The sequence below is a fragment of the Triticum aestivum genome, chromosome 2D (assembly GCF_018294505.1).
Source record: "Triticum aestivum cultivar Chinese Spring chromosome 2D, IWGSC CS RefSeq v2.1, whole genome shotgun sequence".
NCBI lineage: Eukaryota > Viridiplantae > Streptophyta > Magnoliopsida > Poales > Poaceae > Triticum > Triticum aestivum.
In genome coordinates, this window is record NC_057799.1 from 16690391 (window position 1) to 16762479 (window position 72089).

At 44.1% G+C, this 72089-nt stretch overlaps 1 protein-coding gene, 1 non-coding gene and 2 pseudogenes across 2 annotated transcripts; 3 read left to right on the forward strand and 1 right to left on the reverse strand.

The window, feature by feature from the left end:
• The first annotated feature begins 19449 nt into the window (after window positions 1-19449).
• On the forward strand, window positions 19450-22187 carry LOC123055519 (disease resistance protein RPM1-like; annotated as a pseudogene).
• A 1826-nt stretch (window positions 22188-24013) lies between these two features.
• Window positions 24014-34218, forward strand: LOC123051162 (disease resistance protein RPM1-like; annotated as a pseudogene).
• Window positions 34219-37951: 3733 nt separating this feature from the next.
• On the forward strand, window positions 37952-44810 carry LOC123051163 (disease resistance protein RPM1). Its single transcript, XM_044473969.1, has 6 exons — window positions 37952-39220; window positions 39322-39618; window positions 39704-39764; window positions 40138-40603; window positions 41583-44329; window positions 44454-44810. The coding sequence occupies exon 5, from the start codon at window positions 41613-41615 to the stop codon at window positions 43758-43760; it is 2148 nt and encodes a 715-aa protein (XP_044329904.1). The 5' UTR covers window positions 37952-39220; window positions 39322-39618; window positions 39704-39764; window positions 40138-40603; window positions 41583-41612; the 3' UTR covers window positions 43761-44329; window positions 44454-44810.
• A 3937-nt stretch (window positions 44811-48747) lies between these two features.
• On the reverse strand, window positions 48748-48821 carry TRNAN-GUU (transfer RNA asparagine (anticodon GUU)). The gene has a single exon. It is a non-coding gene; the product is annotated as a tRNA-Asn (tRNA).
• Window positions 48822-72089: the final 23268 nt, after the last annotated feature.

A 72089-nucleotide genomic window follows, 5' to 3' on the forward strand; every position in this document is an offset into this window, starting at 1 on the left:
TTCATGGTCTAGCAAATATTGTTCTAAAGGATCATTAGGAGGTACGGCAATAGAAGCAAGACCAATAATTTCATCTTTACTAGGCAATTCTTCATCATGGGGTTGTCTACGAAATTTAGCAAAATTAAACTCATGAGACATATCTCCCAAACCAATAGTAACAACATCCTTTTTGCAGTCTATCCTAGCATTAACAGTATTCAAGAAGGGTCTACCAAATATAATGGGACAAAACTTATCTTGTGTGGAACTAAGAACAAGAAAATCAGCAGGATATTTAACTTCCTCACACAAGACTTCAACATCTCTAACAATCCTAACTGGTGAAATAGTATCTCTATTGGCAAGCTTAATTGTAACATCAATATCTTCTATCTCAGCTGGTGCAATATCATGCATAATTTCTTTGTATAAGGATGAGGTATTGCACTTGCACTAGCCCCCATATCACACAAGCCATGATAACAATGATCCCCTATTTTAACAGAAATAACAGGCATGCCTACAACAGGTCTATGTTTATCTTTAGCATCGGGTTTAGCAATTCTAGCAGCTTCATCACAGAAGTAAATAACATGCCCATCAATTTTATCGGCCAAGAGATCTTTAACTATAGCAATACAAGGTTCAACTTTAATTTGCTCAGAGGGTGTAGGTGTTCTAATATTACTTTTGTTAACCACAGTTGAAGCTTTAGCATGATCCTTTATTCTAACAGGGAAAGGTGGTTTCTCAATATAAGCAGTAGGAACAATAGGATCAACATTATAAGTGATAGACTTTTCTTCAACTTTAATGGGTTAAATTACCTTTACTTCAATGGGAGGATTATATTTAAAACACTTCTCCTTAGGGAGATCAACATGAGTAGCAAAGGATTCATAGAAAGAAGCTACTATCTCAGAGTCAAGTCCATATTTAGTGCTAAATTCACGGAAAACATCGGTATCCATAAGAGATTTAACACAATCAAACTTAGGTGTTATACCTGACTCATTACCTTCGTCAAGGTCCCAATCTTCAGAGTTGCGTTTAATTCTTTCCAATAAATCCCATCTGAATTCAATAGTCTTCATCATAAAAATAGTACAAGAAGTATCGAGCATGGAGCGATTATTGAGAGAAAGACGAGCATAAAAATTCTGAATAATCATTTCTTTTGAGAGATCATGATTGGGGCATGAATATAACATTGACTTAAGCCTCCCCCAAGCTTGAGCGATGCTTTCTCCTTCGCGAGGCCAAAAATTATATATATAATTACGATCACGATGAACAAGATGCATAGGATAAAACTTTTGATGAAATTCCATTTTCAATCGGTTGTAGTTCTATGATCCCATATCATCACATAGCCTAAACCATGTCAATGCCTTTCCCTTCAAAGATAAAGGGAAGACCTTCTTCTTGATAACATCCTCGGGCATACATGCAAGCTTAAATAATCCACAAACTTCATCCACATAGATTAGGTGTAAATCGGGATGCAATGTTCCATCTCCTGTAAAAGGATTAGCTGGCAGTTTCTCTATCATACCCAAAGGAATTTCAAAGTAAACTTTTTCAGTAGGTCCAGTAGGTTGAGGAGCAACTCTTTGCTCTATTGGTCGGGGTGAAGATACCCCGAACAAGCCCCTCAAAGGATTACTTTCCGTAGTAACAAGTGACAGTAAATTTCAGCACACTATATAAATTTTTCCTTACCAAATTCCACTTACCAAAGGCGCTTCACCTCCCCGGCAACGGCGCCAGAAAAGAGTCTTGATGACCCACAAGTATAGGGGATCTATCGTAGTCCTTTCAATAAGAAAGAGTGTCGAACCCAACGAGGAGCAGAAGGAAATGACAAGCGGTTTTCAGTAAGGTATTCTCTGCAAGCACTGAAATTATCGGTAACAGATAGTTTTGTGATAAGGTAATTTGTAACGGGTAACAAGTAACAAGAGTAAATAAAGTGCAGCAACGTGTCCCAATCCTTTTGGTAGCAAAGGACAAGCCTAGACAAACTGTTATATGAAGGAAAACGCTCCCGAGGACACATGGGAATTATCGTCAAGCTAGTTTTCATCACGCTCATATGATTCGCGTTCGTTACTTTGATAATTGGATATGTGGGTGGATCGGTGCTTGGGTGCTGCCCTTCCTTGGACAAGCATCCCACTTATGATTAACCCCTATTGCAAGCATCCGCAACTACAAAAGAAGTATTAAGGTAAACCTAACCATAGCATGAAACATATGGATCCAAATCAGCCCCTTACGAAGCAACGCATAAACTAGGGTTTAAGCTTCTGTCACTCAAGCAACCCATCATCTACTTATTACTTCCCAATGCCTTCCTCTAAGCCCAAACAAGGGTGAAGTGTCATGTAGTCGACGTTCACATAACACCACTAGAGGAAAGACAACATACATCTCATCAAAATATCGAACGAATACCAAATTCACATGACTACATATAGCAAGACTTCTTCCCATGTCCTCAGGAACAAACGTAACTACTCACAAATCATATTCATGTTCATAATCAGAGGGGTATTAATATGCATAAAGGATCTGAACATATGATCTTCCACCGAATAAACCAACTAGCATGAACTACAAAGAGTAATCAACAATACTAGCAACCTACAGGTACCAATCTGAGGCTATGAGACAAAGATTGGATACAAGAGATGAACTAGGGTTTGAGAGGAGATGGTGCTGGTGAAGATGTTGATGGAGATTGACCCCCTCCCGCTGAGAGGATCGATGGTGATGACGATGGCGGTGATTTCCCCCTCCCGGAGGGATGTTTCCCCGGCAGAACAGCTCCGCCGGACTGTAAGGGAACGCGACAGAAAACGAAAATTTTCGGTATAGCGAGCACGCCCAGGACCACTATGGAGACTGCATACAAGGTTTGATCTGATCCGTACCGACTCGAAGTGCAGCGGAAGAAGAGTCGGTGTAGATCGTCGGTGTAGATCCCCGTAGCTAGGATTTACAAACTCCCAACCGCGAGGATGTACTCCCTCTCCGGACAGCCCTTCGGGAGGCGGTCGGACAGTCCCCTGGACAATGTCGCGGATAGCCTTTCGGGAGGACCCTCGAAACTCGGACGGAGACTCAGACAGCCCATGGGGAGGACACTCGAACAGCCCCTCGGGCAAAAGATCGAAACTACAATCTCTCTACGGGGTTGCACACATACGGTGTCAGCTATCGGCAGGGCTTCGCCGTCCAGAACTAGTTCCTGCCGGAACCCAGACAGCCTTACGGCTCTACGAAACTCTTTTCGTGGGAGGGAGAGAAGAAGCCAGATAATGCATGGCATGTGTATGAGAGCAAGGGATGAAGAGATGGCAGCCCTCACCTCCTCTATTTATAGGAAAACCAAGGGGTAGTGTGCCTCCACAAATTACCAAAAAAACCCATGCATTAGGTCACACATGAGGGTGTTAAGGACAAAATGGGATGCCATGTGGAGCTCCAAGGAGCTCCACCACCCATGGCCGGCCACCCCTAGGGGGCCCCCCAAATGGGGTTCCTTCCCTTGTAAGCCACTTCCTTCTAGAACTTTGACCAAGTCAAAAAGGTGGCTCTCCAAAATAATCCCAAAAAGCACTTTCACTATTCACGACGACATTTTTCAGCGTCCGTTCGAACTGAAAATATTTATGTGGGCTTAGAACATTTCCAGTACCCACTAAAATAATTTTCAACGCGTTCCGAAACAATTTCGGTTTTAGTGATTTTCATCTGCGAAACGCATCTGAAGTGGCTCCGGCAGCTCCGGAACATTTCCGGTTTTTATCTCAGAAAATTCCAAAAAGCTTCCAGAATAATTCTGTCACCCTCCAAGAATTATCAGGCATTTGCCGAAACCAATATGACTTAATGGTATATCCCGAAACAACTTTTCGGTACCATCGAAACTTATCCGATGACCTCTCTCTGCGGTACGATTCCGCTGTCCGAAACCTTTCCGGTGTCCGAAACTTTTTCGGTGATTTTCTCGCATACTCCCTGTCTAGTATTCAGCAGATAGATGACCCTTAAGCGTGTGACCCTATAGGTTCGGTGAAGTATAGACATGACGCGGAACCCCTTCCGATCAATGATCAACATCAGAGCCGTGGACACCCATATTGACCCCTATACCCACACGAATAAATATTCGAGTGAACCTCCAGTTGCAGTGAGCTATTCATTTTGCTTCGCGATATGTCACAAACACCCGAGGTGAGATTTATTGCATTCCTGTGGATCAACAATTTGTCCAGCATGCAAGTTACCTCGTTACCGGTTTTGTTCTCTTTTCTCGTTTCCGTGTTCCGGCATCCCAGTGATCAAATCACAATGTGTCTGGCAAGACGATGATGGATACCGTTACACCGAGAGGGCCCGAGTATATCTCTCCATCGTCGGAGGAGCAAATCCCAATCTTGAGCTATCTTGTTACTTCCTATACTTTTCCGTGAACCCGAAAGCTGCCGTAATAGCCACCCAGTTACGGATGACGTTTAACAAACCCCAAAGTTCACGAAGCAAGCACGAAGGAACTTGATACTCTCATGGTCTAAGGAATTATGCAAACATTAACTATCTCAATGATATTAACCCTAAACTTGTGACGAAGGTATCTCATAGCATAACATCAATTCGGGTTGATTCAACACAAGCGTTCTACCAACATTGTGCCCTCAAAATTGCCGGCATAGTCATGCCCATGATCAGGAAAACAGGATCATCATGCAATACTTGAGCTAGTCTTAGAGGGAAGACTAGGAATATATTTTACCGTTTATTATACCACACGTGCATATGAGTTCCCTCCGAGCCTCGTGGATATTGTAGACTCGAGAATCATTGCAGTTATAGCATGGATCATAAACATTCATTACAAACTTGGAGATACAAAATAAGTGTTATTACTGCCTCTAGGGCATATCTCCTACAGGAGCCCTAGATTGGTTCCGCCAAGGTTCCGCTTCATGGCGGTGGTGTTTCGTCCCGAAAGCTTGCTTATGATTTTTTCCAGGGTAAAAGACTTCATATAGCCAAAGATGGGCACCGGAGGCCAGCCAGGTGGCCCACGAGGCAGGGGGCGCGCCCAAGGGGGTAGGGCGCGCCCCCCACCCTCGTGGACAGGGTGTGGCCCCCCTCTGGTGCTTTCTTCGCCCAATATTTTTAATATATTCCAAAACTGAGTTTCTGAAGTTTCAGGACTTTTGGAGTTGTGCAAAATAGGTTTCTAATATTTGCTCCTTTTCCAGCCCAGAATTCCAGCTGTCGGCATTCTCCCTCTTCATGTAAACCTTATAAAATAAGAGAGAAAAGGCATAAGTATTGTAACATAATATGTAATAACAGCCCATAATGCAATAAATATTGATATAAAAGCATGATGCAAAATGGACGTATCAGCAGCCCATCGTCGACCCAGACCTTCTTTGGTGGCGGTCGCGTGGGCCAGTGATAGTGCGGAGGCTTTCGTCCATCACGGAGGTGGTACGTTACCGTGTCAGCGAGGAGGACGAGCACGTCCGTCGCTACATGGTTGTGTTGGAGGGCAGGTTCTCCAATACCTGGCAGGTTCTTCAGGGATCTCACTGGAGCTATGATCCTGTGATGGTTACTTCTCTTTGGGTGTCCACTGCCCGCGCCGATACTCGTCGTTCGCTAGGGTTCTAGTTGTATTTGTGATGTTATATGTATGATACTATTCGAGATGTATTAGTGATAATATTCTACGATGTATGGACGCAAGAGATGATTTAGTTTTGCTTATTGAATGCATGCTAATTTGAATAATAAAATTGGAGATAATCGAATGCTCAAATTGGAGATAATTAAACGACATTTTGGGTTGACTTTAAGTCTGTCGGGACTCCACCATACATGAGAGAAGAAGAATGTTGACTATTGTCATGGGGGTCGTTCCTCCTCTTCTTTCTCGTGATAGACCTTTTGGTAATGCACGAGAAGGAAGGGAAGAATGACCATCACCGACGGTCGCAAATGTCAGACAGGAATCGGTGAGGGAGTGTTTACACCATATATGAGAGAGGACGAAGAATCCCGACTGTTGTCGTGGGGGTCGCTTCTCCTTTGTTCCTGTGTGCTAGACATTTTCGTGCAATGCACCCCGTGACGAAAGGAGGAGCGACCATCACCAATGATCGAATGTATACACCACGTGAGCTGATAGTTTGCAAGAAAAGACTCGATAGACCGATAGTCAACCCGTGATGAATAATAATGATCTAATTTAGTTTTTGTAGTAAATATATTTAATTGTACAAGTTTAATCTTTGAATTGTGAACATAGGAAATGTCGTCGATGTCGTTGTCGAACGACGAAAGTCTTCCAGGGGAGTGCGACTGGTGCGGCGACGACCGGGGTCTGTGCGACAGGCCTCACCTGGTAGAAAGTGGGCGCTTCAGCATTAAGCTCCAGGAGGCCTTTGATGTTGAAACGGTACGCAACGATGACAAGTGTTTTTTTTCATAACTAAGCACGACTTCTGCTACTTTAACGTGTAATTTTCGTCTTTTACAATTCGACTAGTATATCTCATGTCATGCAAGACGCTATGTCTTAGAGAGGATGGATTTTGAAGATCATGAAAGTATGGAAACAAAGATAATTCACCTAAGGACCCATCATGATATGGATCTTGATGTAAATCTATACAATTTTGAGAGCGTTACCCATTTTGGTTGCCGAATTGGGAAGCACTTTGCAAGATGTATGATTTTCATGAGGGTATGCTTGTCACCATGGATCTTGGCGATCCTGACATCGCCCAAGACAATATGGACATTTGGGTCCTTGTTGATACGCTTCCAATTCTACCGCTATGTGAGTTTCTCAATCATAGTTATTAAGTAATTTATATTTTTTATTTCAAAATAGTTGACAGCTTATTTCCATTGATAACTTATTTTCATTCTACAAAGAATGTGCGAAAGATGGTAGACAGAACCTACTACACCGATGGCTCAGAATTAACTTATCAGGAGAAAAAGCATCAGATCTCATTTATTACTGATCTTAAGAATTACAATATCTATTATCAAACTCCTCCACATTATGGTCAATACGTGCCACTAGTGCATGTGTTGAACTACTGTAACATCCATGGAGATGTCATGGTAAGATTTTTTTCATATTACGACATCCGTGCATCTTTTGCATAAATTCTTCTAAAACTCAACTACATTGCTAACTGCGAAGTTATTACTATTTTTTTCAACAAAAAATCCCGAATGATTGTGTGCCTCATCTGATGTTTCCGAAAGGTCACCTTGATGTTATGAACTTACGGCTAGGTCATCCTACGCATCACTGCTGTTCATAACGGATTTTTAAAACCGATGAAGACATGACAATCAAAGATTGGAAAAATGTATGCTCAATCGTAGGGAGCTACATGGAAGCAACATTGTGTGAAGCGCAACAATTGGAGACAGGATAATCAGGGCCTATCTTGTTTTATGCTATTTTACCTAAGAGAAGGTAGTAAGTCCTATGAGAGAGGAGTAGGTCCTAGGTACAATGTGTTATTATGTGCTACAATGTGTTAGAGTTGATGATGATGATCATGACGAGTTGTTATATGACAATGAGGAGTTGTTATATGACAATGAGGCAATGAGGAGTTGTTATATGACAATGATGATCATGAGGAGTTGTTATATAACTATGATGTATTATGATGATAAGTTGTTAATGATATGATGATGATGATTTATTATATCATTGGATGAAAGAACCGTGTGGATTAGTTTCAAGTGATCCATTCACTTGAAACTAATCCACAGTTCTTTCACCCAGTGATGTAATAACTCATTATGATCTAAAAACAATCTCTAAATTGCTACTGTATGAAAACTTGTATAATGGTGTATGAATACGACATAAAATGAAAAAGAAATAGAATACGTAATAATAGTAGTAGCGCGGGCACACAGACGCTATGCTAGTATTTACCAGTAGCGCTTTCTCCAGAACACGCTACTACTAAGTACGTATAGCAGTAGTGTGTGTACGCCCGCGCTACTGCTAACCTTTAGCTTAGCGCCGTATCAACAGCGCGGCACCCCGTGCTACTGATAGGCCAAAAACCCGCGCTGCTGTTAGGCTTTTCCCTAGTAGTGATGGAAGGTGTCCTCCAGCTCAAAGCCGCATAGGACACATAGTTCCAAAGTTCTCACATGTTTATTTTCCATTGTAGCCAAAGAATTGGTCGCAATCGGCCAACTAACGACTCGTACCTTAGGTGGACAAGGGCACGTCCACAATGTCGTCCAGATGGCACGACCGCCGTCCGGTGCCCCGCTCGCAATGCACTAATGATCCACAAGTATCTGCTCGCGATCCACTAATGATAAGTAAGCGTGTCGAACCCAACGAGGAGCAAAAGGAATTGATAAGTGGTTTCAGTAAGGTAATCTCCACCGGTGCTGTAAAATAGTAGTAACAGATAATTTGATAGTGATATAATTCATAGCAAATAACAAGTAACCAAAGTAACAAAGTGCAACAAGGTGGCCCGGCCTTTTATTGCAAAGGACCAGCAAAAAGTTTCTCTTATAATAAGCAAAGCATTCTCAAAGACACATGGGAATTCTCATCTAGTCACATTCATCATGTTTAGTTAATTCACATTCACTACTTTAATAAATTGATATGTGGATGGACCAGTGCTAGGGTGGTGTTCTTGCTTAAACAAACAACCAACTTATGTTTAACACCTCTCGCAAGAATTCGCAACTACGAAAGAAGAATTAAGATAAATATAATCACAACATGAAATATGTGGATCCAAATTAGCCACTTACGGAATAGCACATAAACTAGGGTGTAATCTTATGTCACTCTCGCAACCCTTCATCTACTTACTACTCCACAATGCCTCCCATAGGCCCAAATACGGTTAAGTTTCATGTAGTCGACTTTTAAACGACACCATTAGAGGAAGAACAACATAAACTTCATCAAAATATTGAACGAATACCAACTTCACATGATTACTTATAACAAGACTTCTCCCATGTCCTCAAGAACAAACGGAACTACTCACAAATCCTTTTGTCTTATTTGGATTCGGCGGTATTGTGAGATGAAGTGGACCAGACCAACCTTACTTGTCCTCACACAAGAGACCGGTTCTACTGACTAACATGCAACATGTATTGCATAAAAATGGCTTTGCGGGTGTCTGTCTCTCCCACCTTAGTTGAACCTAATTTGACAACAGCGGTCCTTGTAGAAGGTTAAAAGGCCACTTGTATACCACTGCTGTGATGTTGCATAGATAAAAACGATTCTTATAGTTTGACCTAGTAGCCACGTAAAAATTGCAACAACAAATCAGATGACGTCTAACTTGTTTTTGCAGGGGATGTTGTGATGTGGTATATGTTGATGTATGAGATGATCATGTTTTTTAATAGGTTCACGACTTGCCTGTCGACTTTCACGACTTGCATGTCGATGAGAACCCCGACGATTTGGTTTGGGAGAACTAGAACAACGTTTTTTGTCTGAAATTACGTAACCAATTGTGGAAGACTACCTGACCTAATTAACCCAATTTGCAGGGTCATACGTAATACTAGATGGTTAGTAATTTAGCATTAATACGCCCTCTGATCATTTTTACTCTACAGATAAGATTTATTCGAATTCAAACTTCGTAAAATTTGATCATCTTTATGTGAAACAAATATCAACATCTGAAATACTAAAGTTATACACTATGGAAATTAAATTCATGACACATTTAATGATATTGATTTTGTATTATGAATATTGATATTTGTTCTATAAAGTTGATTAAACTTTAGGAAGTTTGACAAAGACAAATTTTATAGCGAAGTAAAAAGGAAAAGGAAGTACTACTAGCATCCCGGTAAGTCACGACCCTTGTTTTTTCCTCGATAAAGAACATTTCATTGAATTGATTTATCAAGGTGTTACAACCGCATCTAAAAAATGTCCGGCCTCTGCATAACATGAAGCACACAGCCAGCAACTCCAAACGAATGAAAAATAAAACATTGCTTTGCAACAAAAATAAATCAATCCAGCCTAGGGTGGGGTAGATCCTATACGGAGATTACACCGCCATCTATGGAGGAAGAAAACCTCCCTGGCCGTACGCTCCAGCCTGGTAGACGCCATCATAAAAAGGTCGCTGTCCTCCGACTTCTGCAAGATAGACCAAATACAAAGCTATCGCATACATGCATGAATAACCTACAAAGGAGAAGAAACACATTTATTATTAAAAACCACATCACTCCTAGTAAGACACAATACCCAACATAAGGCAGCCGCCCCCACAAGAATATGTGTAGAAAATTGTTATCCATACCCTGCAATCGATTGCTGAACATGTTACATGCACTCCGTGGGAGGGGGGGTATTGATTTTAAGCTACTTGAACTATGGCTCATAATGCACGAGCGAACTTACACTAAAAAAATAAGTATTTAATAGACTCATCATGTTGGCAAAAGAAACATGTCTTGCTACCTTGTCAGTTACGTCGTGCCAGGTTATCTCTAGTTAAAATGACCCATCTGCTTAAAAACCAGAGGAATATCTTCACTATCAGAGGTATTTTTAGGTTTCATAAAAAAAATTATCAACGGAAACATCAATATGAGTCATCACATCGTACAAGGACTTGACTGAGAAACTACCGTTTTGACACAGTTTCCATCAAAACTTGTCCCGGTCGCTTGTTAGTTAAATGTCCTCCAGACGAGAAAGTAATTCATTCCATGCTGGCAGGCCAAAGAGGTCCCTACGAAAAGAAATATCGGGGTTTTCTTGCACCAAAACGTGTTTGATCATGACAAATTTATGTCTGACAATCCTTTCTAAGTTAGGGTATTGCACCATAAGTGAGGTGGCGCCTAGCCAAGTATCTTCACAGAATCGAACATGAGAACCATCCCTAACTGAGAAAGTACCAAATTAAAAACAGAATTCCTTGGCCTTCATGACACCATACCAAAAATGTGAATCACCGAGTTTCAATGAACTTGAGAAATGGCTTTGGACCCCACGTATTTTTTACGAATGATTTTCTGCCACACTCCATTCTCAGTGAGTTATTTGTAAACCCATTTACTCAAAAGAGCGATGTTTTTAATCTCAAGATCTTGAATTCCAAACCCCCTTTGAATTTTAAGGAGGCATAAAACACTCCACCTAGCCAGCCCATATTTCTTTGATTCATTATCGCATTGCCAAAAAACATGGATCTAAGTAATCCAGATATTGAAGAACCCCTTTTGGTAAGTGGAAGAATGACAACATGTATAGAACCATATTGTTGAGGACAGAATTGATCAAAATCAATCCCCCCATATGACAAGAGTTTGGCTTTCTAGATGGCTAGCCATTTCTCAAGTCTCTCTTCCACATGCTTCCACTCAACGATAGTTAAGGGCTGATAGTGAATCGGAATACTGAGATACCGAATCGAGAATTGCCCAAGCTGGCAGCCAAAAATGTCAGCATATTCAGCTGTGGACTCTGCATCGTCGCCGAAGCAGGAAAGCTCGCTCTTATGAAAATTAATTTTGAGACCAGAGAGATCCTCAAATGTGCATAAAAGAAGCTTCATGTTTCTTGCTTTATCTAGGTCATTATTCATAAAAAGAATAGTGTCATCCGCGTATTGTAAAATGGATAGACCTTCTTCTACTAAGGGCTCCTTTGATTCAAAGAAATTTCATAAGATTTTTGGAGGGTTAGAATCCTTATGATTTTTTCCTACATCGGTCGTTTGATTCATTCATAGGATTGAATCCTATAGGAATTCTCCTATGGAATTATGTGTACTACATTTCACCAGAAATCTAGCATCCAATCAAACATTTTTTTTCACTTCCTTTGTTTTTCCTGTGGCATCAAACACTCTATGCTAATCCAGAATTCAAGTTGGCATACCACTTCGATCATTTATTTTTTTCCTATTCCCGCGTTTTGAGAATCCTATGAATCAAAGAGGGCCTAAATGGGGAATAACACCACTAATCTGACCGGCCACCTTCGCCCTCTGAACAAGGATAGCTAGCATATCGGCCGCTATGTTGAACAAAATAGGGGATATGGAGTCCCCTTGGCGAAGACCCTTCTTAGTCTGAAAATAGTTGCCAACATCATCATTGACTTTGATAGCCACACTGCCTTCAGAAACAAAACTCACTACCCATCGATACCATTTTGGTGAAAACCCCTTCATGCATAAAGTTTGCAACAGAAAGGGCCATTTTACTTTATCATAGGCCTTTTCAAAGTCAATTTATCATTGATCCTACCGTGCTCACACCCGTGATTCGTGGTGAGGGGCTTCATCACTGCACGTACATGTTTCTGTTTATCATTTTATATGTTTCTGTTTTCTTTAGTCGCTGTATTATAAATTTATAATGCCAACTTGCAAAGAGTGCTGGTGTTAGATATATCTAACTTCACCAAGTAGGGTGCTAATCAGTGACCCTTAGGGTACCGAGTTCTAACCCTCTTTATAACTGAATCAAATTAACTAAATTTCCATAATCAGACGTTGCAGGTGAGGTGCTATTCAGTAGTACAAGTCTGAATTTATTGTACCTCCATGCGTATGTGAGTGAATCCCTCTGTAATTTACCAACAATACATATTGTCTTTATTTAGTTCTGTTTGCTGGTAAGGACCTTATTTCACCACACTTATTCATCTATATACTATAGAATGTGCATGTTCATCTCTTTTTTGTTTTCTGTATAGCACAGTTATTCCTTTGGCAGTTTTTAGTTCAAATATGTTTCAACATTGGAAGTACTTAATACTTACAGTTTTTTTTTCCTTTTAGGTGCATGGATCTTCCCAAGCCTAAGAGCATGCTGGTACTCTGTTTGGCAGCTTCTTCCCATGCTGAGAAGACCATGGTGCTACTCCAACTAAGGAGAATCAATTATGAATGTATTTGCTGCCTGTTCAGATTCACTTGTCATTTGGACGGGCTAAATGGAGCAGCTCTTGTAGTTTTTAAGTAGTTGGGAACCATGAGTTGAATCTCATTTTGTGAACATTTCAAGATATTACAATGGATTATGATCTTGTGAACCTTGAATAGTTGGATTGGATGTGATCTTATTTACTCGGTTGTGAATATTTCTGTGCAGAAATATGAATGGAATCAATTTGTGTTCGTGCTGAATTTTGAATGTAGTGTACTACCTACTGAATTTGTTGTTCTTTCATTCCTGAAGGTGTATTCCTGACGGGGATACCATCAGGAAACACAAACTCAGGGCAAAATGTCGTCTGTCAGGAAACCCCGTCAGGAATGTGTTTATCGACGGTTACCTTCAGGAATGAAGGTCGTTCCTGACAAGCTATTGCTGACGGGGCATTCCTGACGGTATAGGTATGTTCCTGACGGGAAGCCGTCAGGAAAAAGTCAGTTTGGGGTAGTGGTAATCAGCAAAGCCGTCAACTGGACGAAATCTGCATGACGGAGCTTATGCTTGATGAGCTAGTGAAAAACGGTTTATTGCTAGCCAAGGATCAGATTGAATGGCGGGCTCGATAAGAAGAGACCCGGCCAACGCCGGCCCAAAATGAAACAGTTATCTTCTCAGACCATCTAGACAGGGAAGTTTTTTGCGAATTCTACCTCCAAATCGAGCCCACTGTTAGCCTCTTTCAAGAGTTCTTCTATTACAATAGGCAGACCGAGTGCAGCGGAGGGCCGAGTCTGGAACTAGGAGGAGTCAGGATCCAGAGGCCCGGGTCAACGAACTTATGGCGTTGGACATATACGTCGACGCCACTACTTAGTAAAATAATTAATGGCATTGGAAATTACAGACGCCACTACTACTTCTATCTGCTAGGGTCCACGAACTAGTGCCATTGATCGTATAGGGCGCACCTGTAACAACATGATGTCAGTAGAGCTGGTAGTTACATCAACGACACTGCTAGTTTGCCAGAATAGCACCGGCGTCCAGCAATCGGCGGGCTGCGCCACTAACTTACAACTTCTATAAATGTTTCCCTGCTAGTGTTGTTCAGAAACAAGGCCCATTGTATATGTCTGGCATGGCGTTGTACATGTGAATAGGGTGATGCTTTTGGATTCCAAATCATCAGGAGGGCCAGAGCGCCCCCCCCCCCCCCCCCCATTAGACTCGGCTAGACGACGAGTCACTGGTAGGTCTGATCCTTCACTGTACTTGCAAAACAACAACGAACAGTGACAGTCGTAGAAAATAAATAGCACACGTCATTAGTAGAAAAACGACTTTTAGTACCGGTTCATAAGGACCTTTAGTACCGGTTCTCGAACCGGCACTAAAAGGTGAGGACTAAAGGTCCCCCCCTTTAGTCCCAGTTCAACACGAACCGGGACCAAAGGCCCACCACGTGGCACGAGGCGCGCCGTGGTCTGGGGGACCTTTAGTCCCGGTTGGTGTTAATTTTTTTTGAATTTTTTTAAATAAAGCAAAAACAGCCCGCCTACTGGGCCGGCACGGCCTGCATACGACTAGAAACCCAACCTCTAGTTGGGCCAGGATGCAGGCCCGTACGGCCCAGTAGGCCCCACAGGGTAGAAGACTTGCAATAGGCCCACAAAGGCCTGCTTAGAGAGGAGCTCGACACGGTAGCCCCGACGGGGCTTATAAACCAGTGCGAGCTCCTCTCAACTAGCGAGGTGGGACTAAACATTGTGCACTGCGGGTGGCAGCGCACCACCTTTAGTACCGGTTGGTGGCTCCAACCGGTACTAAATGGGGGTTCTTTAGTACCGGTTGGAGCCACCAACCCGTACTAAAGGCCACCACCTTTAGTACCGGTTTGTGGCACAAACCGGTACTAAAGATTCACCACGAACCGGTACTAATGAGCGTCGTCCGCCTAGCCGTTGGAACCGGCATTAATGATCACATTAGTGCCGCTCAAATACAAACCGGGACTAATGAGCTGAACATTTGACTCTTTTTCTACTAGTGCGTAGAAGAAGAAGAAGAAGAAGAAGAAGAAGAAGAAGGGCCTTTGGATCAAACGAGATATCAAGAAACCAAAGGATTAGACTTGCCCCGAAATTAACCCAAGGGTAATCACGGTGGCGTAGCAGAAACAAATCCCCGATCATCAAGGATTGCAAAAACTCATCGTTGGTGCCCCTCCACTCGAGACGTTCCGTGTTCTTTGTTCAACTAAACTTTCCAAAACTGAGTCCCTGATCCAACTCACGATACCTTTATAATAAGGTGACCCCCACCAGCCGTACGTACGGCCGTGCAAAACTCTAACCCAAACTAATATAGAAAAACAATCCTCTCCTTTTACATCTCGGAGAGATACATTTATTTAAGCTAGCCAACTAACTTGTACGTGGATGACTTTTCTGAACTAGTACTCTTTAATTCTGAAACTAATTAATCTCTCCGGCCACGCTGATCACGAGCCTAAACTAAAATAAACTTGGTTGCTTGCACGCTTGGGACTACTTCACCGTACATGAAAAGCTCAATATTATTTCACCTCGGCGGAGTCCTGAAGTTTGGCTTCTCAAAGAAAAATGAGCCAAGTTGTAACATGTTCGGGGTCGCACATGGTTCCTGTCCAATACTTGGAGCCGGCCCGAGCAAACCAGCAGCAGGAAGGATAATTCAGGCATTGATGGGCACATCAACCCCCCCCCCCCCCCCCCTTCCCTTTTCCATTTACATAGTGCAGGTAAAATTCAACAACAAATATGAAGTTAGATTATCATAATGGATTTCTTAAGGATGCTTTTCAGTTTCGTTCTAATATTTTGTCCGTTTCATTTAGGCTACGAAATAAAGTAATCTGGGTCTAATTCAGCAAAAAAAAAAAAGCATGCTCATTCAAATAGTAGCATGTAAATACGATAATATGAGAGAGAGAGAGAGAGAATTGGACGCCCGACATGTCTCATCGGTGACTCCCAACCCTAGCCGCCGCCTTAGCTTCCCTACACATCACCGCCTCGGTTCCCCTCCCCTTCCTCGTCTGGCGTCCTTGTCGACAGCAAGAGGAGTGGGGACACTAGTAGAAAAAAGGCCTAATGTGAAGCTCATTTGTCCCCGTTTATAATTGAACCGGCACTAATGTGACCATTAGTGCCGGTTCCAATGGCTAGGCGGGCGGCGCTCATTAGTACCGGTTCGTGGCGAAACTTTAGTGCCGGTTCGTGCCACAAACCGGTACTAAAGTGGTGGTGGCCTTTAGTACGGGTTGGTGGCTCCAACCGGTACTAAAGACCTCCCCCCTTTAGTACCGGTTGGAGCCACCAACCGGTACTAAAGGGGTGCGCTGCCACCCGCAGTGCACAATGTTTAGTCCCACCTCGCTAGTTGAGAGGAGCTCGCACCGGTTTATAAGCCCCGCCACGGCTACCGTGTCGAGCTCCTCTCTAAACATGCCTTTGTGGGCCTATTGCAAGTCTTCTGCCCCGTGGGGCCTACTGGGCCATACGGGCCTGCATCCTGGCCCAACTAGAGGTTGGGTTTCTAGTCGTATGTAGGCCGTGCCGGGCCAGAAGGCGGGCTGTTTTTGCTTTATTTAAATAAAAAATAAAAAATCCTTTAGTACCGGTTGGTGTTACCAACCGGTACTACAAGTCTCCCAAACCCCGGCGCGGGCTCGTGCCACGTGCTGGCCCTTTAGTGGCGGTTCGTGTTGAATCGGTAGTAAAAAGGGGGGGAAGGGGTTTAGTCCCCACACTTTAGTGACGGTTGCAGAACCGGCACTAAAAGGCCTTACAAACCGGTGCTAAATCCAGGTTCTGCACTAGTGGGACCTGTCTATCTTGTTTTCTTTTCTTTAGGTTTTCGTTTCCATGATGACATCGACAAGGTGGTTGTTGCAATGACATGTGGAATAAGGTCTCTTTGCTCTCTCCCTACCTCAACGACATCTCATACGACACCGACGAATGGGCTGTGAGAGTTTGTGTCCCAATATCCGTGGCCAATTGGTGTATCAATCAAGGATGGCTATTGGCTGGTTATTTGGTGACGCGAATTCGACATCTTTTGAATGTTGTTTCTAGTCCGATCCATCCAAACCCTCTAAAAGGATGGTGATGGAGTGCAAGCCTGTATTGCATGGGATGATGCTCCAACCGATGTTGGTTTACAGATTTATAGATCTGGTCTCAAGGGGCTAGTGACTATTGTGGTCTTTAAAGTCTGGTATGGCAAGGGCATTTGCAAGTCTCCCATTCTTTTATTGTTGATTGATCAATTCATAATGTTTGACAAGTGGTGTACAATTAAAAAGGCTAGTATGATTTTTAATGCAATTTTGTTTTTATTGGTAGTTCCGCGTCCAATTATCTGTTGATATTAATCAGATATAGGATGTTGTTTGGGTCTTTATTTGTAAAAAAAAGTATACATCCCCCTCCATTCCTAAATATAAGTTTTTCTTGACATTTCAAATGGACTACAACATTCGAATATATGTAGACATATTTTAAAGTGTAGATTCACTCATTTTGTTTCGTATGTAGTCGCTTGTTGGAATCTCTAGAAAACTTATATTTGGAAACGGAGGGAGTATTATATTAGTAGAGAGTTACTTTTAAGTTTTTTGAATTTTAAATTAAGGCTCACAAAATTCGTCCGATTCGTTGGGGTCAAAAACAAAAAAACAAAAACGAAATCCAAAACCTTCTCACGCGAGCACATAAAATTTGTTCTGATATTTAAATTTATAAATAAATTTTTTAAATAACTTCGTCCCTCGACTTGTCCGCTATGGCTAAAATCTTTCACTTATAGTCTCATCTTATCAGCCCGGCAACGGCTTTGGGGTTTCCGCCCAAGTCGATGCTTATTATGCCCGCGGGCCGCAGCGAACGTTGGCACCGAGAACCGCCCGCTTGGCAGCGGCGAGCGACTCGGGCGAGGGCCGCGACGGCCAAGCCGCTCCTGCTCTGTCCTGCCGTCAGGTGTGCGCTGTTGTTCGTCTTCTCGCTGGTATCGATCGGAGCGTGCAGGCGGCCACTGGGGACAAGTATACACTTTGCATGACCGAAGGTTTGCTTGCTCGCATGTATTTCCAGCTTTGTTTTCTGATGCTCCCATGCGCGTTGTTGTATCACTTGCACAGCTTGTATGGGTTCTTTCAACAGTTGTAAAACTGAACTTTGGATGTTCTTGGCAGTTAAAGCCTGAATCGCAGATTGGTGCTCGGCAGTATGCGGAAAATATGATTTTAGCGCAATTTGGCATCGTGGCAAGTAGGTGATCCGGATCTTTCCTTTCCTTTTTCTTTTTCTTTTTCGATTCGGCGGCACCCTCACAATGGTGGGAATAAGGTGCCAGATGCTTTGTATCATCCGGATCTTTTTGTTTCTTTGCGTTTTCAGTTCGACGAAAAAGGGTTTTCCTCCGCTTTAGGCTATAAAGCAACGGCTTGTGTTTTCAGTTTTGAACCTTTAATTTTGTATGACTGGTGTTGGTGGTTTCTTTAATGGAAATCGAAGAGGTGGCTCGTTGTTTAAAAAAAGGGGATTGGCAAGACGTCAGGTGACTGCAAATGCAATTTTGGTCAGTCCAATCATTATTAGCCGTCGGATGCAAGATGGATGGTCGGATGGGCTTCTTCATCCTTTGAAAATGGATCATTGTTCATCTTCTATCTCTGAACCACCAAGCCACCACAGGCCTAACCACCTGCTGCTGGCGGCCCTCCTTCGCCAGCCTCAGCGCTCACCGCCATGCAATCGCCGCCCCCGGCCATGCACCACTTTCTCCGGCGACCTGCACCCTCGCCCCCAACAACCATAAGATAGATAATGCGGTAGCCTGCCACCCAAAGATAAATAGTGGGGTCGCCTGTTACCCTTAGATAGACCCAGAGGCCTTCTTCAGCGAGCTGGTGACTGCTTCTTCCTTCTCTTTGACAGCCTTTTCCTTCCTCCCAAAATCGACAGACACAAATTTGATTTGCAGGCAACTTACAAGTAGCTATTGTGCACAAAAAAAAAGGTGCCAAAATTTTCTTGGAGTGCACAGTTGTCTATTGACAAAGGGATGCGGCCCGGCCTTGTGAGTGCCTGGATTACTTATTTTGTTATGCCTGTCAACCATCACACTAGCACACTCACACCTCTATTTCGTTATGTCTGGCAAACCACAACGGCTCTGTGCGGTCAAGCTAGCTTTACATATCAAATATTAATGCAAACCAACATATCGAACATCCATGTAAAGCAATGGAATGATAGTAAAAAATCAGTTATGTCGGCGCCTGACATCACAAAAGTTATCTCACTAGGATTTCTGGTAACTAACAAAATAATTGTTTTCTTTATGTAGACTCAATGTATAAGGATGGCGTTGGTATTCAACATTGAACACTGATATTTTCAATCGCATTTGCTGGTAAACTGACGTAAAGCCGTACGCAAAGAAATGGCAGAGGCTGCTCTTGTGCTTGTCATAAAAAAGATTGGCATAGCTATGGCAGTAGAGACACTGAAGTACGCTAGACCATTGCTTGCAAGGAAAACTGGGCCCGTGGCAGCACTCCCGGATAACATGAGACTGATAAAGAATGATCTTGAGCTTATGCAAGCATTTCTCAAGGATATTGTCACGAAGGGTCGGATAGATCAAGTCACCGAGACATGGACAGGGTAAGTCTGAAGATTGGCATATGATATGGAAGACATTGTGGATCAATTTATTTATGTTGTTAGTAAACACCATCAGGAAGGATCATGGTGGGTTTATGTGAACAAAATCATAAAGAAACCCGATCTCTGTTTACACTAGATGAAATTGCTATGGCACTTAAGAGAATAAATCTAGAGCTTACACAGCTTAAACAAAATAGAGACTGGACTCAACAAATCTCTGTTATGAGTGATGTTCCTACAACAAATTATGACAGCCAACAGCAATTGTATCTTCCTGGACATGGTTACTCAATCTCTGATGATGAACTTGTAGGACTTGGTAAAAATAGAGAAACCTTGATGAAGTCACTGAGTTTGGCAGAATGTTCTCATCTGCAGATCACTGCTGTGTGGGGTATGGGTGGCATTGGGAAAAGCACTCTAGTCAACAATGTGTTTAGAAACGAAGCATCCAATTTTGAGTGTCATGCATGGGTTTCCGTCTCTCAGTCATATAAACTAGATGATATTTGGAGAACTATGTTAAAAGATATCTATTCTGAAGACAAGTTTGATATTGCAAAGATGAGCAGTGCAGAGCTACAAGTGCAATTGAAGAAAATCTTAGAGACAAAGCGATACTTGATCATATTGGATGATGTATGGACTGCTGAAGATCTCTTTAAAATTAAAGAGGTCCTTGTTGATAAGGACATGGGAAGCAGAGTAATAGTCACAACAAGAACTGAGGAAGTAGCTTCAATAGCTGATGATAGCTACAAGATCAAAGTTGAGCCTCTTGAGGAGGAGGATGCATGGGGCCTATTTTGCAGGAAGGCATTTCCCAAAATTGAAAATCACATCTGCCCAAAAGCATTACAAGAGTGTGGTAAATCGATAGTGGAGAAGTGTGATGGTTTACCATTAGCTCTTGTGTCCATAGGGAGTAGATTATCTCTTAAATCGCTGAATGTTACAGAGTGGAGGCTATTTCTGGATCAGCTTATCTGGGAGCTACACAATAATGAGAACCTAAATCGCATGAAGAAAATTCTGAATCTGAGCTACAAATACTTGCCCGACTATTTGAAAAGTTGTTTCTTGTATTGTGCCATGTTTCCAGAAGACCACATGATCCACAGAAAAAAATTGATTAGATTGTGGGTCGCTGAAGGATTTATTGAACAAATTGGAGGTTTTAGTTTAGAATATGTTGCTGAAGGTTACCTTACAGAACTTGTTCGACGAAGCATGCTACATGTGGTTGAGAGGAACAGTTTTAATAGGATTCGATGTCTTCGAATGCATGATCTTGTGCGTGAGTTAGCCATATGCCAATCTAAAAGAGAGAGTTTCAGTACGACTTACGGCGATAGTCTTGGAGGGACGCAGGTGGAGTCGGATTCTCGTCGTTTATCGGTGCTTCAATGCAGAAATGACATTCGATCGAGCACAGGTCAATTCAGGCTTCGTACATTCATAGCATTCCGCACTAGCATGTCACCATTTTCATGGTTTCCCTCAGAATCTAAGTACCTTGCTGTGTTGGAGCTATCAGGCTTACCTATTAAGACTATTCCAAATTCGATTGGAGAGCTATTCAACCTAAGATATTTGGGCCTCGACAACACGAATGTGAAGGTACTCCCAAACTCTATTGCGAACCTTCAGAACTTAGAAACGTTGAGTCTTCAAGGTGCAGACTGTCTGAATCTTCCACAAGGGTCTGAAAAGCTGAAGAGATTGAGGCACCTTCTTATATATAAATGGCTGGATAAAACATTTTCAATCTTGGTAAGATTTGAATCCATGGAGCCATTTGAGGGATTGTGGAACTTGAAGGACTTGCAAACTCTGCATTCAGTTCGAGCTAGTAAAGTTTTCATTGCAAAACTAGCAAGTTTATCTCAGCTGAGGTCCCTTAGTATTACTGGGGTAAGGAGCATCCACTGTGCACAATTGTGCGACTCTTTATCAAAGATGCACCAGCTCTCAAAATTACAAATAAAATCCAGTAACGTAGATGAAGTGCTCCAACTTGAAACTTTAATATTGTCAAACCGTCTTGAAAAACTCACTTTCTCAGGGCGATTTTCCGAAGGAACTTCGAAATCTCCATTTTTCTCAACCAACAGAGATAGACTTCACAGGATCTTTCTACTTTGGTCCCAGCTTGTGGAGAACCCATTACAGTGCCTCTCTGAATTTTCAAATTTGACTGAAATAGGTCTTAAAAGGGCATTTACTGGACAAGAGCTAAACTTCCATTCAGATTGGTTCCCAAATGTGAGGATTATTTCTTTGCTTGATTTGCCACATGTGAACCAAATCTGCATACACGAGGGAACTTTGGTCTGCCTTGAAGAATTTGTGATCAGTGGCCTTGCCGAACTGCGGGACATTCCTGGGCTTGGACACCTGAAATCCCTCAAAGAAACACGGTTTAGTAACATGCATCCTGATTTCATAAGGAATCTTCAAGCGGCAAGACTAGAGCACATCCCCATATCCTACTACAGGACAGTGCGGTAATTGAACCATCCTGGCCAATATATTATGTTTGCACTTTTCATGCCATTCAGTGTGTGTGTGATCGATCAAATTCACCAAATTCTAGCTTTTTAGGTTGACGAAATTTCGTTCTGTTGCAGACCCAGAGTGGCATAAGTCTTATTGGGTTTGCAGTCATTATCGTCGGTGAGGCAGTTTTATACTGTTGCCATCCATCTTGATTTTTACAGTATTTATGTTTAGTGGTGCTAAGCTACTGCTTCGAGATAATTATTATGTATTTTTACATAGTGATTCATGTAATAATGTTGAAAACTTCAGCTACTTGCTCGACACATGTTCAATAGAAAACAATCCTTATTTGCCACTTGCATGCCATGCCCCAGTGCAAAGCATCGGAACTTTTTGCTCATCGGTCGCGGTTGCTGAGGTTCAAACTTCACAGTTCAGTGTCTTTTAGCTCTTGTCCGGGGAAGGGAAATAAATGCTTTATGACTTGGCCGTCGAATTGTCGATACGACGACGCCGGATTCGAGCTGGTGGAGAGGCGGCAGCTGCGAGAAGTGGAGGAGGCGGCACGACGGTGGTCCATCGTTGGAGGAGAGGGAGCTAGCTAGGGTGTTGCCAGAGAGTGAGGAGAGAGTGAGGGATTTTCGTTTGAAGCGAACCCTCGTGTTCCCTATTTAAGTCGAAGGCATCGTTTGCCGAGTTTTGGAACTCGGCTTAACCAGGCGCATGGTCAACTGTACATGACCCGGTGTCCCACCTGTCAGTTTTTACCGAGTTTTCCACACACAAAACTCGGCAAAGCCGTGACGCCTGGCATTTCGATTTAAAAAAATGAAAAATGAAAAATGTATACCGAGTGCGTTCATGACAAAACTCGGCAAACGTGGGACCCATGGAATTCTGATTTAAAAAAATAAAAATAGAAAATGTTTACCGAGTCTCACTTAGCCGAAACTCGGCAAACAAAGGCTGTCGTCATGGCTCCGTCGACTACCGTATAGCAGGGCCCACTTGTCAGGCTTTGCCGAGTGTATTTCTGCAAGAACTCGATGAACATGAGATTCTGTCGAGTTTATTATGTTTGCCTAGTTGTTTCTCGTTGGAACTTGGCAAAGGCACAGCTCTGCCGAGTTGCTTATGACTGCCGAGTCCAATTTTGGATAAAACTCGGCAGAGAGAAGTTTGCCGAGTTCCCGACAGAATGAACTCGGCGAAGTGTCGGAACTCCGGACAAAACCAGATTCTAGTAGTGTTTAGGTAGTTTGAATACTAATATACAACTTGCATGCTGAGCTAGCTTGCTACACTAGGGCGTAGTGTACTTGCATTTGCATACACATGATAGATCATAGAAGAGCTGTCCTTCTATTCGATCAGGTGGTGAGAAACATTTCAGGAGAGGTAATATTCAGTAGTACTTGTCTAAGTAAATTTGACATGCATGCACGAGAATCCCTGTAATTTTGTTTACCTTGGAAAGTTTTGCTAGTTTATCGGAGCATAATTGATGATAGACTGGTGAATGTATCTGTGGGTGTGGTTCTGGTTGTGATCCTGCAAAAGCAGAAAGATGTAGTTGTTGGACATGGAGGTAGACTAGGACAGCACCAACCACAGTGCCCTTTAATTTTGTCACACTTTAAGTGCAGAGGTTAGCTTCTTGGGAGTTGCTGGGGTAATTGTTTATCCCTAATCATGGAGTAAACAATAGTATATTAAAGCTATAGTGCGTACACGGCAACTTTGAGTGCTTTTCTGATGGACCAACTTTGGAGTTGTTGGTTGGTGATAGTATAGACTATCATCCTGCGCTAGTTTTGCTCGTACTGCTAGTTGCTACAGACTTATGCACAGCTCGATTGAGACATACCTCTCACACTATACCTTTGGCTCTGAAAGGAAGAAACTGCAGAGAGAGCACAAACCTGTATGGCGATGATGAAGGCAACTCGACCAGACTAGTACCTGTGGTGCAGGTCTCTCCTACTCTTCCTCTTCTCCTCCTTGCTGGTCTTATTTCAGTATCTGAGAACTATTATCTGCAGCCAGCCCAGCCATTGGTGATGTCGTTATGACGAATTTGAGCCTGCGTAGTTCGTCGAGATGGAATCTAAAGCTGAATCAGCCCCTGTTAAATGCGCGCGCGGATGAAATAAAACGGTACTGTTTCACCATACTTATTGTACTCCTTTTTTTTGGTTGTGTTATGTACTCCTATTTCTGATTTGTTCATGTTCCTAGTTATGAATATGGTGCATCTGCACATGAGTGTACCGAAAATTCGAGAAAGCCTAGTTTCGTCTATTGAAGTACATGCATCAAGAGAATATGGTTGTCTTGTGTGTGTCCCATAAGGCCATGTAGCGGTGACACTCGGTCCTCGCAGGCCTCTGGCAGCAGGGTGGGATATTCTAGGCAACCAAAGAGTGGATAAGGGAATGTGCTCTAGGAGGGTATTTTCTATTTGTCTTTTTGTTCTTAGGGGGATAAATTTTCGATCTATTCATAATCAATCATGTTAGTACAGAAAACATCAGAGGTAACAAAAACTACAATCATGTTCGTGGACCACCTATCGTCGACTACAAGCACAGGCGCGAGCTGAAGGTGCACCACCGTCATCACCCCTCCTTCAGCAGAGTTTAAAGATAAGGCCTAGCCTAGACAAGGTAGCAAGCGACAGAAGAAGATAAGGGACTAGGAGTTTGGCCAAGCACAGTTTGAAGGAGAAGTCATTCTGTTAGCTAACCGTGACCAAGTCTCTTCAGGGCCTGCTTTTTATAGAGAACCACAAATAGAAAGTTAGAAATGCATCTTCTCAACCGAAAGTCATATTCTGAGCTCGAGCGCACATGTGCTCGATATCCCCCTCGTTGATTCACCCCGAGATCCCCTTTCCCGAGCGTATTGCGTGCGGTATAGTAACTCGTATTCCATCGCTTTTAAGGATCATGGCCCACGCAGGGTCACCCATAAAAGCAACGTCCCCGTTTATTTGTTTGACGGACCTAACAGAACCAAACGTCATGGGCCGATTACTTGTCGATTCTGTTCCATAGAAGGCCGTCCACGCCGTCACATTACTTTGCACGATCGCCAACGAACACGGCCGCAAGACAAATGTGATATGATGATTACGAACTTAATTAACTACGGCAGAACAACAAACTTGGAGATGGATTACACCACACCACTAGCTCTAGGCGGGTAACACAACGCCAGCAAACTAATCCGAGACATAAAGCATGCCTGCACGCAGGGCAGGTGCTCAGTTGCACAAACACATCATGAATGCAGAAAACAAGTCGTGCTTGCGATTGACAATTCAAACTTACTGAAATCGTTTGGCATTTTTCACTCACCACTACACGCCACCAGCTAATCTCAGCTCCATCGCTTTCGTAAAATTGTTCCTTTGGTGCCCCACCACACCACAATTTTTGCAACTCGCCGGCTTCCGAGGCTGCTTTGGCACATCACCGAGATCCGGGTAAGTACGTAGTTCTCTTGTGCCCCAGCCGTCGACACACCAACAAGCATCACACTCTTGATCGCGACCTCCGCTGCTCGATTTTGATCTGCACATGAACAAAAACAAGAAACAGTCAGATCATCATACTACCAGAGTACTCTTTTTAACACATGTCCTTAATCAACATAATCCTCAGGGACTCAGTACAAAAACACTCAAAACTCTACACGGTCTCAGTGTACCAGGACGCCAGCTAAGATCACAGTCTGGTTATGGTTTTTTCACACCGACAAATGTCCGCACGGCTCGTACTTTTTTTTTCCAGAATTGCTCAATCATGAGGTAATTTCCATTGGTACTGTTTAGTCAATTATTAATACAAACGTGCTCTAAAAGTACTATGTAGACAATTTCTCATTCTACCGAATGAACGTCACTACATCGATAGATCTATGCATTCTACTACAATTTCATTCAAGCATTATCAACAAATTCAGATCCAATCCAAGCTTACACGCACGCAATTTTTGGACCATGACAGGGCCTGCGGGTTCATCTTACCAGTTGATAGTTTAGACTGCTGCAGCGGGCTCTTCTGTTTTCCCAACACGGCGGTCTGTAACTCACACATCTGCGCGGACAGGCCGCCGACGGTTCATCCACTGCCAGGAAAGTCGCCACCGCCCTGCTTGTTGGCAGATCCCCTCTCCTGGTCACTCTCACTCACCTCCTCCACCAGAGGATACCTTACAAAGCCAACAGAACACACAAGCAGACGCAAATCAGAACATAAAGCCGAACAACAGTTTAGCAAGTCAGCTAGCTTGATAGATCCATGGATTCATCTTACCTTCTAATTAGCTGCATTTGGAACTCCATCGCTCGAATGGATTCGTGTGCGCTGGAGCACCCCGCTGACTGGAAATGGATTTGGATACCGCAGCTGGGGAGCCGCCGGCCTGCAGTGAATGATTCAAGCCATCCACCTACGTAAAGCGAATTTCCTGGTCCACGGACCAGATTACCGCCACCAAATTACAAGCCATGGCTCATCTTCAGTCAGGTTTTCTATGAACACCCTAACTGCCTTCTCAAAAGTGCTTATGCGGGGTGGGAAAGGCGTCAAGCTTGGGGCAGAGGCTCCAGTCCTCAACCGAAAAGCAGTTTCAATGATTGTGTCAAACAATTTAACCCACTGAATATCAAGCTGCGCATGAAGGTGTGACATGAATTAGTGTGCAAACTGACTGTTCTGACTTGAAGTTAAATTCAACATTGCTATAAAGATCTACAGTACTATATTTTCAGGCTTTGTAAGGTCATACAGTTTGGTTGGATTTCTGCTGGGAGCACTCCATGGTTTGGTAGGAGTTAGTGTGCGAACTGTCTGTTTTGAACGGCTAATTTCATCTCTCGGTTCATAGTTTGAAGTACTCCCCGCAGAAATTAAACCAAAGTGCATGACCTTAGAAAGCATGAAATTATAGTACTGTAAATCTTCATAGCAATGCTGAATTTAACTTCAATTCAGAACTGACAATTTGCACACCAATTAGTCTCACACCATGGACACCCAGAAATTCAACCAAACTGTATGACCTAAAAAGCATGGAAATATTTGTACTACTGAAAATATTCGTATGAATGCTGAATTTAATGTTATCACTGACCTCTTGTTCCAACGAGGAACCTGAAGATTCATCTTCCCCGTCGACAGCTCGGAAGTGAGAGGCGAGCTGCCCCTTGTCACTTCCGCCGCTTCAGCAACGCCGCAGATCCGCCCTTTGGCGCTCACACCCATGGCCTCCTGCAGCATCACCTTGACCACTGTCCACCTGGTGCCATGTGCCGGCGACCTTCCAGCACTAGACTCTCCCCAACCTCAATCAGAGTGGATCTGGGAGAGACAAATCACAAAAGGTTAACCGCTGGAACTCGACACTGGAAAACACACAAGGTCGATTAGTAGCATCGGATCGACATACCTCCTGATTGCAAGAGGAAATCCATCGCTTTCGGTCGTGTGTTCGTCCACTCCCTCCCTTGCTTCTGAAGTTCCAAAATGACGGCCGCGTTGGGGTAGAACAGACTCACCTTGCATTGAATCCATGGAGCATCGACTTTTCTGAGCCACAGACCAGACAGAAATCGAGAACCTGATCCACGGCTCACCTCGTTTCTGATTGCTCCGATCAACATATCACAACATCGATAGACATGAACATCTTTCAAGCTTGGGCACTGAAGAAGCAGCCGTTCTGCAGAAAGTTCCTTAGCCTGTAAATACTCATGCACTAATCATAAGTTTGGACATTGAAGAAACATCCAGTCGGTACAGAACAAGAAAGAATCAGGACACACTTTTTCCATACAAAAAATCTGTGAAAAATCAGGGAAATTTGATAGAATTCTCTGTACAACTTTCCCAATGAGCCCACATGTTTGGCCAGACGAGACCTGAAATTATTACCCTACTATTATTCACAGCTAACTTAATTGCACATGTCCTTATGACTAATATGCAAACATGGTCTAATGAACCAAAAGCTTTACAAACTGCTGATCTCTGTCTATGGTGCTGGGCCTCTAGTTCATGTCTTCGTCGAGTGCTGCAACCAAGAAATTATAGATGCAAGCTTCTCACCCATTGCGTGTGCAGACGGTTCATATATTCGGGCACAGTGATGCCCTCAAAATTGTTCTGTCATATTAACCTTAGACATCTCCAAAATCAGCTACACTGCTTTATTTGGTCAATTACTTTTAAATTGTTTTCAAGAGTAAGCAACAATCTTCTAAAAACAAAGTGCCCTGCCAAACTACACGACGTAGCTAATATAATTTTGCGCAAAGATGACTGCAAAATGGGTCTGCTATACTAAACTTACACATTTCCTGTCCTACAGCAGCAGTAGTTATATGTTGTTTAGTAGTTGAAGTTCACCTTCTCAAGTCAGAAGCAATTCCCTTAAATCCAAGGTCCTACAGCACTGCCTGTACGCTTCTTGTAGTAATTTACATAGTAACATTGGTCGTTGCTAGTTAGTTCTGTTCTACCGACTTTTACCATTTTTAGCAAAGTCAGTAGCAATAATTCCTATTGAACGAAAAACTAACCACTTCCCCGATCAGACATGACTCTAATCCAGATCACTAACGGATTCCTACAACGAAGTACTACTATATCCACAAAAGAAATACACCTTTACCATGTTGCGCACTAACCTCTTTAACCACCGAGGAGCTTGTGGGCTGGCCTTCCCGTGGAGACCTGCGAGGGCGGCGACGAGTTCTTCCTTCTGCCAACCACACCACGCTCGAGCAGATCTGTGCGTCTGCACTCGCGGCCGGCGCCGGCACCTAATCCACACCAACAACCGTCAAGGCAGCCATTCGCCGCAGCGGATCTCGCATGCATTCAGTGTCGTCCACCGCTTCAATCAGTCAAACCGAGATTACAATCACCACTGCAGATATGAACATACAGATCCCCAAAGGATCGAAACATTACCGGCTGATTAGCTGCTGTAGGAATCCCATCCCCATCAATGGCGTCGTCTTCTTCGGGCGCCTGCCCTTCGAGGAACAGGAACCTTATCTTATCTGCTCTGCTCTATCGCAATGAAAATGGGCATCGACTGCGCCCCGACCCCACGAGGACGGAAAGCACGTTTTCTGTTCCACGGATCAGCATTGGCGTTGACGTTCCGAGCCACGGCTCAAACATCAGACACGAACGGCCGGCCCGATGATGACCCACATCACAGCACGGGGACATACGTAGAGACCTGATGGCCCGATTAAAAAACACACGTATTGTGCCAGGCACCTGACATGGAATAGATCCCCAAGCTATATTCGGTGGTCCGGATAAAGAGAGCAGTTGCGCCCGAGTGCAAAAACTTCGTGTTCTCAACTTCCTTCCTTCCTCTCTCTCTCAGTGGCGGAGCTTGAAGTTCATTGTTGGGCGGGCTAGGTGGCCCAAACAGAAGGAAATAGCCTATGGGCTGGTGTTCATTGATCCACATGTTCCTCTTCTCCATTTCTTCAAGGATGCTCATCATCACCATGAAATCTTCATCTTCATCGCCATCAATGTCCGAATCCGATGAATTGATGAACTCCTTGAAAATGAACTCATCAATCTCCATGTGATCAGACCCATCCTTCGATGAACCCATCATTTGCCTACAAATGTGCAAAAGAACATAACAAAAACAGCTCCAACATTTCCACAAACACATGGTGGGCGATGTGTATGTCAGACGGAGTAGGACGTACCAGTGTGGCGTGTGGGGCAGTGACCATGTCCAATACGGCAAGGACGTCCAGGGACGATGGGGGGTGGTGGCGGAGCTGCCAGTTGGCGTTGGACTAGGACGACGTCAAATCTAGGGTAGGAGAGTAAGAAACGGGCAAGACGCGGCACGAACGAGGAAAGGAGAGGAAGATGGCGAGGGTGGAGGTCGATTTTGGGGGATTTGACGTGTGTCCGGTGTGTTGGGTTCGATGTGGCGGGCGGATCTGAATTCCCCGAAACTCGCCCCACATATGGTCTGGACTTGAGGGGTACTGAACAGCCCGGACATACAGGTTGGGTTTGAAGGTCGGTTGGATGGCGTTCTTTTGTCCGGGCTGTCTGCCAGGACATATGGGGAGTAGGGGGGTCCGGTTGGGGATGCTCTTAGAGGGATGCCAGCCTGCTGGAAAATTATTAGAAATGAGAAAAAAAATTAATATTTTTAAACCGCGTGTGCTTCTGTTTCATTATGCCCATCAACCATCACACGCCAGGCGATCTTGGATCAACATTATTATTAATTAGATGCAATGGCAGTGGTAGCGGGGGTGCCGAGATTCCTACTCTATGAGGTCGAGTTTTTTAAGTTAGCTTTACATATCAAATATCCATATGATTACATTCAAGCATCCATGTAAAGCAACCATATAATTATCAAAAACCCGTAAGGTTGCTTCTCCACTATAGAACACCCAACTATTAAAATTAACTCACCAGCTAGGATTTTCGGCATTTGACAAAATATTTGTTTTCTTTATGTAGATTTGTTGTGCAGGGATGGCATTTTTATCCAACAATGAACATTGATTTTTGGAACTATCTTCGCTGAAATATTGAGGTAAAACTACACGAAGAGAAATGGTGGAGGCTGCTCTTCTTCTTGTCACAACAAAGATCGGAATAGCTGTGGGAGCACAAACGCTTCACTACACTAGGTCTGTTGCAAAACTCTCAGAGAACATGACACTGATAAGGAATGACCTAGAGCTTATTCGAGCATTTCTCAAGGAGATTGGAAAGAAAGCTTCGACAGATGGAGTCACTGAAACATGGATTGGGCAAGTCCGAAGATTGGCGTATGATATGGAAGACATTGTGGATCAATTTATGTATGTTGTTGGTAAACACCATCAGAAAGGGTCATGGTGGATTTCTGTGAAGAAAATCGTGAAGAAACCCCAATATCTGTTTACACTAGGTGAAATTGCTACTGGCCTGAAGAAAATAAACCAAGCCCTTACACATCTTAAACAAAACAAAGATTGGACTCAACCAATAGCTAGTGTGGGCGATGTTTCTGCAACAAATTATGACAGCCAACAGCAACTATATCTTCCTGGACATGATTACTCAATCTCTGATGATGAACTTGTGGGATTTGATAAAAACAAAAGAATATTGATGGAGTCACTGAATTTGGAAAATTGTCCAAATCTGCAAATCATTGCCTTGTGTGGTATGGGTGGTATCGGGAAAAGCACTCTTGTTAGTAATGTGTTCAGAAATGAAGCATCCAACTTTGAATGCCATGCATGGGTTTCCGTCTCCCAGTCATATAAACTACATGATATTTGGAGAAGAATGCTGAAAGAAATCTGTGCTAAAGACAAGAAAGAATTTGATGCTGAGAAGATGACCTGTGGAGACTTACAAGATGAATTGAAGGAACTCCTGAAGACAAGGCGATACTTGATCATATTGGATGATGTCTGGAAAGCTGAAGACTTCAGAAAAATTAAAGAGGTTCTTGTTGATGCAAAAATGGGAAGCAGAATAATAGTGACAACAAGATCTGAGGAAGTTGCTTCAATAGCTTATGATGGTTGCAGGATCAAAGTGGAGCCTCTTGAGGAGGAGGATGCATGGCGTCTATTTTGCAGGAAGGCATTTCCAAGCACTGACAATCACATCTGCCCATTAGCATTACAAGAGTGTGGTAAATTGATAGTGGGGAGGTGTGATGGTTTACCATTAGCTCTTGTGGCCATAGGGAGCTTATTGTCTCTTAATGCGCAGAATGTGACATAATGGAAACTATTTGACGCACAACTTATTTCCGAGCTACACAAAAATGAGAACCTAAGTCGCGTGGAGAAAATTCTGAATCTAAGCTACAAATACTTGCCCGACTGTTTGAAGAGTTGTTTCTTGTATTGTGCCATGTTCCCAGAAGATTACATGATCCATAGAAAAAGATTGATTAGATTGTGGATCGCTGAAGGGTTTATTGAACAAATTGGAGCATGCAGTTTAGAAGATGTTGCTGAAGGTTACCTGACAGAGCTCGTTCGGCGAAGCATGCTTCATGTGGTAGAGAGGAACAGTTTTAACAGGATCAGGTGTCTTCGAATGCATGATCTTGTCCGTGAATTAGCCATTTTCAAGTCTAGAAGAGAGAGTTTCAGTATGACTTATGATGATAGTCATGAGGTGATGCAGGTGGAGTCAGATTCTCGTCGCTTGTCGGTGCTCCAATGCGAAAATGACATTCAACCAAGCATAGGTCAACGCAGGCTTCGTACCTTCTTAGCATTTAGCACCAGCATGGCATCATCTTCTTTGTTTCGCTCTGAATCTAAGTACCTTGCTGTGTTGGAGCTATCAGGATTACCTATTATGACTATTCCAAATTCAGTTGGGGAGCTATTCAACCTGAGATATTTGGGCCTCGATGACACCAAGGTGAAGGTACTCCCAAACTCTGTAACAAACCTTCACAACTTAGAAACACTAAGTCTCCAAGATGCTGATTGTTTGAAATGCCCGCGAGGGTCTCAAAAGCTGAAGCGATTGCGGAACATTCTTATGTTTAAATGGATTGTTAACTCACCCTTGACTTTTGGAAGGTATGAATCTATGGAGATGTTTGATGGATTGTGGAATTTGAAGGAATTACGAACTCTAGATGCAATTCGTGCTAATGATGATTTCATTGCAAAACTTGTTAATTTATCTCAGCTGAGGACCCTTGCCATTACTGGGATAAGGAGCATCCACTGTGCACAACTGTGTGACTCTTTATCAAAGCTGCACCAGCTCTCATTCTTGGAAATAAGAGCCAGCAACGAAGATGAGGTTCTCCGGCTTGAAACTTTAAAATTGTCAAACCGCCTTAAAAAGCTCACTTTATCTGGGTGATTTTCTGAAGGAACTTGGGAATCTCCATATTTTTCAACCACCGAAGATGGAATTCACAGGATATTTCTAATTTGGTCCCAGCTAGCGGAGAGCCCAGTGCTGAACCTCTCTAGATTGTCAAATTTAAGTCAAATATATCTTAAAAAGGCGTATACTGGACAAGAGCTGATCTTCCATCCAGGGTGGTTCCCAAATGTGAAGAATATTGCCTTGGGGGATTTACCATGCGTCATTCAAATATGCATACACGAGGGAGCTTTGGTCCACCTTGAAGAACTTGTGATCAGAGACCTTGCGCAACTGCGGCACGTCCCTACAGGCCTGGAACATCTGAAATACCTCAAAAAGGCGTTGTTTCTTGACATGCATCCTGATTTCGGAAGAAATCTTCAAGCGGCAAGATCACATGATCATATCCCGAGAGTCACCTGCAGTATACGGTAATTGAAACATCATCAGCGAGCCAATATATTATGTTAGCCCTTCCCATGCATTCGATGTGTGCTGGATCACCAGCACCAAACACTAGCTATTAGAGTTGATGAAATCTTGTTCTGCTGCAGACCCGGAGTGGCATGAGTGTCTTGCATTGATGGTTTGTAGTTATAATCATTGGTGAGGGAGCTATGGATCTCTGTTGAGGAATGGCGATTTATGGGACAACTGTCATTCTTCTTTCTATGATTATCTCTTCTTATTTAAACAAGGACTGGTTTGTAATAACGCATGGGAATGATTTCTATTGCTTCTATCCCATCTTGGTTTTACAGTATTTATTTATGTTTAGTGGTGCTAAGCTACTGCATGAGATAATTTTTTTGTGCTTTTACATAGTGTGATTCATGTAATAATGTTGAAAACTTCAGCTACTTGCTCAACACATTTTTAAGACAAAACAATCCTTATTTGCCACTGAATGCTACATATGCCCCAGTGCGAAGCATCTGAACTTTTTCCTCACCCTCTGGGGCTGCTGAGGTTGAGAACTTCACAGTTCAGTTTCTTTTAGCTCTTTTTTCTGGGAAATGAATGTTTTTTGACATGTAACATTTGCAGTATCCATTACATTCACACCATCTATTTATCTGCTGCACTACTGTTACATATTGGTGCACTGTGTATTAGAATGCCATGAGTACTGCTGGTGTTAGATAAGTTCCAATCATATGAGAAAAGAACGAACAGCAACCCTTCTGAAACTGTTAAAACAAAATCAGAGTAGGCGGCTGCTAATCACCGAAAACTTTTGGTCAGTTGGCTAGGGTAAATGAGGTACTTAGAATGCTAATATAAACTTACATGATTAGCTTTCTTCACGGAGGCATACTGAGCCTCTCATACATGCTAGATACGTACTAGAAGAGTTGCCCTTTTATATTCTGTCAGGTGAGAGACATTGCAAGAGGGATAGTATTCAGTAGCACTTGTCCAGGTTTATTTGACTTGTGAGAACTGGGCAATGGTCTAGTGGTAGGCTCACAGTGGTGCATCCGTACTAACCAGAGTTGTTCGAATACTGTCACAGGCGGGTAGGCTCTATCTTATTTAATTTCGACGGCACTCCTTCCGCATTGGACTTGTTGCTTGTTGGTTCACGTGAGTACACTTGATGACAATCTGGTTAATGTCTTTCTGTGTGTGTGGTGATCTTTAAGAGATGAGATGTGCCTTTTGGCAAGCTTTTGTCCTTCAGTTCTCCATGGTCTGCATCTCTAGCAAAAATTCAAATTTGTGTCATAGCCTCATAGGATATCTCTGCTGATTCAGACTTGCAGCATACAACCTTCAAGGAAATTCTTGTGTATTTTTTTTTAAAGAAGGAAAAATGGTGCTGCAGTTGATGAGTGAAATCTGAAGATGTTAACTGGAAGTATCAGAACAGTTTGTCGTGTGAATAGTGGCTTCAAGCGAACACAAACACCAGCACGCATCAGCCTTTATTTGTTCTGCCAGTTTGCAGAAGCAGATGCAATGGAGCTCCTCATGTTCGAAATGCTTCCTGAAACATCTACCAGTTTCTAAACAGTAGACAGAAACTGGGGCACAAGAACAAATCAGTAAACCGTAGCATAGCATAGCAGGAACCGTGTTACGCAGTCTGAAACTCTGAACTAGAACAACCTGTTTGGTGTGGTCGAGTAGCACACCAGGAGTAAGAACAGAATCGGGAGAACATGCACCCAACTGGAGTGCCCTCGTATAAAAAATAGGAAATATTGGAAGCATTTAAATTTTAAGAGCCGTGAGGACCAGCCCAACCATGAGAGCTCGGAGGCCGAAAGTTCTTGGGAGTTGCCAGGGGTGATTATTTATCGCTAATCATGTACTCGTAAACAATAGTATATCAAATCGAGTACTATATATAGGGCAACTTGGAGTTGTTGGGTGGATGCATTATCGCTGCTCTGCATTTGCATATCTTGCCTATACTCGTTGTTACGAACTTCTGCCCATCTTGGAGACATCTCTCCTGTTTGGCTCGGAGAAGAAGAAACTCCATACTACCTGCGTGGGTGTGGCGACGATGAAGCTGGTTCGACCAGATTACTAGAGGTACGCACAGTTCCTACTCATCCTCTTCTGCTCCACCTTTTCCATCTTTCAATATCTGACTGAGATCTACTGGATTAGTTTTTCAGCCAGCAGTGTGCGATGTCAACCACCATGATGAATCTGAGCTCGGTGCGGTTGGTTGCGAGTTGAGACGGGATCTACAAACTGAATCTGTCTTCCCGTTGAAGACCCTCTCTGTTAAAAGACTCACGGAAGAAACAAAATGGTACTGTTAATTAGTACTCCCCCTGTAAACTAGTATAAGATCTTTTAGAGTACTATCGAGAAACATTTCTATTTGCATTATGTGATATCAATCAATCGTCTAATTCCCATCAATAGTAAGAAAGACTAGAGGAAATCTCGAATACACGCCACCAAACACCATGTTAATCAAATCATGTGGGCTCAATCTGAGTTGGCGTTAGGCACGAACCGTACATAGTATGGATTTTATTGTATGACATTGAAACATACAGTAGTACATATTTGACAATACATCTGAGTTTGTTGGTGGTGTTGTAAATCTCATTTGGAGGCAATTTCCAGGGATCAATGTATCTACGATTTTAGAATTGCGCCTACACGTAGAGTGGCGTTGCCAGAATTTTAATTAACCTAGCTTGACTAATTAAACATACAAAAGGTACACATCAAGCATCAATTTAAAGCAATCATATTTCACAGCGCAACCATAGGATCGCTTCACCGTACAGAACATCTCACTAGCCTGGAATTTCTGGCATTTGACAAAATGTTTGCTTCTTTATGTAGATTTATTTAACGTGCAAGGATGGAATTGCTATTCAACATTGAAGGTTGATTTCTGGAGCTGTTTTGGCTGAAATACTGAGGTCAAACTGCATAGAGAGAAATGACGGAGGCTGCTCTTCTTCTTGTCACAACAAAGATCGGAATAGCTGTGGCAGCAGAAACGCTTCACTACACTAAGTCTGTTGCAAAACTCTCAGAGAACATGCCACTGATAAGAAATGACCTAGAGCTTATTCGAGCATTTCTCAAGGAGATTGGAAGGAAAGCTTCGACAGATGGAGTCACCGAAACATGGATAGGGCAAGTCCGAAGATTGGCTTATGATATGGAAGACCTTGTGGATCAATTTATGTATGTTGTTGGCAAACACAATCAGAAAGGATCATGGTGGAGTAGTGTGAAGAAAATCGTGAAGAAACCCCAGTATCTGTTTACGCTAGGTGAAATTGATACTGCTCTTGAGAGAATAAACCGAGTGCTTATACGTCTTAGACAAAACAGAGACTGGACTCAACCAATAGCTGGTGCGGGCGATGTTTTTGAACTAAATTATGACAGCCAACAGCAATTATATCTTCCTGGACATGATTACTCAATCTCTGATGATGAACTTGTAGGATTTGATAAAAAATAGAGAAATTTTGATGGAGTCACTGAATTTGGAAAAATGTCCACATCTGCAAATAATTGCCTTGTGGGGTATGGGTGGAATTGGGAAAAGCACTCTTGTCAGTAATGTGTTTAGAAATGAAGCATACAACTTTGAATGCCGTGTATGGGTTTCTGTCTCTCAGTCCTATAAACTAGAAGATATTTGGAGAAGAATGCTGAAAGATATCTATTCTAAAGAGAAGAAAGCTTTTGATGGTGAGAAGATGACTTGTGCAGAGCTACAAGATGAACTGAAAGCAATCCTGAAGACAAAGCGATACTTGATCATATTGGATGATGTCTGGACAGCTGAAGATTTCAGAAAAATTAAAGAGGTTCTCGTCAACACAAAGATGGGAAGCAGAATAATAATCACAACCAGATCTGATGAAGTAGCTTCACAAGCTGATGATGGCTACAAGATCAAAGTTAAGCCTCTTGAGGCGGAGGATGCATGGCATCTATTTCGCAGGAAAGCATTTCCGAGAACTGAAAATCACATCTGCCCATTAGTGTTACAGGAGTGTGGTAAATTGATAGTGGGGAGGTGTGATGGTTTACCGTTAGCTCTTGTGGCCATAGGGAGCATATTGTCTCTTAAGGTTCAGAATGTTACAGAGTGGGGACTATTTGATGCACAACTTATTTCTGAGCTAAACAAAAATGTGAACCTAAACCATGTGGTGAAAATTCTGAATCTAAGCTATAAATACTTGCCTGACTATTTGAAAAGTTGTTTCTTGTATTGTGCCATGTTCCCAGAAGACCACATGATCCATAGAAAAAGATTGATCAGACTGTGGGCTGCAGAAGGATTTATTGAACAAATTGGTAATTGCAGTTTAGAAGATGTTGCTGAAGGCTACCTGACAGAGCTTGTTTGACGTAGCATGCTTCATGTGGTAGAGAGGAACTGTTTTAACGGGATCAAGTGTGTTCGAATGCATGATCTTGTGCGCGAATTAGCCATTTTCCAATCAAAGAGAGAGAGAGTTTCGGTACAACTTATGATGAGATGCAGGTGGAGTGAGATTCCAGTCGCATGTCAGTGCTCCAATGCAAGGATGGCATGCAATCAAGCATATGTCAATTCAGACTTCGCACTTTCGTAGAATTTAGTACCAATATGTAAGCATTTCCATGGTTTTTCTTACAGTCGAAGTACCTTGCTGTGCTGGAGCTGTCACGCTTACCTATTGAGACTGTTCCAAATTCAATTGGGGGGCTATTCAATCTTAGGTATCTGGGCGTCGACAAAACCAATGTGAAGATACTCCCAAAATCTGTTGTGAACCTTCACAACTTAGAAACATTGAGTCTTCAAGGTGCTGACTGTCTGAATCTACCGCAAGGGTCTCAAAAGCTGAAGAGGGTGCGGCACATTCTTATTTACAAATTGATGGATAAAGCATTTTCGATTTTTGAAAGTTATGCATCTATGAAGCCTTTTGAGCGATTGTGGAGTTTGAAAGACTTGCAAACTCTGGATTCAGTTCGTGCTAGTAAAGTTTTCATTGCTAAACTTGGAAATTTATCTCAACTGATGTCCCTTTGCATCACTGGGGTAAGGAGCATCTACTGTGCACAGTTGTGTGACTCTTTATCAAAGATGCACCAGCTCTCAACATTAGAAATAATAGGCAGCAATGAAGATGAGGTGTTGGAGCTTGAAGCTTTAACATTGTCAAATCGTCTTAAAGAGCTCAGTTTCTCAGGGCGTATTTCCGAAGGAACTTTAAAATCCTTATTTTTCTCAACCAACGGGGGTGCACTTCACAATATATCTCTATTTTGGTCATAGCTCTCTGAGAACCCAATACCACGCCTCTCTGAATTGTCAAATTTAACCCAAATAGGTCTTACAAGGGCATATACTGGACAGGAGCTAAACTTCCATCCATAGTGGTTCCCAAGTGTGAAGATTATTGCCTTGTGTGATATGCCCCATGTTAATCAAATATGCATACACGAGGGAGCATTGGTCCACCTTGAAGAACTTGTGATCAGTGGCCTTATCGAAATGCAGGACATCCCTACTGGCCTGGAGTATCTTAAATCCCTCAAACATGCGGTGTTTTATGACATGCATCCTGATTTCGTAAGAAATCTTCAAGCGGCAAAGGTAGATCATATCCCAAGAGTCCACTACAATATACGGTAATTGGAACATCCTCAGCTAGACAATTTATTACATTCGCACCTTTGATGCCATTCAATGTGTGCTCTTTTGGAGTTGATGAAATGTCGTTCCATTGCAGATCTGATTTGGCATGAACCTTTCTTGCGTGGATGGTTACAGTTATTGTCGTTAATAAGAGAGCTATAAATCTCCGTCGAGCAATGGTGATTTACGAGATAACTGTCATTATTATTTCTGTTATCATTTCTGCTTTATTTAAACAAGAACTGGTTTGTAATAATTCATGGGAATGATTTATATTGCTACTCTACCATCTTGGTTTTACATTACATAGTGATTCGTGTAATTATGGTGAAAACAACATGTACCTGGTGAACACATGTTTAAGAGAAAAATCCTCAACTCCCACTGAATGGTATCCTCATTTGCCTCATCTGAACGTTTGCTCATCATCCAGGCCTCTGAGATTCAGAGTTTCACAGGTCAGTTGTTTTCCACAGGTTTTCTGGGAGCTAAATGCTTTATGACATGGAAGTATGCAATACCCATTACATTCCTACAGTAAGTTGTGCCATTTATTCACCCTGCTGCACCAATTTGTTGTGGAGTTCTGGAACCATTTTATATGTTTCTGTTTTCTTTAGTCGCTGTATTATAAATTTATAATGCCAACTTGCCCAGAGTGCTGGTGTTAGATATCTCTAACTTCACCAAGTAGGGTGCTAATCGGTGACCCTTAGGGTACCGAGTTCTAACCGTCTTTAACTGAATCAAATTAACTAAATTTCCACAATCAGACATTGCCGGTGAGGTACTATTCAGTAGTACATGTCTGAATTTATTGTACCTCCATGCGTATGAGTGAATCCCTCGGTAATTTAGTTTACCTTGGATAGCTTTGTTAGTTTATCTGAGCATACTTAATGACTGACAGGTTAATGTATCTGGTCCTGATCCTGAACACACAAGATGCGGTTGTTGGACAAGGATGTAGACAAGGAGAAGTAGACAAGGACACGACCAACCGTAGAGCCTTTTCTCAAACTTAAGTGTGGAGGTTTGGTTCTTGGAGTTGCTGGGGCCTGGGGGTAATTGTTTAGCCCTAATCATGGAGTAACAATAGTATATTAAGGCTGCTATACTGCAACTTGGAGTTGTTTTCTGACGGACCAACCAGGAGTTGTTGGATGATGTATCATCGCCAATGATGGATTATATCAACTTAGCTCTGAGGTAGCTAGAGTCTTCCTGCTCTAGTTTCGCTCGTACTGCTAGTTGCTGCAGACTCACGCCCAGCTCGGAGACATCTCTCCTATCTTTGGCTCAGAAAGGAAGAAGCTCCAGATTAGAGTCCAAACCTGCATGGCGGTGACGAAGGCAGCTCCACCAGCTTAGTACAGGTGCAGGTCTATTCTACTCTCCCTCTCCTCCTCGTTAGAAGTGAGAACTTTTATCTGCAGCCAGCCATGTGTGATGTCCTGACGCTGAATTTGAGCTCTCTGCGGTTTCAGTTTGTTGAGGCCAAATCTGTGAGCTGAATTTGTCCCTGTTAAAAAGTACTACTATTTTATGCCTACTGCACTCCTGTTTTTGATTGGTCCAAGTTTCCATTTCTGATTTTTTTAGTTGCCTATTTCTGATCCCCGGGCATCTGCGTGAATGCTCCAAAATTCAAGAAAGCTTATATGTATTGAAGTACTATGTTCTAGAGAGAAAGGTTTTACAGTATCGGGAAACATGCCGGATCTCACACAATAATTGCCATACCCATTGTCCTTTGCTAATACGATAGGGTGCGATGGTTGATGTTTTTCCTTTTTGTTCTTGTTTCCCCAGCTCTATATGCCAGCTTTTGGCAGATTCTACAATTTTCACCCTTTTATATGCACAAGCAGTGCTCCTGCTAGTTCCAGTAAAAAGGAAATATTGACCGGGTGTCTCTCTGATCCATTATGTCTAGTAACCAGCGCACCAGTCAAGTTTATCAAGCTAGCTCTACATATCAAATATCCATGTAAAGGCGCCTACGGTGATTTCGTAAAGTCTCAAGATGATATGCCGGCTCAGTCTGAGTCCATGTAAAGTATTACCTCTGTCCTAAATTACTTGTCTTAGATCTGTCTAGATACATCTGTATCTAGACAAAACTAAGACATGTATCTAGACAAAACTAAGACAAGTAATTCGGGACGGAGGGAGTGCATTTCAAACATCCCAGTAAAGCAGTCATATAATCATCAAAAATCTGTTACGAAGTTGTCCCGCTAGCTAGGATTTCCGGTATTTGATAAAATGTTTGTTTTCTTGTTGTAGATCGTATGTGTAAGGATGATATTGTTATTCGACATTGAATGTTGATTTCTAGAATTCTTTTTGCAGAAATATTGAGGTCAAACTGCAGGAAGAGAAATGGCAGAGGCTGCTCTTCTTCTTGTCACAACAAAGATTGGAATAGCTGTGGGAGTAGAAATGCTTCACTACGCTAGGTCTGTTGCAAAACTCTCTGAGAACATGACACTGATAAGGAATGACCAAGAGCTTATTCGAGCATTTCTCAAGGAGATTGGAAGGAAAGCTTCGACAGATGGAGTCACCGAAACATGGACAGGGCAAGTCCGAAGATTGGCGTATGATATGGAAGACATTGTGGATCAATTTGTGTATATTGTTGGCAAACAGCATCAGAAAGGATCATGGTGGAGTAGTGTGAAGAAAATCTTGAAGAAACCCCAGTATCTGTTTACACTAGGTGAAATCGCTACTGGCCTTGAGAAAATAAACCGAGCCCTTACACATCTTAAAGAAAACAGAGATTGGATTCAACCAATAACTGGTGTGGGCGATATTTTTGCAACAAATTATGACAGCCAACAGCAACTTTATCTTCCTGGACATGATTACTCAATCTCTGATGATGAACTTGTGGGATTTGATAAAAATAGAAAACTATTGATGGGGTCACTGAATTTGGAAAATTGTCTAAATCTGCAAATCATTGCCTTGTGGGGTATGGGTGGTATCGGGAAAAGCACTCTTGTCAGTAATGTGTTCCGATATGAAGCATCCAACTTTGAATGCCGTGTATGGGTTTCCGTCTCTCAGTCCTATAAACTAGATGATATTTGGAGAAGAATGCTGAAAGAAATCTATCCTAAAGACAAGAAAGAATTTGATGCTGAGAAGATGACTTGTGCAGAGCTACAAGATGAACTGAAAGCAATCCTGAAAACAAAGCGATACTTGATCATACTGGATGATATCTGGACAGCTGAAGACTTTAGAAAAATTACAGAGGTTCTTGTCGATGCAAAAATGGGAAGCAGAATAATAATGACGACAAGATCTGAAGAAGTTGCTTCAATAGCTCCTGATGGTTGCAGGATCAAAGTGGTGCCTCTTGAGGAGGAGGATGCATGGCGTCTTTTTTGCAGGAAGGCATTTCCAAGCACTGGAAATCACATCTGCCCATTAGCATTACAAGAGTGTGGTAAATTGATAGTGGGGAGGTGTGATGGTTTACCATTAGCTCTTGTGGCCATAGGGAGCTTATTGTCTCTTAAGACGCAGAATGTTACAGAGTGGAAACTATTTGACGCACAACTTATTTCCGAGCTACACAAAAATGACAACCTAAGTCGCGTGGAGAAAATTCTGAATCTAAGCTACAAATACTTGCCTGACTATTTGAAGAGTTGTTTCTTGTATTGTGCCATGTTCCCAGAAGACCACTTGATCCATAGAAAAAGACTGATCAGACTATGGGTCGCTGAAGGGTTTGTTGAACAAATTGGAAATTGCAGTTTAGAAGATGTTGCTGAAGGTTACCTGACACAGCTCGTTCAACGAAGCATGCTTCATGTGGTAGAGAGGAACAGTTTTAACAGGATCAGGTGTCTTCGAATGCATGATCTTGTACGTGAATTAGCCATTTACCAATCTAACAGAGAGAGTTTCAGTACGACTTATGATGATAGTCATGGGGTGATGCATGTGGAGTCGGGTTCTCGTCGTATGTCGGTGCTCCAATGCAAAAATGGCATCCGACCAAGTACTGGTCAATGCAGGCTTCGTACCTTCATAGCATTTAGCACCAGCAATGCATCATCTTCATTGTTTCCCTCAGAATCTAAATACCTTGCTGTGCTGGAGCTATCAGGATTACCTATTGAGACTGTTCCAAATTCAATTGGGGAGTTATTCAACCTTAAGTATTTGGGCCTCAACAATACCAATGTGAAGATACTCCCAAAATCAGTCACGAAGCTTCACAACTTAGAAACACTGAGCCTTAGAGATACAGATTGTTTGTCTCTACCTCGAGGGTCAGAAAAGCTGAAGAGAGTTCGGCACATTATAATTCTTAAACTTCTGGACAAAACATATGCGAGTTTCAAATGCTTTGAACCTATGGAGCCTTTGGAGGGATTGTGGAATTTGAAGGACCTGCAAACTCTGGGTGCAGTTCGAGCTAGCAAAATTTTTGTTTCAAAACTAGCAAGTTTATCTCAGCTGAGGATCCTTAACATTGTTGGGGTAAGGAGCAGCCACTGTGCATAACTGTGTGACTCTTTATCAAAAATAGACCAGCTCTCGGCATTAGAAATAACAGCCAGCGATGAAGATGAGGTGCTCCAGCTTGAAACTTTGACATTGTCAAACCGCCTTAGAAAGCTCACTTTATCAGGGCGGATTTCAAAAGGAACATTGAAATCTCCATTTTTCTCAAGCAACGGAGATGTCCTTCACAAAATATTTCTACGTTGGTCCCAGCTCTCAGAGAACCCAGTGCCGCGCCTCTCTGAGTTGTCAAACTTGACCGAAATAGTTCTAAGCAAAGCGTATACTGGACAGGAGATAAACTTCCAGCCAGTGTGGTTCCCAAATGTGAAGATTCTTTTCTTGTTGAATTTGCCACATGTCAACCAAATATGCATACACGAGGGAGCTTTGGTCCGCCTTGAAGAACTTGTGATCCGTGACCTTGTTGAACTGCGGGACATCCCTACCGGCCTGGAACATCTGGAATCCCTCAAAGCGGCGCGCTTTTTTGAGATGAACCCTGATTTTGTAAGAAATTTTCCAGCGGCAACACTAGAGCATGTTCCGGAAGTTTACTGCACCATATGGTAAGTGCAACATCCTCAGCTGGCCAATATATTAGATTCGCCCTTTTCATGCCATTCAATGTGTGCTCGATCACCTGCACCAAATTCTAGCTTCTGGACTTGATGAAATTTCCTTCTGTTGCAGATCCGGAGAGGCATGAGTCTTTCTTGCGTGGATGGGGTTTGCAGTTAGTTATTGCCATCAATGTGGGAGCTATGTATCTCTGTTGAAGAATGGCGATTCATGAGACAACTGTCATTCTTCTTGCTATTATTATCTCTGCTTATTTAAACACGAACTGGTTTGTAATAACGTATGGGAATGATCTGTATTACTGCTATCCCATCTTGGTTTTATACACCATCTAAGTTTATAGTGGCGCTAAGCTACTGCGCGAGATAACTATTATGTATTTTTACACAGTGATCCATGTAATAATGTTGAAAACTTCAGCTACTTGCTCGACACGTATTTAAGAGAAAACAAACCTTATTTGCCCCAGTGTTAAGCATCTGAACTTTGTGCTCATCCTCTGGGGCTGCTGAGGTTCGGAACTCAACAGTTCAGTTTCTTTTAGCTCTTTTTCTGGGAATGAAAATGTTATGGCATGTAACTTATGCAACACCCCTTACATTCATATGGTTTATTTATCTGCTGCACTACATATTGGTGCACTGTGTATTAGTAGAATGACAAGGGTACTGCAGTCAGATAAGTTTCATTCATATGAGAAAGGAACAAACAGTAACCCTTCCGAAAATGTTTACAAAAAATCAGAGGAGGCGGCTGCTTGTCATCGAAAACTTCTCATCGGTTGGCTAAAGTCACTTAGGCACTTAGAAAGTTATAATTCTAACATAAAACTTACATGATGAGATTTCTTCACGGAGGTGTGAGCTGAGCCTTGCACACATGCTAGATGCAAGAAGAGTTGCAAGATTGTGACATTAACTAGTGCTTCGGCATGTGAGAACTGGGAAGTGATGATTAATCAGGGTAGTATTGTAGCAAGCACTAGCAGGCTGCAGGCGTGAGGTGTGATATTATTTCTGCCGGTTCGCATCAGCATGTGCAAATCTGTATTCAGTTTCTGTATACAGTTCGTCAGCCTGAAACCATAGCATTAGCATAGCAGCAGCCGTTCTACTGAGCCTGAACTAGAAGACAAGTACGAATAGTTGGGTGTTGTTGCGCGGCAATCAGAGCAGAGCACCTGATGAATCCGGAGAGTGGGAGCTGAGCATTCACCTTCTGGAGGCGCCCGGCGGCGAGGTACGGACGGGCGAGATCCGATCTGGACTCTCAACCCCGTCGCGAGAGAGACGGAAGGGGGCCGAAAGCTCGCGAGGAAGCAAAGCTGAGTGGCGCTGGTATAGTAGAGGCACCACGGTAAAAGGCGCCCGGCGGAGCGACGGCCGGCGGTGGAGGTGTCCGGAGCGGCGGATTGGGCGGCAGTGCCTCCGCGAGTCTCTCTGTTCTTTTTTAGAAGACCTCGGCAAACGCGAGCAAGCAGCTCGCCCGGCCCATCCCGGCCAATGGACCGGTCCACATTGGGGAATTTGCAGCCCATCTGATCATGGGCTTTTATTTATGTTTGGGCACGCTACTGGGTAGTAATACGGGCCGGAGGCACGAAAGAGGTGGTGTCGAATCGGACAAGAGACGACGACCTGCGTTTGGTAATTTGGTACTGCCGTAGTCGGATCGGGAATCCTAGCGATCGAGGCGCACACCAGGTCCAACTCAACATACACAGGTCCTTCGATGCTATATATACGCACACCCAGCACGTCGTGACTCGTTAGTTCTTTCAGAAAGACGTTTGCTCCTGCTACTACTTCCTCGGAGAAGAAGTAGAAGATGTTTACTCCAACATCATCGGCTCGAGCGCTGGGGAAATCTCTGGTGGTGCCGGCAGACATCTCGACGGCCATGGTGACCACCGCCGCAGCAGCGGGCAAGGCGAAGATGACGGCCCTGGCGATCACGGCGGGAGAGAGCATGGCGGAGATGAAGAAGAATCTGGCAGTGAACATCGCCGCCGCCGCCGACGACAAAAACACCCGCAAGGAGATCGTTGTTGCCGCAGCACCAGCACTGCCACCGGCACCCACACGGCCCAACATCTTCGCCGTGATCACCAGGCTCGCCGACCGTCCCTTCCTCAGCGCTGACGCGTCGGGGAAGCTGACCACACTCGGGAAGAAGCTGGCGAAGAAGCTGACGGCGGAAGCGGCCCGCACCATGATCAAGATGGACGTGAAGCAGCTGGTGGACGACCTCGACGCGGCGCTCCAGGCGGCCGAGCTCGCGCTGGACGACATCGAGCACCAGCACCTGTGCCTCCAGGCGCTCATCATGTCGCACCAGGACGACAAGAAGAACCTGGCGAGCAAGCTGCGGTTCGGCCTCAGGCGCTCCCGCATGATGCTCCGGATCGCGAAGCGCCAGGACGAGGTCGAGACCATCGTCAACAAAGCGTACCGCCGGGTCGTCGGGTCCAGGAAGAAATCCAAGACGCCAAAATATTAATTTTTTCCTCAGTTATTGAACCTGATGAACATACGTACTCTTGTGTGGCGTGCTACATATTCTCATGTGGTACGTACTATGTAGAAGTGTCTCGTCATGATGAAAAATATCTTCTTTTTTTTCAAAGCTATTGATCTATTCATCATCGATCATGACCAAAAATATGTTATATGTACTAGCTAGTGGTAATTTCCGAATTAAGGCGTGTCCGACTGCGATCTGGACGCACCTCCACGTTACCTACGTATTGCGGTTGTGTTTGGTGTAGTATAAATCTTGTTTTCTCAACTTGTTTTTGTCAATATTTGTGATTGTTTGACTTGTTTTTTACCAGTGTATTTATTATGTGGGTAGAAACAGTTTCTTTAAAACACATCACATATGTAGACGCTTACAACAACACACATATACTCATCCCTATGGATACACGCACGTAACCTCGTCCTCGTAGGCGATGGACATGCCATACCACACCATTCCACGACAATAAACCTGAACATCCAAACGAGTCTTGGTTGGCATAGAAGCAATCTTTTATGGGGAGACACTCTCTCACAATTGTACTGGATGGGAGCGAACAAACCTCTTAAAATAAACTACATGTGATGAGTAGAGGCCGAAGGACATACAACTTTGGAGAAGTGTTGAAATCAACCGGTTGATCCATCAGCAAACCCCCTCGTCCTATCGACATGTGTCTCGCGTGGGCCCCAACTACAAGCACGCCTTATCCCTTTTCCCCCTTTCCCCTTTCTTCTACCTTCGTCCTCGCCTCACATTCATCACGAATCCATCTCCTTCCACCTCTCGTGCTTCCCTCTTTTTTGCCTTCACGGCCCCGAGCGGAGCCGTGCTGCGAGCCCGGCGTGGCGGAGTTGGGAGTGCTCGATCTCGCCGATGCTGCAACCAGTCGGAGCCCCACCGAGCCATGATGTCACGATGAAGCTACAACTTGCCGCCGTCAAGGCCATCCCGTCGGTGCTGCAATGAAGCTACTATGTGCCACCGGTGCTACAATGCAGCTGCATTGAAGCATCACAACTGCCGCCGCTGTTGTGATGTGACATGCGACAGCGACGTTGTGTTGCAATGAAGCACCACCGCGCCGTCGTCAGAGTATCAATGAAGCACTGCCGGATTTCTGCAGATGCTGCGATGAAGCTACGACGAGCAGCCGGTGCTGCGTTGGAGCACCGTCACGCCGGTGTGGTGCTGCAATGAAGGATCGCCGGCTTCCATCGATGCTGTGACCGGTTACGATGGAGCACCACCGAGCCGGTGTTGACGCTGCAATGGGTGTCGCTGCGCTACCGTTCCCGCGAGCCAGGTGCGTGCTGCTTTCCTCTTCGACACTCGGTTCGTCGCGGCTAGAGGTGATGAGACGAGGACGATGCATTGTGCGTTGACTGATCCAACGACTGTGAGCGGGCGGATCCGATGGCTCACGACCCGACTAATTTCCTAGGGAAATCAGCCGGTTGATCCGTACCATCCGCCGACAACGTTTTATGATGACGTGTGTCGACTAGAGGATAAGATTAGAGAGGTTTCTTCCATCATGGATGGGTATTGTGCAGAGGCCGGTCATTGGCTCAGTGTGGCTATATCTCCTCAATTTTTTTTCAAGTGCATGATATTCTTCTGATTGGCCGTCTTTGGTTGGTTGCTTGACGGCGGACAACTTCACAAAGCAAGGATGGCCTCACATCCCGTCATGCGGTGAACCATCGGGGGATGACGCTCGCCATCGGCCTGCTCGCGACATATCGCTTCGCCTCCGAGGTCCAGCGGCTCTCGTTGCTGAACTGATGGGAAGAAAGGAAAGTCTGGTCATACGGGAAGAGCAATTATTGCTGGGAATTTAGAAAGAAAAAAGATGCACAACTAAAAAAGGGAGAAAATAATGCGCTAGAAGGAGGGCTCGAACCTCCGAGCTTGTGGTGAACAGCCATACGCTCTAGCCAACTGAGCTATTCCAGCTTTGATGTTCAATTTATTTACATGTTCAAGAATTATTTGAACATATTGTCTTTGGCATTCTTTTAGGCAAAAACTTAGCATATATTATTATCTGTTATGTCAATACTGGGAATATATAAAATATATACATACACGTAGTCCACCTACCGATGACTACGTATTGTCTGCTGACATTTTATTTTGGTTAAGTCAATTGTCTAGATCATCATATTAAGATTCAACAGTTGTTGCAACATTTTTCCTCCTCTAATCATTTCTCCTGCGATAAAATCGACTAAGATAGTGATTATTACACAATTAAAGTGTATCCTACGTACACCGACCTGGACGCACCTCAACGTTATGTATTGTGGTTCTATTTTGCGTTGCGATGGATTATCACAATCTCGTTCGCTCAACCAGTATTGCTACATTAGTATTTTTTATGTGGTCTATATTTGTGTTCGTTTGACTCATGTGGCTATTCTTTTCCGCACAAATAATATCTTGTTGTTGTTGCCATTAATAGTTAATTTTTTTCAAGAAACTGTAGATTTTATTAACTCAAAAAAGTGTGAAGAGGATATAAGCATACACACTACCTCTGCATAGATCGGATGCGCATAGCCAATATCAAAGCACACACACAAAAGTCAAACCGACAAAAAGCAAATTCATACAGGATCCAAGCTATGCTAGGTGGAGTATAGAAAAAGAAAAAAGACTTAGAAGCAATCAAAACAATGCCCATGCCCACATCAACCATCTCTTGACATCACAAGTATAATGGGCATCGCCAAATCCAACCACCAAAGGTCAGTTCTTGGGTTTTCACCCTAAGGTTCAAGTCTAAGCAAATTTGAGCAATGCCTTCAATAAGGTAACGACACAAAAACATCGTCATTTACAGACATAACCAATTAGAGCATCTCCTGCCGTCGCCGCCCCCCCCCCCCCCCCCCGGCGCCGAAAAAGAGCGGCCTGGGGGCGAACCAGCGATAGATTGGCCCTGGGAGCGACCTAGCTCCCAGCAACGCCCCCAGGCGCCGCGGCAAATTCAAACTTGGTCATTCCCGCTCACAAAAAAATGCCACAATTCTGGCGATCAGCGGCCCAGTTCGGCAATCATCATCTTGCCACAGTTCGGGGATCGAATGAAAAGTTTGGCGTATAAAAAAAGAAAGAAAAGACGTGCGTGCAACGCATCACACGGCGGCGTCGGCGGAGTCGGCGTGCGCGGGCTTGGCGGTGTCAGAGCTACTTCTGTGCTGGGCGGCGTCGGCGCGGCTTCTGTGCTGCTGGGCGTCGTGGAGGCATCATCGCTCGGACTTGGCGGCGTCGTCGGCGTGAGCGTGGGAGTTGGCGGCGCCGTCGACGGCAGCTGGTTCAGGATGAGGCCGCGCTCCGCCAAATACCAAGCCTTGACCTGCTCGTCGTTGCTTAGGAGCATGTCCGCCCCACCCAGTAGGAAAGCCAGGTCGGTGTTCCTCTTCTTCGCGGCGACGTTGGTCCGGATTAGGTCGAGCTTGACGGCGCTGCTCATCATCAACACCGACCACCGCGCCTCGGTCTTCTCTTCACGCAGGGCGACCCAGGCCTGTGCGTCGGCGAGGAATGCTCGATGGATTCCTGCACGCGCGCAGTAACCGAGTCGGCGTGTTTCCCCTTCTTGGCCCCTTTGTTGCCTTCGGGGCCCCCGTCGCCCGCGCCCTGCGTCGGCGCGTCCGGCTTGTAGGTCTCCTTGGCCTTGGCAAGGGTGCGCCGGACATCTGCCCACTTCTCGCACTTCTCGATCCGCTTGAAGACATGGAGGTACTTGAATTCTTTGTCGCTGCTGTCCTGGCGATATATGGCGAACATGCGCAGCAGCTGCGCCGAGGAACAATCAGTTGGTGGGTGCGCACGGCGAAAAGAAGTGGGAGACCGGCGTGCCATACCTGATCCTCAATGCTGGCGCCGCTCTCCGGGCGAGCCGCGATCTCCTCGACGATCCCATCCCATTTGTTGCACGCCGACTGGATGAGCCCCCAATGCGCCATTGCCTTCGACCAGCGCTGCATGTAGACGCCTTTGAAGTAGGGGTCGACCAGCTTGCGCTCGTCGAACTCGGCTTTGATGCGCTCCCAATACGCCTCGATGCTCTGGTTCGTGCCGATGATCGGGTCGAGGCAGATGACTTTCCACGCTTCGGCGAGACATTCCTGCTCCTTGGACGCCCACTTGATGCGCGTCCCCGCCGGCGTAGCCCGGCGACGGCGTGCATCCCCAGGGTTGCGGCACCGACGAGAAGCCGGCCGGAGAACCGACACTTTGCTGGCTCCAGGGCGCGTACTGGGCGTGGCCGCCAGGTGGATTCATCATCCCCACGCGAGCCACCTCGGCTTGTTCGGCCGAGCTCTCCGCTTGATCCGCCGCAGCCGCAGCCGCAACCGCGAGCACCGTGCTGTCCCGGGCCTTCTTGGCGTTGGCACTGTTCCGCCGGTCGGTGGTGACAGCCTCCCGACGCTGAACTTCCGCCCTCGAGTCGGCGTTGGACATGCCCGGTGGCTTGGACGGCGGCGCCCTCGGCTTCCTCTGCTTCGGCTGGGTGACGTGGCGGTCGCAGCCGTTGCGGTGCGGGGGAGCGCGTACTTCTTCGGCGGCATGGCGGCCGGCTGGGAGGGGAGGAGGAGGGAGATTGGCAAGAGGAATGGAGAGAATGAGAGGGAAGCCGGGGGGAAAGCGGGAAGAAATGGCGGGAAAAGGCTCTCAACTCGCCGACAGAGTGGCCCCACGCCCCTTTTCGCTTGTGCCGGTGCCCCCAGGCCCCCCAGCGTGCCGGGTTCGGCTCGGGTGCGCCGGCTATTACTTCGGCCCAACCCGGCGAAAAGCGGACTCATGGGGGCGCGAATGGGCTGATTCTCGCCCGCCGGCGCTAAAAAAAGCCGGGGGGAGGGGGGGGGGCTGTTGGGGGCGCGGCTGGAGATGCTCTTAGGGTCAAACCTTGGGCTTTCACACTAGAGCTCAAGACTTGTACTTGAGAAACACCATCAAATCATAGTCATCATGTATTGTTGTCATCACTTTCCGCGATTCCAGCATGTACATGTTTAACACAATGTTGACCTGACACACGATGCAGGTGAAGATCATGATCGCAGATGCAGACATTCGAGTCACAACAAGATACGATCATTACCGAAGGTTCCGAACAACGAAGCTCCCCGTCGCACATGCTACAGAGATCAGCGAGAGATCAGGTCACCATCACTGTCAAAATACCAATTCGGGACACTCCATCAGTCCTGCTCCATCCCCATGCCCTGATGTCCTCATCTGTGGTGGCAGGATCAATCCGCAAAACATACTCGTCGTTGTCACCGGATATGTAGATCTAAGACTGTTAGCAACACACTAGTACAGAGATCAATTGCTCAAGGACTTGAACTACAAGCCATGGATTCACCAAGGTTTAGCTAGTACAGAGGAGGAGAGGAACACGAGAGGAAGAAGAGACAGAAGCAGAGGAGGCCGAAGCCGTCCTGATCCAAGCCGAGTCGTTCGTAGCCCGTTCGCTTGTATATGTAGTTGCTGCCTTCTATTGCTTCCCATCAGCCCAGGCCCAATAGGCGCAACCAATGGCCCAGCCCGTGAAGAGTGTACGGTTGGTCGCTAACAAAGACCCCCTGTCGAGCTGTAGCAATCGCCTACCAGCTCAAGACCACGCTGTCACATGTGTGCCCGAGGAAAGAACCATCATATTATGACGCATCAGGTTGATGTTGCCTCCCGTGAAGCTACCGACAGGATCGTGGTCATGGACGTCTCACTAGCAAAGATCGCTGCAGCACAATCATGCCCTCTGCCTCGAGCGCCGCTACCTTCACCGACAAGTGTCCCGACTTAAACTGACCACTAGTCTCTAGAAACGACGAACGGAAGGGAGGATGAAGAGGTAGGAGAGGATAAGGTTGTGGATGCCTTTGATTGTTGGTACTGGTAGTCTGGTACTGAGCCTAACAACAACAACAATAACAAAGCTTTTAGTCCCAAACAAGTTGGGGTAGGCTAGAGGTGAATTCCATAAGATCTCACAACCAACTCATGGCTCTGGCACATGGATAGCAAGCTTCCACGCACCTCTATCCATAGCTAGCTCTTTGGTGAGCCTCTTACAATAAAATAGATGTGATGTGCAACTCATCTTCATGGAGACGTGAAGTTCAAAATCGATTATACCTATTGGTTTATTATTAAAAAAATGCATTATTCAGAGAGAAATGGCAAACATCCCAGGAATAGATAGTCAACCAAACATATGAATTGTTTTCCTCCTCTTCCCAACAAGTGACTCCAGCAAATAGTTTTACACGCCTCCTGCAGGTGCTACCACCGATCTAGCTCGCCTCATTTGGTCTTTGGGCCATGGAGGCAGGGCGGATCCCAAATCCTGCTTCATTTTATAGGTGTTTTTTATTTTGTTTAGGGTTTGTGTTTTGCTCAGGAAGTGAGGCAGTGGTGGCTCTCTGAAAATGGAATAAGGTTCTCCTCACCTAGCCCCGGTTCCAGTGGTTGCATCTAGCATCGTCAGATGGTGTGTCTCATCTTGCAGGATTCAGTTGGTGTTTGTCTTTGTGAATCTTTATGAATCTGGTATTCGTTCGTCTCTCTGCATGTCTCTACAAGTTGGATATTTTTATGTATGCTTCTTTTTATCGGCAACGGTTGTTGTTCTGGTATGTTGGTCCTTTGGGGTCTTCACACGATGACTTCTTGACAGTCTACCCCAACAAGGTTTGTCTGACTCCCATAAGGGAGGCGCAATGCCGGCGGCGTGCCTTCAGCTCGCTCAATTGCTTGTAGTCGTCGGTAGGTGGTCTATGGACATGGATATTCTTTATGTTACTTATAGTGTTCTTTATACCACTAGTAGAAAACAGGGCTTTGGTTCAGGGTCTAGCCAGCCCATTAGTCCTGGTTCAGTCACGAACCGGGACCAATGGGGGCATCAGTCCCGGTTCGTGCGCCGAGGGGGCCGGCCGGGCCTCGAGGGGTATTGGTCCCGGTTCGTCCGGACCCTTTTGTCCCGGTTCCAGACAAGAACCAGGACAAATGGGCCTCTCTCCTGGCCCACATCCATTGGTCCCGGTTCGTGGCTGGAACCGGGACCAAAGGGGGTCCTTTGGTCCCGGTTCCAGCCATGAACCAGGACCAATGAGATGCCTATATATACTCCCTCGCCCGCGAGCAGAGCACTCCACTGCTCTGATTTTTCTGGCCGGCGAGGGGAGAGCTTTGTGGTGCTCTAGCTCACCTCCTATGCACATGAGGTGTTTGATGAAATGCCCGAGCCACACTAGTTAAGCTTTCTCCTCTCGAAGCTCAACCTCCAAGATCCATTTTCCTCGAGATTTGTCTAGGTTTAGCGGTCCGTCACGTCCCGTCCCCGTCTTCACCGCCGTCGATCGCCCGCGCCGATCTCGTCGCCGGCACCACCGTGGTGAGCCTCTTGTTCTTATCTTCTTTCTGAAAGAAAGAAATTCTTACTTGTATGATTAGATAGATACTTGTCTAATTTTCTTACTTTTATTATTTCTTGTTATTATATAGTGCGATGGTTTTGGTATCCGCCCCCGTCGGCCCTTGTCCTGTCTATGATTCGGATGTGGTATATATATTATCTTTTATAACTATTTGGTTCATTTATTGTTTATGACAATTATGCCGACCAACGTGACATAGATTTTATTTATCTAGGACGTATGTGAACCAGAAATTCCAACCGACCCTATTGTCGAGAGGTTAAATTTAGTTGAAGAAGAAAACAATTACTTGAAGGAAAAAATAAAACAAATTGAGGAGGAGAAGATGATATTGGAGTTGCATGTTGCGGATGTCATCACATTAAAACCAAAGTACATACATATATAGTTCTCATTGAACAATATGTATGTACTTTGGTTTTAATGTGATGATGAACTTCTATTAATTTGGTCACTTATCTATTCATGATGTTCTGTAATGGTTTTTGACATACTTAATAATATACAATGCACGCAGATGAACCGACAATGGATGTACGGTGACAGACACACCTCCGAGTATATTAAGGGCATGCATAATTTTCTCGAAGTGGCTGAGGCAAACAATCAGAATGGTTTTATGTGTTGTCCATGCCCTATATGTGGGAATACGAAGTCTTACTCTGACCGGAAAATCCTTCACACCCACCTGCTTTATAAGGGTTTCATGTCACACTATAATGTTTGGACCAAGCACGGAGAAATAGGGGTTATGATGGAAGACAGTGAAGAAGAAGAGGACGATGACAACTATGTGCCCCCTGAATACGGTGATGCTGCCACGGGGGAAGAAGCTGCTGAAGATTAAGAGGAACCAGACAATGTGGCCGATGATGATCTCCGCCGGGTCATTGTTGATGCAAGGAGACAGTGCAAAAGTCAAAAGGAGAAGCTAAAGTTTGATCGCATGTTAGAGGATCACAAAAAAGGGTTGTACCCCAATTGTGAAGATTGAAGGAAATATGCCCTAAAGGCAATAATAAAGTTATTATTTATTTCCTTATTTCATGATAAATGTTTATTATTCATGCTAGAATTGTATTAACCGGAAACTTAGTACATGTGTGAATAAATAGACAAAACAAAGTGTCCCTAGTATGCCTCTACTTGACTAGCTCGTTTATCAAAGATGGTTATGTTTCCTAACCATAGACATGTGTTGTCATTTGATGAACGGGATCACATCATTAGGAGAATGATGTGATGGACAAGACCCATTCGTTAGCTTAGTATTATGATCGTTACAGTTTCATTGCTACTACTTTCTTCATGACTTATACATGTTCTTCACACTATGAGATTATGCAACTCCCGAATACCGGAGGAACACCTTGTGTGCTATCAAACGTCACAACGTAACTGGGTGATTATAAAGATGCTCTATAGGTGCCTCCGATGGTGTTTGTTGAGTTGGCATAGATCGAGATTAGGATTTGTCACTCTGTGTATCAGAGGTGTATCTCCGGGCCCTCTCGGTAATGCACATCACTATAAGCCTTGCAAGCATTGTGACTAATGAGTTAGTTGCGGGATGATGCATTATGGAACGAGTAAAGAGACTTGCTGGTAACGAGATTGAACTAGGTATTAAGATACCGACAATCGAATCTTGGGCAAGTAACATACCGATGACAAAGGGAACAACGTATGTTCTTATGCGGTTTGACCGATAAAGATCTTCATAGAATATGTAGGAACCAATATGAGCATCCAGGTTCCGCTATTAGTTATTGACCGGAGATGAGTCTCGGTCATGTCTACATTGTTCTCGAACCCGTAGGGTCCGCACGCTTAACGTTCAGTGACGATTTGTATTATGAGTTATGTGATTTGATGACCGACGTTTATTCGGAGTCCCAGATGAGATCGGGGACATGACGAGGAGTCTCGAAATGGTCAAGATGTAAAGATCGATATATTGGAAGGCTATATTCGGACATCGGAAAGGTTTCGAGTGATTCGGGTATTTTTTGGAGTACCGGAGAGTTACGGGAATTCGTATTGGGCCTTAATGGGCCATACGGGAAAGGAGAGAAAGGCCTCAAGGGTGGCCGCCCTTCCCCATGGGCTGGTCCGAATTGGACTAGGGAAAGGGGGCGCCCCCTTCCTTCCTTCTCCTTCTCCCTTCCCTTTTTCCTATTCCATGTGGGAGGTGGAATCCTACGTACTAGGACTAGGGAGTCCTAGTAGGACTCCACACTTTGGGCGCGCCCTGTGAGGGCCGTCCTCGTCCTCCCTCCATCCTTTATATACGTGGCTAGGGGGCACCCCATAGAAACACAAGTTGATCATTGATCTCTTAGCCGTGTGCGGTGCCCCCTCCACCATAATCCACCTCGGTCATATTGTTGCAGTGCTTAGCCGAAGCCCTGCGCCGGTAGCTTCATCATCACCGTCATCACGCCGTCGTGCTGACAAAGCTCTCCCTCGACACTCTGCTGGATCATGAGTTCGTGGGACATCACCGAGCCGAACGTGTGCAGATCGTGGATGTGCCGTACTTTCGGTACTAGGATCGGTCGATCATGAAGACGTACGACTACATCAACCGCGTTGTCATAACGCTTCCGCTTATGGTCTACGAGGGTATGTAGACAACACTCTCCCCTCTCGTTTCTATGCATCACCATGATCTTGCGTGCGCGTAGGAAATTTTTGAAATTACTACGTTCCCCAACAGTGGCATCCGAGCCAGGTTTATGCGTAGATGTTATATGCACGAGTAGAACACAAGTGAGTTGTGGGCGATAATAGTCATACTGCTTACCAACATGTCATACTTTGATTCGGCGATATTGTTGGATGAAGCGGCCCGAACCGACATTACGCGTACGCTTATGCAAGACTGGTTCTACCGACGTGCTTCGCACACAGGTGGCTGGCGGGTGTCAGTTTCTCCAACTTTAGTTGAATCGAGTGTGGCTACGCCCGGTCCTTGTTGAAGGTTAAAACATCACATACTTGACGAAAAATCGTTGTGGTTTTGATATGTAGGTAAGAACGGTTCTTGCTCAGCCCGTAGCAGCCACGTAAAACTTGCAACAACAAAGTAGAGGACGTCTAACTTGTTTTTGCAGGGCATGTTGTGATGTGATATGGTCAAGACGTGATGAGATATGAATTGTTGTATGAGATGATCATGTTTTGTTAAAGTTATCGGCAACTGGCAAGAGCCTTATGGTTGTCTCTTTATCGCATAAGATGCAAGAGCCATGTAATTGCTTTACTTTATCGCTATGCGATAGCAATAGTTGCAAAAGCAATAGCTGGTGAGACGACCATGTGACGAAACATTGATAAAAGATCAAGATGATGGAGATCATGGTGTCATGCCGGTAACAATGGAGATCATGACAGTAATTTGGAGATGGAGATCAAAAGCACAAGATGATGATGGCCATATCATGTCACGTATTTTGATTGCATGTGATGTTTATCTTTTATACATCTTATTTTGCTTAGTTCGGTGGTATCTTTATAAGATGATCCCTTACTAAAATTTCAAGGTATAAGTTTTCTCCCTGAGTATGCACCGTTGCGACAGTTCCTCGTGCCGAGACACCACGTGATGATCGGGTGTGATAAGCTCTACGTTCACATACAACGGGTGCAAGCCAGTTTTGCACACGCAGAATACTCGGGTTAAACTTGACGAGCCTAGCATATGCAGATATGGCCTCGGAACACTGGAGACTGAAAGGTCGAGCGTGAATCATATAGTAGATATGATCAACATAGTGATGTTCACCATTGAAAACTACTCCATCTCACGTGATGATCGGACATGGTTTAGTTGATTTGGATCACGTGATAATTTAGATGACTAGAGGGATGTCTATCTAAGTGGGAGTTCTTAAGTAATATGATTAATTGAACTTTAAATTTATCATGACCTTAGTCCTGGTAGTATTAGCATATCTATGTTGTAGATCAATAGCTCGCGTTTAGCTCCCCTGTTTTATTTTTGGTATGTTCCTAGAGAAAACTAAGTTGAAAGATGTTAGTAGCAATGATGCGGATCGGATCCGTGATCTGAGGATTATCCTCATTGCTGCACAGAAGAATTATGTCCTTGATGCACCGCTAGGTGACAGACCGATTGCATGAGTGCAGACGTTATGAACGTTTGGCAAGCTCGATATGATGGCTACTTGATAGTTTAGTGCACCATGCTTTACGGCTTAGAATCGGGGCTTCAAAGACGTTTTGAACGCCACGGAGCATATGAGATGTTCCAAGAGTTGAAATTAGTATTTCAGACTCATGCCCATGTCGAAAGGTTTGAGACCTTTGACAAGCACTTTTCCTACAAGATGGAGGAGAATTGCTCAGCTAGTGAGCATGTGCTCAGAATGTCTGAGTACTACAATCACTTGAATCAAGTGGGAGTTAATCTTCCAGATAAGATAGTGATTGACAGAGTTCTCTAGTCACTATCACCAAGTTACTAGAACTTCATGATGAACTATAATATGCAAGGGATAACGGAAACGATTCCCAAGCTCTTCGTGATGCTGAAATCGACGAAGGTAGAAATCAAGAAAAGCATCAAGTGATGGTTGACAAGACCACTAGTTTCAAGAAAAGGGCAAAGGGAAGAACGGGAACTTCAAGAGGAACGGCAAGGAAGTTGCTGCTCAAGTGAAGAAGCCCAAGTCTGGACCTAAGCCTGAGATTAAGTGCTTCTACTGCAAAGGGACTGGTCACTGGAAGCAGAACTGCCCCAAGTATTTGGCGGATAAGAAGGATGGCAAAGTGAACAAAGGTATATTTGATATACATGTTATTGATGTGTACTTTACTAGTGTTTATAGCAACCCCTCAGTATTTGATACTAGTTCAGTTGCTAAGATTAGTAACTCGAAACGAGAGTTGCAGAATGAACATAGACTAGTTAAGGGTGAAGTGACGATGTGTGTTGGAAGTGGTTCCAAGATTGATATGATCATCATCGCACACTCCCTATACTTGCGGGATTAATGTTGAACCTAAATAAATGTTATTTGGTGTTTGCGTTAAGCATGACTATGATTTGATCATGTTTATTGCAATACGGTTATTCATTTAAAGTTAGAGAATAATTGTTGTTCTGTTTACATGAATAAAACCTTCAATGGTCATACACCCAAGGTGAATGGTTTATTGAATCTCGATCGTAGTGATACACATATTCATAATATTGAAGCCAAAAGATGCAAAGTTAATAGTGATAGTGCAACTTATTTGTGGCACTGCCGTTTGGGTCATATTGGTGTAAATCACATGAAGAAGCTCCATTCTGATGGACTTTTGGAATCACTTGATTATGAATCACTTGGTACTTGCGAACCATGCCTCATGGGCAAGATGACTAAAACTTCGTTCTCCGGAACAATGGAGCGAGCAACAGATTTTTTGGAAATCATACATACTGATGTATGTGGTCCGATGAATGTTGAGGCTCGCAGCGGGTATCGTTATTTTCTCACATTCACAGATGATTTGAGCAGATATGGGTATATCTACTTGATGAAACATAAGTCTAAAACATTTGAAAAGTTCAAAGAATTTCAGAGTGAAGTGGAAAATCATCGTAACAAGAAAATAAAGTTTCTACAATCTCATCGTGGAGGAGGATATTTGAGTTACGAGTTTGGTCTTCATTTGAAACAATGCGGAATAGTTTCACAACTCACGCCACCTGGAACACCACAGCGTAATGGTGTGTCCGAACATCGTAACCGTACTTTATTAGATATGTGATACGTCTCCGTCGTATCTATAATTTTTTATTGTTCCATGCCGATATTATACCATTTCCATATACTTTTGGCAACTTTTTATACTATTTTTGGGACTAACATATTAATCCAGTGCCCAGTGCCAGTTCCTGTTTGTTGCTTGTTTTATGTTTCGCAGAAACCCCATATCAAAAGGAATCTAAACGTAATAAAAACAGACGGGAAATATGGGAGGAAGAATCAACGCGAGACGGTGCCCGAGGTGGCCACGAGTCAGGGGGCGCGCCCCTGACCCACGTGGGCCCCTCGTAAGGCAGTTGCTGCTCTTCTTTGGCCGCAAGAAAGCTAATTTTCAGAAAAAAAATCTTGGCGAAGGTTTCAATCCAATCGGAGTTACGGATCTCCGGATATATAAGAAACGGTGAAAGGGCAGAATCCAGAACGCAGAAACAGAGAGAGACAGAGAGACAGATCCAATCTCGGAGGGGCTCTCGCCCCTCCCATGCCATGGAGACCATGGACCAGAGGGGAAACCCTTCTCCCATCTAGGGAGAAGGTCAAGGAAGAAGAAGAAGAAGGAGGGGGGCTCTCTCCCCCTCGCTTCCGGTGGCGCCGGAGTGCCACCGGGGGCCATCATCATCACCGCGATCTTCACCAACACCTACACCATCTTCACCAACATCTCCATCACCTTCCCCCTCTATCTACAGCGGTCCACTCTCCCGCAACCCACTGTACCCTCTACTTGAACATGGTGATTTATGCTTCATATTATTATCCAATGATGTGTTGCCATCCTATGATATCTGAGTAGATTTTCGTTGTCCTATCGGTGATTGATGAATTGCTATGATTGGTTTAATTTGCTTGTGGTTATGTTGCTGTCCTTTTGTGCCCATCATATGAGCGCGTGCGTGGATCACACCATAGGGTTAGTTGTATGTTGATAGGACCACTACTGGAATCAGCTAATTTGCCATCTGCCAGCTCTTTGCCGTCTGCTAGCAGATGGCAAAAAAGGTCTTTGCCATCAGCTACCCAAAAGTAGACGGCAAAGAAATGGCAGACGGCAAAACAGGCCTTTGCCATCAGTCACTTCTTTGCCGTCAGCTGGCGGACGGCAAAGAGAGAGGTGGCCCCCACTAACGAGCCGTTTACGAAAAAAACGCTCTCTCTTTGCCGTCTGCTAGCAGACGGCAAAGAGACAAAACGGCGGACGGCAAACCAAATCCACACCCACCGCCCCCTGCCCGTTATCTCTTCTCTCCCTCTCTCCTCCCCGACGCCCACCAGAACCACACGCACCGCCCCCCGCCCGTTATCTCTTCTCTCCCTCTCTCCTCCCCGACGCCCACCAGATCCACACCCACCACCGCCCCCGCCACCCGTCGCCGAACCTGCCCCGCAGCCCGGCGCCGCCCCCGCCCCGCCACCAGCTGCCCGGCGCCGCCCCCGCCCCGCCACCAGCTGCCCGGCGCCGCCCCCGCCACCCGCTGCCCAGCGTTGCCCCCGCCACCCGCTGCCCGGCGTCGCCCTGCCACCCGCCGCCCAACGCCGTAAGGCGCCGCCCCCGCCTCCGTCCGGCGCCGCCCCCGCCTCCCGGAGCAGCCCCCACCACCCCTCCGCCCCCACCCCACCCGCCGACGCCCCGCTACGCGCCGCCCGGCGCCGCCCACGTCGCCGGCCCACCCGCCCCACTGCGTCGTCCTGCGACCACGCGTGACCCTCCCCTGCGGCTAGGGTTTCGGCCACCACATCGCCGGGGTGTCTCCGGTGTTGCTCCGGTCGCCGTGAGGATCCTCCGGCGGTGCTGGATGTGCCGTGGCGCGGTGGTGCCCCTGGGTGGCGCCTCCGTGCTGCGGTGCCCCTGGTTGGCGCCTTCGTGCCCGTGCTCTCACTGGTGTCGCCGTTGTGGTGCTCTCTGGCAAGCTCCGGCTTGTTGTGGTGGTGTTGGTTGTGATGCTGGTCACACCATAGTGATGGTGTGGCTGCATCCTACTTCGGCTACAACTCCTTTTGGTGAGCTTCTCCTTGCTCCCCTCCTGATCTCTCTAATGCATAGCTCTAGCTCTTGATCTTGTTGGATGTGAGGCTCTATTAGCTGTGGTTAGCTGCTGTAGATGAGCATCAACTTGTATTGGAGCTCTCTGTGATGGATTCTTGCTGTGTCAGGGTTTTGGTCAGTGACCATCTATGTGTATTTGTGAAGTATATATACTCCTGTACTGCTCTGTTCTGTTTAGTTGATCATGGAGTTGTTACTTTGGTCAGTTACCTTACTCATGAACGGATACTCACTTGTTCTTAGTTATTTTACTTCTAATACTGATATGAACAGATACCACTTGGTTTGGCTATTCCTATTCGTCTCTTTCTAATAGCCTATGAACAGATGCTATACTTGGTTTTGGCTGTTACTTTCCTAGTTTTCTACTGATAAGACAGATACTACATCTGATTTGGGCAGTGATGCTGGTCTGAGCCCCCCTCTCTTAGGCTTAATTTACATCTGACTATCCCTGTGCTGTGATGAACTAGCCCTGGCACTTCCAGGCTGTCTGAGCACATAATCCCTCAAGTATACCTTGAGGTCTTCTGTAGCTCTCCTTAATAGTTATCTCTTCTAAGCTGCTGGTGGTTGGATGTGTTGGGACTTGGTCTGGTTGGCTGGTTGTGATGTATATCTCCTCCTGGAGCTTTGTTTTTGGCGTTGCACAGTGACATGTACCTATTGTCACTAGACAAAACTGATTGTGGTGATGAAGTCTAATCTTTGGCTTTAATCACTAGTTTTTAGTTGGCTTAATTCCTGGAGCTAGTACTGATAGTGGTCTTTGTGTTGGCATTTAACTTACTGCTAATTGTGGTGGCTTCTTGATTGGGTCCTTGGCTGGTTCTCTCCTTTGGCTCTTTGGTATTGGTTTACTCTATTTGGCTTTATAATTAAGATCACTTTGAAAATCAGGATCTTAACTAAGATTATCTTGATCTCAAGTACTGGCTCCTACAGCATTGCATTTCACCAAGTGAAATGCTACATTTCTACTCCTAACCCATTCCCTCTTTCTTAGTGTTTTTGTTATGCAGGTTGGAAGAAAAGAAGAAGATCCGGAGAAGATCTTAGCAATAAGATATTTTTTAGGAAAATAGATATTTAGTTTTAGATCATTCCTTGTAATATTTGTTGGATATGTGTTCATGGATATGTGTTGGATATATATGTGTTCATGACTATATATTGGTAACATGTGTTGGATATATATGTGTTCATGAGTATTGGTAATATGTGTTGGATATGCTATATTGGTCATATATATATATGTGTGTTTGATTTTCTGTGAAAATGAATTGATATAAGAAGAAACAGAATTAATGCCTATTTGGTCTCTTTGCCATCTGCCAACAGATGGCAAAGAGCCTGCAGCCTTTGCCGTCAGCTGGCGGACGGCAAAGGCTGCCGTTAGCCACCTAACGGACACTAACACTACTCATTTTGCCGTCCGCTTCTTTGCCGTCCGCGGTAGACGGCAAAGGCGCCTTTGCCGTCAGCCGCCGAAAGCAGACGGCAAAGTAGGTCTTTGCCGTAGCCTACTTTGCCGGAGCCTTTTGCCGTCCGCGGCTCACGGCAAAGGCCTTTGCCGTCCGCCGTTCATGCCTTTGCCGTCCGCCGTGGCAGACGGCAAAGTAGCTGATTCCTGTAGTGGACTATGTATTGGAGGGCAAGAGTGACAGAAGCTTGAACCTAGCATGGAAATTGATGCATACGGGATTGAAGGGGGACCAATATATCTTAATGCTATGGTTGGGTTTTACCTTAATGAACGTTAGTAGTTGCGGACTCTTGCTAATAGGTCCAATCATAAGTGCATAGAATTCCAAGTCAGGGATGACATGCTAGCAGTGGCCTCTCCCACATAAAACTTGTTATCGGTCTAGTAAAGTAGTCAATTGCTTAGGGACAATTTCGCAACTCTTACCACCACTTTTCCACACTCGCTATATTTGCTTTATTGTGTTTTTATCTAATCAGCCCCTAGTTTTTATTTACGTGGTCTTTATATTCTTGCAAACCTATCCAAAAACACCTACAAAGTACTTCTAGTTTTATACTTGTTCTAGGTAAAGCGAACGTCAAGCGTGCATAGAGTTGTATCGGTGGTTGATAGAACTTGAGGGAATATTTGTTCTACCTTTAGCTCCTCGTTGGGTTCGACACTCTTACTTATCGAAAGAGGCTACAATTGATCCCCTATACTTGTGGGTTATCAATACCTTTTTCTGGCGCCGTTGCCGGGGAGCAATAGCGTGGGTGAATATTCTCGTGTGTGCTTGTTTGCTTTATCACTAAGTAATTTTTATTTGCTGTTCTTAGTTGTTCTCTATCTTTGGTTATGGATATGGAACACGAAATACCAAAAACATTAGGTGTACCTGCTACTCATGGAGATGGGGAACCTCCTAAAACCCTTGATGTTTATTATGTGAAAAATATTATGTACTACTTTGATAATCATTAGAAAACCCCATTCAACTATGTAATGGGAGACACGTTGGATCAACGTGAATACTTTAGGGATTATTGCTTGACTTAAAAAGGGAAACTATTATGGGATCAAATTTATATGTTGAAGTGGTATGCTCGGTAAGTATGCTTGAGATATGATTATACTTGTTGCTCTAGGATGAAGGCTCCACACCTTCCTTTTTCATGCAAATTTAATGATAATGAAACCTTGGCTTCTTATGCTAATGGTATATATGATTACTATTATGTTGAAAAAATTGAAGAATTTGTTGCTTTTAAGGGTGCTTATGAAATTGAATCTTTGTTTGAAAAGTATGAAGCTTTTGATGATGATGTTTATAGGCTTGAAATTTTTGCCATATTGAAATATTTCTATGAGAATTATGAATATAATTCCGATATTGATGCTTTTATTGAGAAAGTCTCCACTGTCCAAGAAGAGACTAATATTTTGCAGGAAACTATGGAAGAAGAAATTGCTGAAACTGTGAGCTCATTAGATAAAAAGATGATGAGGTGAGCGAAGAACAAAAGGAGGAAGAGCGGATTAGCTACCCGTGCCCACCTTCTAATGAGATTAACTCTTCAACTCATACATTGTTTAATTTCCCTTCGTGCTTACCGAAGGATGAATGCTATGATGATTGTTATGATCCCGTTGATTCTCTTGAAATACCCCTTTTTGATGAACTTGATGCTTGCTATGCTTGTGGCCAAGATGCCAATATGAATTATGCATATGGAGATGAACTTGCTATAGTTCCTTATGTTAAACATGAAATAGTTGCTATTGCACCCACGCATGATAGTCCTATTATCTTTTTGAATTCTCCCGACTACACTATATCGGAGAAGTTTGCCTTTATAAGGATTATATTGGTGGGTTGCCTTTTAGCGTTGCACATGATGATTTTGATAGATATAATATGCATGTGCTTGCTGCTCCTACTTGCATTTATTATGAGAGAGGAACTACATCTTCGCCTCTTTATGTTTCCAACACGAAAAATTGCAAGAAACTGTTTATACTATGCATTGGCCTTTACTATGTGTGTATGAATTGTTCTTTTATGACATTTCGATGCATAGGAAGAGCGTTAGACTTCGTCATTGCTTGATATATGTTGCCTTGTGCTCACTACTAAATGCCAAATCATTGTTAATTAAAATTGGCTTTGATATACCGTGGGATCCGGGTGGATCCATTACTTGAGCACTATATGCCTAGCTTAATGGCTTTAAAGAAAGTGCTGCCAGGGAGACAACCCAGAAGTTTTAGAGAGTCATTTATTTCTGTTGTGTGCTGTTATAAAGTTTAAAAACAAAAAAAAATAAAGAGGGGAACCTAAAACTTTTTCAAAAAGAAAAGCGAAAGTGAGAAAGACGAGCATTGTTAAAATGGGAGCTAGCCTTGAACTTTGTTCATGCCCATGGAAACTTTGTGACTCTTGATTACAGAAACTTTTTAACAAAAATAACTGTCCCCTTGTACAATTCCATTGTATTATAAAAATAATGTGCCAAGGTTTGCCTTTAGGATGTTTACAATGCTTGTTGGTTTGTGCGGTGCAGGACAGAAACTTTGGCTGTAGTGCGCGATTTTACATCTTTTACTGGAACGTCAAATGGTTCTGAAACTTTTTGCACTGTCTTTCTATACAAATTTTTTATTTTTCCTAATTTTGGCAGAATTTTTCAATATAATAAGTATGGTGAATGTTCAGATTATTACAGACTTTTCTGTTTTAGACATATTCTGTTTTTGATGCATAGTTTGCTTGTTTTGATGAAACTATCGATTTATATCAGTGGATTAAGCCATGCAAAAGTTATATTACAGTAGCTACAATGCCAAAACAAAATATGAATTGGTTTGCAACAGTACTTAGAGTAGTGATTTGCTTTATTATACTAACGGATCTTACCGAGTTTTCTGTTGAAGTTTTGTGTGGATGAAGTGTTCGAAGATCGAGGAGGTCTCGATATGAGGAGAAGGAGGAGAGGCAAGAGATCAATCTTGGGGATTCCCAAGGCACCCCAAGTAAATATTCAAGGAGACTCAAGCATCTAAGCTTGGGGATGCCCCGGAAGGCATCCCATCTTTCTTCAACAAGTATCGGTATGTTTTCGGATTCGTTTCGTTCATGCGATATGTGCAAATCTTGGAGCGTCTTTTGCATTAGTTTTTCACCTTTCTTTTATGCACCATGCTGGTATGAGATAGTCCTTGGTTTATTTATAGATTGCTCTTTGCACTTCACTTATATCTTTTGAGTATGGCTTTATAGAATGCTTCTTGTGCTTCACTTATATCATTTGAAGTTTGGACTGCCTGTTTCTCTTCACATAGAAAAACGCCATTTGGAGAATGCTCTTTTTCTTCACTTACATTTGTTAGAGCGTGGGCATATCTTTTGTAGAAAGAATTAAACTCTCTTGCTTCACTTATATCTATTTAGAGGGATGACAGGAACTGGTCATTCACATGGTTAGTCATAAAATCCTACATAAAACTTGTAGATCACTGAATATGATATGTTTGATTCCTTGCAATAGTTTTGCGATATAAAGATGGTGATATTGGAGTCATGCTACTGGGTAGTTGTGGATTAGTAGAAATACTTGTGTTGACGTTTGTGATTCCCGTAGCATGCACGTATGGTGAACGTTATGTAACGAAGTCGGAGCATGATTTATTTATTGATTGTCTTCCTTATGAGTGGCGGTCGGGGACGAGTGATGGTCTTTTCCTACCAATCTATCCCCCTAGGGGCATGCTTAGTAGTACTTTGCTTCGAGGGCTAATAAACTTTTGCAATAAGTATATGAGTTCTTTATGACTAATGTGAGTCCATGGATTATACACACTCTCACCTTTCCATCATTGCTAGCCTCTTCGGTACCGTGCATTGCCCTTTCTCACCTCGAGAGTTGGTGCAAACTTCGCCGGTGCATCCCAACCCCGTGATACGATACGCTCTATCACACATAAGCCTCATTATATCTTCCTCAAAACAGACACCATACCTACCTATCATGGCATTTCCATAGCCATTCCGAGATATATTTCCATGCAACTTCAATCATCATCATATACACGACTTGAGCATTTATTGTCATATTGCTTTGCATGATCGTAAGATAGATAGCATGATGTTTTCATGGCTTGTCCGTTTTTTGATGTCATTGCTAGCTAGATCATTGCACATCCCGGTACACCACCGGAGGCATTCATATAGAGTCATATCTTTGTTCTAGTATCGAGTTGTAATATTGAGTTGTAAGTAAATAAAAGTGTGATGATCATCATTATTAGAGCATTGTCCCATCCAAAAAAAAGAGAGGCCAAAGAAGCCTAAAAAAGGGGGCCAAAGAAGCCCGCAAAAAAGAGAAAAAAAAGAAAAAAATAAAAAAGAAAAAGAAAAAGAAAAAGGGGTAATGTTACTATCCTTTTACCACACTTGTGCTTCAAAGTAGCACCATGTTCTTCATGATAGAGAGTCTCTTATTTTGTCACTTTCATATAGTAGTGGGAATTTTCATTATAGAACTTGGCTTGTATATTCCAATGATGGGCTTCCTGAAATGCCCGAGGTCTTCATGAGCAAGCAAGTTGGATGCACACCCACTTAGTTTCCAGTTTGAGCTTTCATACACTTATAGCTCTAGTGCATCCGTTGCATGGCAACCCCTACTCCTCACATTAACATCAATTGATGGGCATCTCCATAGCCCGTTGATTAGCCGCGTCGATGTGAGACTTTCTCCTTTTTTGTCTTCTCCACGTAACCCCCATCATCATATTCTATTCCACCTATAGTGCTATGTCCATGGCTTGCGCTCATGTATTTTGTGAGGGTTGAAAAAGCCGAAGCGCGTTAAAAAGTATGAACCAATTGCTCGGCTTGTCATCGGGCTTGTGCATGATTTGAATATTTTGTGTGGTGAAGATGGAGCATAGCCAGACTATATGATTTTGTAGGGATAACTTCCTTTGGCCATGTTATTTTGAAAATACATGATTTCTTTATTAGTATGCTTGAAGTATTATTGTCTTAATGTCAAAAGATAGACTATTGCTTTGAATCACTCATATCTTAATATTCATGCCATGATTAGATATATGATCAAGATTATGCTAGGTAGCATTCCAAATCAAAAATTATATTTTTTATCATTTACCTACTCGAGGACGAGCAGGAATTAAGCTTGGGGATGCTGATACGTCTCCGTCGTATCTATAATTTTTGATTGTTCCATGCCAATATTATACCACTTCCATATACTTTTGGCAACTTTTTATACTATTTTTGGGACTGACATATAAATCCAGTGCCCAGTGCCAGTTCCTATTTGTTGCATGTTTTATGTTTCGCAGAAACCCCATATCAAACAGAATCCAAACGTAATAAAAACGGACGGAGAATATTTTTGGAATATTTGGGAAATATGGGAGGAAGAATCAACGCGAGACGGTGCCCGAGGTGGCCACGAGGCAGGGGGCGTGCCCCTGACCCTCGTGGGCCCCTCGTAAGGCGGTTGATGCTCTTCTTTGGCCGCAAGAAAGCTAATTTTCGGAAAAAAATCTTGGCGAAGGTTTCAATCCAACCGGAGTTACAGATCTCCGGATATATAAGAAACGGTGAAAGGGCAAAATCCAGAACGTAGAAACAGAGAGAGATAGAGAGACAGATCCAATCTCGAAGGGGCTCTCGCCCCTCCCACGCCATGGAGACCATGGACCAGAGGGGAAACCCTTCTCCCATCTAGGGAGAAGGTCAAGGAAGAAGAAGAAGGAGGGGGGCTCTCTCCCCCTCGCTTCCGGTGGCGCCGGAGTGCCACCGGGGGCCATCATCATCACCGCGATCTTCACCAACACCTACGCCATATTCACCAACATCTCCATCACCTTCCCCCCTCTATCTACAGCGGTCCACTCTCCCGCAACCCTCTGTACCCTCTACTTGAACATGGTGCTTTATGCTTCATATTATTATCCAATGATGTGTTGCCATCCTATGATGTCTGAGTAGATTTTCGTTGTCCTATCGGTGATTGATGAATTGCTATGATTGGTTTAATTTGCTTGTGGTTATGTTGCTGTCCTTTGGTGCCCATCATATGAGCGCGCGCATGGATCACACCATAGGGTTAGTTGTATGTTGATAGGACTATGTATTGGAGGGCAAGAGTGACAGAAGCTTCAACCTAGCATAGAAATTGATGCATACGGGATTGAAGGGGGACCAATATATCTTAATGCTATGGTTGGGTTTTACCTTAATGAACGTTAGTAGTTGCGGACGCTTGCTAATAGTTCCAATCATAAGTGCATAGAATTCCAAGTCAGGGATGACATGCTAGCAGTGGCCTCTCCCACATAAAACTTGCTATCGGTCTAGTAAAGTAGTCAATTTCTTAGGGAAAATTCCGCAACTCTTACCACCACTTTTCCACACTCGCTATATTTACTTTATTGTGTTTTTATATAATCAGCCCCTAGGTTTTATTTACATGGTCTTTATATTTTTGCAAACCTATCCAAAAACACCTACAAAGTACTTCTAGTTTTATACTTGTTCTAGGTAAAGCGAACATCAAGCGTGCGTAGAGTTGTATCGGTGGTCGATAGAACCTGAGGGAATATTTGTTCTACCTTTAGCTCCTCGTTGGGTTCGACACTCTTACTTATCGAAAGAGGCTACAATTGATCCCGTATACTTGTGGGTTATCAATATGGTGAAATCTATGATGTCTCTTACCGATTTACCACTATCGTTTTGGGGTTATGCATTAGAGATAGCTGCATTCGCGTTAAATAGGGCACCATCTAAGTCCGTTGAGACAACACCATATGAACTGTGGTTTGGCAAGAAACCAAAGTTGTCGTTTCTTAAAGTTTGGGGTTGCGATGCTTATGTGAAAAAGTTTCATCCTGATAAGCTCCAACCCAAATCGGAGAAATGTGTCTTCATAGGATACCCAAAGGAGATAGTTGGGTACACCTTCTATCACAGATCCGAAGGCAAGACATTCGTTGCTAAGAATGGGTCCTTTCTAGAGAAGGAGTTTCTCTCGAAAGAAGTGAGTGGGAGGAAAGTAGAACTTGATGAGGTAACTGTACCTGCTCCCTTATTGGAAAGTAGTTCATCACAGAAATCTGTTCCTGTGACTCCTACACCAATTAGTGAGGAAGCTAATTATGATGATCATGTAACTTCAGATCAAGTTACTACCGAACCTCGTAAGTCAACCAGAGTGAGATCCGCACCAGAGTGGTACGGTAATCCTGTTCTGGAGGTCATGTTACCTGACCATGACGAACCTACGAACTATGAGGAAGCGATGATGAGCCCAGATTCCGCGAAATGGCTTAAGGCCATGAAATCTGAGATGGGATCCATGTATGAGAACAAAGTGTGGACTTTGGTTGACTTGCCCGATGATCGGTAAGCCATAGAAAATAAATGGATCTTCAAGAGGAAGACGGACGCTGATAGTAGTGTTACTATCTACAAAGCTAGACTTGTTGTCGTGGAATTGTCACGGCAGATGTCCTAGCGAAAGGACTTAGTAGTGGAGCCATCGCAATGGGTTAGCTTAAAGGGGTTAAACAGGACAAGGGACACGAGAGTTTTATACTAGTTCGGCCCCTTACGATGAAGGTAAAAGCCTACGTCTAGTTGGGATGGAATTGCTGGGGTTTCGATGACCAGGGAGCGAATACGCTTTGCCTGGGTCTCGAGTTGTTGTCTCTCCTTGAACCGCCGCCGGGTCGTGCCTTTATATACACAGGTCGACGCCCGCCGGCTTACAGAGTCCCGATGCCGGTTTATACACATACCGGCTCGGTCTCTACTTTGTCATATCTTACAATACAAGTCATGTACTACATGGCGGTTTATAGCTACAGGCCCTAATCTACCTTTGGGCCTTGGGCCTTCGAGTCTCTGTAATAAACCGCTTTATTCCTTGTCTTCATGGGCTTTTAAGTATAAAAAATCCATTATGGGGATAACCCGGCTTCCTTGGCCCGTTTACACCTAGTAGTAATATCCCCAACATTAGGCCCCAGATTGATTTGAACTGGTTCATGTCAATCTCCGAAACCTTGAGAAAATTTCTTCTTCCATATCTTCGCATAAATCTTGTAAACCGCCATGATTTCATCATCCAGAATCATCATAAACCTCCATGACGTCATTTTTCATTTTAAATGGTATATTCCTCACCCTCATTAATGAGCCTCCGACAATCGAGGCAACAAATCTGTCACATATCCATTTGTTAGACACCTCGATTCTTGTGCTTGACCCTTATCCTTTCGTCTTTATAAATACGGCCGAGGGTCCTTTACATTTTCCCCCTTTCTCTTTGTCTCCTTCTTCTTCCTCGCGACGTCTCAGAACCCGAGCTCTGCCGCCGCCGTCGACCTTCGTAACTGCATCAACCAAGGCCGCCGCATCAACCTGATCGAACCAGA

Bases quoted from the DNA above. Each gene is read 5' to 3' on its own strand.
- LOC123051163 (XM_044473969.1), top strand. From the start codon at position 41,613: ATGGCAGAGGCTGCTCTTCTTCTTGTCACAACAAAGATTGGAATAGCT.